The 71481-nt window shown below is 49.3% G+C and overlaps 3 protein-coding genes across 3 annotated transcripts; 1 reads left to right on the plus strand and 2 right to left on the minus strand.

The window, feature by feature from the left end:
* The first annotated feature begins 28131 nt into the window (after positions 1 to 28131).
* LOC147986582 (uncharacterized) lies at positions 28132 to 29094 on the plus strand. The gene has a single exon (XM_087542069.1). It carries the CDS (start codon positions 28132 to 28134, stop codon positions 29092 to 29094), a length of 963 nt encoding a protein of 320 aa, XP_087398195.1.
* Positions 29095 to 44532: 15438 nt separating this feature from the next.
* Positions 44533 to 58551, minus strand: LOC125539604 (uncharacterized). The gene is made up of 14 exons (XM_048703096.2): positions 58144 to 58551; positions 56078 to 56617; positions 54837 to 55976; positions 54035 to 54359; positions 52880 to 53135; positions 52568 to 52784; positions 51654 to 52003; positions 50944 to 51465; positions 49254 to 50454; positions 48799 to 49152; positions 48357 to 48594; positions 45594 to 48163; positions 45359 to 45498; positions 44533 to 45206 (listed from the first exon to the last, which is right to left on the minus strand). Exons 1-14 carry the CDS (start codon positions 58222 to 58224, stop codon positions 44882 to 44884), a joined length of 8259 nt encoding a protein of 2752 aa, XP_048559053.2. The 5' UTR covers positions 58225 to 58551; the 3' UTR covers positions 44533 to 44881.
* Positions 58552 to 59452: 901 nt separating this feature from the next.
* LOC147986583 (uncharacterized) lies at positions 59453 to 60454 on the minus strand. The gene is made up of 2 exons (XM_087542070.1): positions 60360 to 60454; positions 59453 to 60311 (listed from the first exon to the last, which is right to left on the minus strand). Exons 1-2 carry the CDS (start codon positions 60452 to 60454, stop codon positions 59453 to 59455), a joined length of 954 nt encoding a protein of 317 aa, XP_087398196.1.
* Between the last annotated feature and the right edge of the window lie 11027 nt (positions 60455 to 71481).

The following is a 71481-nucleotide window of genomic DNA, read 5'->3' on the forward strand; positions in this document are numbered from 1 at the left end:
CAGCTTGCGGCACCTTGCTGCGACCTGCCGCACTGCAGCAGTCGGCGACCTGCAGCTCCCCATGCAGGCTTGTTGCTGCCGGTGTTGAAAAGCGCGGCGGTGTTGCCGGAGTTTGAATAGCGCGGTGGTGCTACCGGTTTGGCGTCCAGTGTTGCAGACGGTGCCGATGCAGCGTCGTCGGCGCCGATATTTTTGGAGCGCCAAGTGTTGCGGAAGGGCCGGGTCGTGAAGCTGCCATGTGATGCAATGGAGCTTCGTCAGGAGGTCGCGGTGCTGCATTGGAGATTTTGCCGCGCCGCCGGGGTTGCATTGGAGCGCCGCCGTGGCTTCATGCCGGAGGGGGTGTGTCGGGTGGTAGGTGCGACATATGCCAACGGGTGGCTTATCATTGTGGGAGCCAGTAAGACATCGCCGGTGCCTGGAAACGGGATAAGGCGAAGACATGCACGCCGACGGATCTTACCCAGCTTCGGGGCTCTCCGTGGAGATAACACCCCTACTGCTGCTCTGCGGGGTCTCCGCATGTTCACTAGATGAATCAAGTAGCTACACAACGCTCCTTGAGCTGTTGGGTGGGAGGAGGAAGAAGGGCACGGCTAGCCTGCTTCTTCTCCTTGTGTGGTGTCTAGGATTAGCCAGGGGTCGAACCCTTTGCATGGGTGCTCCGGGGGGTTTATATAGGCCTACCCCCCGGGGGTACAATGGTAATCCGATAGGGCGCGGGGCCCAGCCGTCTGTGACTGTGCTCGCCGGCTTCTGCGCCTGCTGCTGGGGCCCGCCGACTGGTGGGTCCCGCCGGCTGTCGGCCCCTTGGTCGACAGGCAGGCCCCACTGTCCAGGGCCTGGTCGGCGGCTGGTTACTGTGGCTCCATCTTGTTGACGTGAGCTTCATCGTGGTAAGCGCGGCTACAGTACCGCCGCCTGTCAGGCGATCGCTGTAGCCTCACCGCGTCTTGTCTCCTTAATGGGGCGTCTTCTTCGAGGGAGGCGGCAAGCCGGCTGCGGGGAGCCGGCTCTGTCTTGGGCCGACTGGTTGGAGGCGTGGCCGCCTTCGGGCGTCTCTCTGCTCAAAGGGGCCCACCGTCTGTGGGCCACGCTGGCGGCCCATCGTGGGTGATGCCAGGGTCGACATGGCAACAGTGCCGCGTCGGACGGGTCATGCCTACCCCGTACGGCGCGCTGTGCCAGGCGTGCTCCGGGATTTGGGGGTGGCAGGCTTTACTGTAGCCACGCCCCATCGCACCGCCGTTAGGTGGGTGCAAACTTTTGGGTACGGTCTTGACCGCTTTATGGGGAGCCGGCTTCTTGGAGTCGGCCTTCTCATGGCCGGCTTCTTGGAGTCGGCCTTCTTCATGAGGGCTAAAGTCGGACCGCCTTCCGAAAGCCGGCCTGGGGGCAGCCAGCAAGGGGAAGGCGGCCCCATGTCTTGGATTTCTTGAGAGCCGGACGGGCTCGTAACTTTTTCAGAAGGGCCAGGGGAAGCCGGCTAGGCTACCCATGGCTATTTACTCCGACAGTAGTCCCCGAAGCTGATCGAGCTCCGAGGCGAGCAGGGGGGCGAGAAGCTTGGTCAGCTTCCCATCCCGAAGAGCCGGCTTAGCGGGCGAATGCCGACTTCAGAGAGCCCCGCGTCTTGTAGGCGGGAGGAGAGGGGGGACCTGCGTGCTGACTACGGGCCCTCCCGCGGCCACGTGGCAGCGAGATCCTGCGAGCGCACGCGCGCGATGGGATGCCGCCGCAGGCCCGGGCCCGCCACTCGCGAGCCTTGGTCCTGGCGCGGATCTTCCATGGCCCACAGGGGCCGCTCGCCTTCTCGAGGCAGTTTTGTTTCGCCGTTAAGCCTCGATAATCGTGGGACGTGGGGAGTGGGCACGATCGATCCCCACGCTTCCCCACGCCGCGCCTCCTCGGCTCCGCCACGTGAGCCTATAAGTAGGGGGGAGGGAGAGCGACAGAGGTTCGCACGCTCTCTCCCGCTCCGCCCCTCCTAACCCTCGTTTCTTCCTCTCGCTGCCGTCGCAGCTTCCCGTCTCAGCGCCGCCGCGTCTCTACACCTTCTCGCTCCCATGGCGTTGTCAAGCTCGTGGGACGGCTCCAACGTCCATGAAGACCATGTGGAGTTCCTCCGCCAGACTCGGCGCCTGCCCGGTGCCGACCTCGTACAGGTCCGCCTGGCGCCGGAGAAGGAGATCTCGTTGGCACCGGAGGAGGGCGAGCGGGTCGTCTTCCGCTCGCACTGCCTGCGCGGCTTCGGCCTTCCGGCGAGCTGATTTCTGCGCTCTTTCCTAGAGTTCTACAACCTCCAGCCGCATCACCTCACGCCCAATGCGGTGATGCTGCTGTCGGCCTTCGTCTCCCTCTGCGAAGGCTTCTTGGGGCTGCTCCCCATGCTGGAGCTCTGGGGAGAGTTCTTCCAGAGCAAGCTCGGCATAGTCGTCGCCGGCGTGCCCGCCCCCTGCGGGGCCTTCATCGCCATGAGGAGGGCGAGCGAGAACAACCCGTTCCTGCCCATCCCCCTGATCCAGTCGGTGAAGGTCTGGCAGAGATCATATTTCTACGTGAAGAACGTCGCCGAGCAAGGAGACTACATCAACCTGCCGGCTTACGTAGCCGGCCCGCCGGCTGGGAGGCAGCCCTCGTGGAGTTTCCGGTCCCGGTCACTGTCTCCGGCCGGGAACGCCGCCATCTCCCGGCTTCGCGTGATGATTCAGTCGGAAGGCCTGCGCGGGGCCGACTTGGTGGCCGCCTTCGTGGAGCGCCGGATCCTTCCTCTCCAAAGCCGGCCCCATATGATGTGTCAGATGAGCGGCCGCTTCGACCCAAGCCGGCTAAGCACATGGGAAATGCCCCACGCGGAGGTGGCGCTCATGGTTAATTACATCGCCAACTGCAAGCTCGCCGGGGACTGGCAATACGGCAAGGTGCCGTATTCTCGCGCCAATCCTCCGCCCGTGGTAGGCTTCTCTCTCTATCTTCTTTTTGTCGTCAGCCGGCTTCATGACGGCCGGCTTCTGACCAGTCGGTTCTTTTGAGCAAAACCCTCTTCTTGCGCCGCCGGCCGGGGCGGCAGGGATTGAACGCCAGTATGCCCCCGACCGCACGGTGGACGACATTGACGACCCGGACTTGGGGGTGGCTGCCATGGAAGACGCCGTGGTGGGGGACAGCGCCGAGCCCGGGGGCTCAAGGTTCACCGCGAGCTTCGAGGACTGGCCGGACGATTTCGAAGCCGAAGTCGCCCCGCGTCGCCAGCCGGCCACCGACCATCAGGGCGCGGGCTCGTCTATCGCGCCGGCTGCCGGCGGCGGCGCACAGAAGCGCCGGGCCGCTTCAGGCCTCTTCGGCAGTCGGCCGAAGAAGTCCAAAGCCTCCGCCGCGGCGACCAAGCGAGACGAGGCGGCTGCGAAAGCGGCCCGCTTCCGCAAGGCGGTGAAGCAGCCTCCGGCGGTCTCAGCGTAAGTCTTCAATTGCCTTGCCGCATGCTCGTCATCATTCTCTTTCTCTTCGAATATTCTTCTTAACTTTTTCTTGCTTGCTGGACAGGGCGCCGCTTTCCCTTGAGCGGGGTCCGGGTGGCTCCGTCGTGGGGCCGACTGGAGGGTCTTCGAGCTCCCGCCGCGTGGACCCCCGCGCCGATCTCAGGGAGGCCACAGAGCGGAACGCCCACGAAGCGCGGGAGGAGCGCGAGGCGGCAGAGAAGGCGGCCGCCCAGGCGGCGAGGGAGCAGGCCGACGCGGCAGCCAAGGCCCAGACGGAGGCGGCTACTGTGGAGACGGAGGCGGAAAGCTCGCACAACCATCCTCCGCTGCTCGCCATTCCTCTCCGAGCCGTAGCCCCCGACGCCCCATTGCCCTTGGCGGAGGAGATCGTCCCAGACCCGCCGCTGATGGAGAGGGGGGAGGACCCCGTGGCTTTTGCGAGGAGAGCGCCGCCAGCAGCGCCAACTGGAGCGGGCCAAGGCGGCCAATCGTCAGCGGCGCCAGAGGGGCCGGACGGAGGTGAGCCGGAGAACAGAGCCGGCCTCGAGGTGTAGCCGGCGGCAAGCCGGCGCGCAGGGGGAGGCGCCGCTCCGCCGGAGTTGCGGCGAGTTGCGGGCGCAGGCCAATCGGTGGAAGATCTGGAGGCGGCCAGCACCGCCACGTCCGAGTGGACTCCCAGCGGGGGGACCAGCGAGCTGGATGTGGCGGCTCAAGGGGTCCGGAGCCGGCTGCAAGCTCAGGCCGCCCTGCTGCAACAGTTTACCCAGGAGTTCTTGTCAACGCGAGCCACTATCCGGGTGAGTCCTTCGTTCTTGGCTGCTTTGCTTTATTAATTTCTTCTGTGGGGGCGCGTCAGCGCACCCACTGGGTGTAGTCCCCGAGATTCGGGCCGACTGCTGCGCAGTCGGGTCGGATCTTTCTCGACGGCTACCTTACTTTGCTTTTTTCTGAACTTTCAGGAATACCACAACCTTCGTGCTGCCGCCTTCAACTCCCAGGCTCGGGAGTTGAGCCGGAGGACCGACGACCTGGCCGACAGCCGAAGTAAGTACTCGATCTTGTCTGTCTCCTGTGGGGGCGCGTCAACACACCCACTGGGTGTAGTCCCCGAGATTCGGGCCGACTACTGCGCAGTCGGGTCGGATCTTTCTTGACGACTCTTTCCTTATTGGTTTTTCTTTTTCTTTGTCTTCAGGGGCCAACGCCGACTTGAGGAAGGAGCTCGGCAAAGCGAAGGCCGCCCTTCATACCAAGGAGGTCGAGTGCGCCGCCTTGGTCCAGGAACGGGATCGCCTAGCCAAGAAGCTGGCTGGCCAAGAAGAGAGCCACAAAGCGGCCCTGCAGGCGGCGCAGGAAAGCGAAGCCGCCTTGAAGGCGGAGTATGAGACCGACGCAGTGAGCTGGGCTAAAACCCGGCGAGCCCTGGATGAAGGCTTCGGCCGGATCGAGGACTTGATCGACGGTAAGTCACCTTCTTAGCCCTTCTCCTGCCCTTGCCGCCTGGGTTTTTGGCTTATCTTGAGCTGCTGCTTGTTGTTTTTTGCAGATTACTTCCCGGGCTACTCCGCCTTCGCCGCCCAAAGCATTGAGGCCCATCGCGAGGCGCGTCGTCAGGCGGGGGCCAACATCGCGCAAGGATGCTAACCGGACGCTCGAGGAGCAGCTCTTGGTTGTCCAGGCACGGTTGCAGCCGGCTCATCGGATGCTTCGTCGGCTCCAACGTGCCGGGGCGCAAGTGCTGGCCGCCCTCTGGCCCGGCGAGACGATCCCCCGCACCCCAAGCCGAACTGCCGACTGGCTGGAGGTCGCAGTTGGTCGCTTTGAGGCTTGGAAGGCGTCGGTGGCCCGCCTCAGAGCCGGGCGGGCGTTGGAGTTCGTTCGGGCTTGGTACCCAGGGCTGAGCCTGGACCAGCTGCGCACTTGGCGGATGGAGGCCGACGCGGAGCTAGAGGAGGTGAGGCCAGCTATCGCCCAGCGAGTTTCGACGATCGCTGAGTGCACCGACATCAGCTTTTTCGCACCCGAAATCGATGATGATGGTGTTGCTCAGCCGGAGGAGTGGTTCGGGCTGAACCCGGCGGTGGGCGAGGACTCGGCGGAGGAGATTGCCTCCAGCGATGAAGGCGAGGATGACGAAGAGGACGGCGAAGACGTCGAGCCGGCTGGTGGAACAACCGGCCGACCTCAGGCCGACCGTGCCTCCAGCAACGAGGCGCGTGGAAGCGCGCCCTCTGCGGGAGGCGGCGACAAAGCCGAAGTTCGCCAGCCGGCCGCTCCTTCAGCCGGCACGACCGTCTCCGCCAACCAGTCTGGCTCATCGGCCGCTCCGCCAGCTTGACCTGCCGTCTTTATCTTTCCTTCTTGTTGTCTTTGAACAATCTTTGTTAAGTTTTCGCAGTTCCACCCACTGGGGGTGTATCCAAACTATGTTGAATGCTGGCCTCTCGGAGGTCTTTTTATGTAAATATTATCATGTGCATGTTTGGTTTCCATTCGCGTATGCTTTTTTATCCTTAGGCTTTTTCCTTTGCCGCCTTCCCTCTTTGGGGAGGCAAGTACTTGAGCTTTCTTGGATTGAAGTGAAGTGAATGGAAACCGGCCGGCCGGCTACTCTGGTAGCCAGTCAGCGGTGTGAGAAAAACCGGCTTTTGTTATATTAGTCTGTTAGTCCCTAGCCGTTTTTCGTGTGGGCGCCCGTTCCTGCCTTTAACTCTTGCCAGCCGGACAGCCGGTTCTTCGAACTGCGACTTTTGGCAAGAGAAAGCTTGGGAGCCGGCACACTACTTGTCTGACTGCGGGTAGGACTTCTGATATAACTCCAGTCGGCCAGTCCCCGAGCCGACTAGTCGAACCCGGTGCCGGACGGAACAAGTAAATGAAATGACAAGGTCATAAGCATGATACTTTTCATTCATAAATAAGGGATGGCAGTCCCCGAGCCCTCCTCGGGGGGGCCTATTGTCTTGTACTTAATACAAAAGTTAGCGTGATACATACTGCTTTTCAACTGTAAAATCTTCGAAGGAGGTTGGCGTTCCATGGTCGTTCCGACTCCTTGCCGGAGTTGTCTCTCTTGTGTGCCTTCGGCTTCTGTGCATCGATCAGGTAGTAGGAGTCGTTGCCTAGAGCTCGGCTGATGACGAAGGGGCCCTCCCAAGGGGCTGAGAGCTTGTGCTGGCCGGCTGTTCGCTGGATCATACGGAGCACAAGATCGCCCTCTTGAAAAGATCTTGGCCTGACCTTCCGGCTGTGGTAGCGGCGCAAACCCTGCTGGTAGATGGAAGACCAGCTGAGGGCTAACAACAGGCTTTCTTCTAGCAGGTCGACGCCGTCTTCTCGTGCTTCCTTGGCCTCTGCTTTCGTGTACATGGTTACTCGAGGCGAGTCGAACTCAATGTCAGTTGGGATGACCGCCTCGGCACCATACACAAGGAAGAAAGGGGTGAAGCCGGTTGACTTGTTTGGTGTAGTGCGCAGACTCCAGAGGACAGCCGGCAGCTCATCGAGCCAACAGCCGGCTGAGCGCTCCAGAGGTACGACCAGTCGGGGCTTGATGCCGGAGAGGATGAGGCCGTTAGCTCGCTCGACCTGGCCGTTTGACTGCGGGTGGGCGATGGATGCTAAGTCCAGCCGGATACCTTGGGCTGCGCAGAAACGTGCTAGGGCTCCTTTGGCAAAATTCGTGCCATTGTCGGTGATGATGCTGTGCGGCACGCCGTACCGAGTTGTTATGTCTGCGATGAATGTCACAGCAGTCGGCCCATTCAGCTTCTTGATCGGCTTTGCCTCAATCCACTTGGTGAATTTGTCCACGGCGACGAGCAAATGCGTCATGCCGCCGTGCGCCGTCTTGAATGGGCCCACCATGTCCAGTTCCCAAACGGCAAAGGGCCAAGTGAGGGGAATGGTCTTGAGTGCCGAGGCCGGCATGTGTTGCTTGGAGCTGAAGAGTTGGCACCCCTTGCAATGTTTAACTAATTCTTTGGCATCATCCAAAGCAGTCGGCCAGAAGAAACCATGGCGGAAGGCTTTAGCGACAAGTGATCTTGAGGCCGCATGGTGGCCGCATTCTCCTTGGTGAATGTCTCTGAGGATTGCAATGCCTTTCTCTTGCTCGACGCACCGTTGGAGGACTCCAGTGACACTGCGCTTGACGAGCTCTTTGTTGACGATTGTGTATGCTCCGGCTCGACGTTGGACTTGTCTTGCTTCTGTTTCGTTAGCCGGCAGGTCTTGGTTTACTAGGAAGTTGAGGATGGACTGAGCCCATGATGGAGCCGCGACTTCTTCTACTTCCAATGTGGCTACTGCCACCAGGGTGGGCGGGCTGGGCGGTGAGGTGCTGGAGTCGGCCGCCGGCTGTTGTGCTGGTGCAGTCCCCAGGCCGGCTACCGCAGTCCCCGAGCCGGCTGCCGAAGTCCCCGAGCCGGCCGCCGAAGTCCCCGAGCCGGCTGCCAAAGTCGCCGGGCCGGCTACGGGGGTCTTGGGGTCGCCTACTTGGTTCTTCGAGCCGGACCCGGCCGCATCGGGGTCAGGCGGCACGAAGATGGAATCGGACTCTGGAGACGGCTTGATGGACGGCTTGAGGAGGCGTTGGAGAGCAACGCCGGTTGGAATTGCTTGCCGAGTGGAGCCTATTCGAGCCAGGGCATCGGCTGGCTCGTTGTCGGCTCGTGGTACGTGGAGGAACTCGCATCCTTTAAAGTATCCGCTGAGTTGTTGGACCAGGAAGCAGTAGCTCGCCATATTCGCATCCTTGGCGTCCCAGTCGCCGGATGATTGTTGGACCACTAGGTCCGAGTCGCCATAACATAGGATCCGGTGAATGCCAAGTTCTTTGGCAAGCCAGAGCCCGTGTATGAGCGCCTCATACTCGGCCACATTGTTGGAGGCGGCAAAGTGGATCTGTAGCGTGTATCTGAGCTTGTCGCCTTTCAGAGAGGTAAGGACGACGCCGGCTCCCAAGCCGGTGCGCATCTTGGACCCGTCGAAGTGCATGCGCCAATGGGTGGAGTCGGGAGCCGGCGGCAGGAACTGGGTCTTGGCCTAGTCGATGAGGAAGTCGGCCAGTGCTTGGGACTTGATGGCAGTGCGGGGCTGGTAGAAGATCGTGTAGGGGGCCAGCTCGATGGCCCATTTCGCCACCCGGCCGGATGCATCCCGGCTGCCTATGATCTCGGCTAGCGGGGCAGTGCATACGACCGTGATGGGATGCTCTTGAAAGTAGGGCTTCAGCTTTTTGGCGGTGAAGTACACGCCGTAACACATCTTCTGGTAGTGCGGGTAGTTCTGCTTTGAGGCGGACAGCACCTCGCTCAAATAATACACCGGCCTCTGGACCGGCTGGGCTCGGCCTTCTTCTGGGCGCTGGACTACGATGACGGTGCTGACCACCCGGCTGGTTGCGGCGATGTAGAGGAGCATGGGCTCTTTCTCAGTCGGCGCCGCGAGGACAGGCGGCGTGGCCAGCATCTTCTTCAGCTCGTGAAAAGCTTGGTCGGCCTGGTCGTTCCACTTGAAGTGAGTGCTCTTCTTCATGAGGCGGTAGAGGGGGAGAGCTTTCTCTCCGAGCCGGCTGATGAAGCGGTTCAAGGAGGCTAAGCACCCGGTGAACTTCTGAATGTCTCGAAGCTTGGTGGGGATTGCCATTCTCTCGATGGCCTTGATCTTCACCGGGTTGCATTCGACGCAGCGTTCGGAGACCAGGAAGCCTAGGAGCTGGCCGGCTGGCACTCCGAACACGCATTTCTCGGGGTTGAGCTTGATTTGGAACCAGCGTAAGTTCTCAAACGTTTCCTTGAGGTCTCCCAGCAAGGTGCCGCGCTTCTCCGTCTTCACCACGATGTCATCCACGTAAACGTGAGCGTTTCTGCCGAGCTGCTTGAGGAGGCACTTCTGCATGCAACGCTGAAAAGTGGCACCGGCATTTCTCAGGCCGAATGTCATAGTCAGGTAGCAGAAGGCTCCAAATGGCGTGATGAAGGCGGTCTTCAGGTGGTCGTCCGGATCCAGCTTTATCTGATGATATCCGGAGTAAGCATCCAAGAAACTCAACAGCTCGCATCCGGCTGTGGAGTCTATCACTCGGTCAATCCTTGGTAGGGCAAAAGGATCTTTGGGGCAGGCCTTGTTGAGGCACGTGTAGTCTATACACATGCGCCACTTGTTGTTCTTCTTTAGCACAAGGACCGGGTTGGCGAGCCACTCTGGAAAGAAAACTTCCATAATGAAGCCGGCTGCCAAAAGCTGGGCTATCTCCTCCCCTACAATCCTGCGTTTCTCCTCCGACAGTCGGCGAAGGGGTTGTCTGACTGGCTTTGCGTCTTCTCGAACGTGTAGTTTGTGCTCGGCGAATTTCCTCGGAACACTCGGCATGTCCTTGGGGGACCATGCAAAGATGTCCCGATTCTCACGGAGGAAATCGGCGAGCTCGCCTTCCTATTTGCTGTTCAGGTTTGCCCCGATGACGGCAAACCTCTCTGGATGCTCGGGGTCAAGAGGTATCTTCTTCGTCTCCTTGGCCGGCTGGAAAGATCCTTGAGCGTCATGCTCCTTGGGGTCGGGGGACACGGCCGACTGTTTGCCGGCTATGGCCACGACTCGGTCCAACATCTTCTTCTCTTCGGCAATCACAAGGGACTCGGCTAGCCGGCTGCTGGCTGCTGCGCACTCAGAGGAATTCTTGTAATCGCCGACTACGGTGATGACGCCTTTGGTGCTTGGTATCTTCATCTTGAGGTATGCATAGTGGGGAACTGCCATGAATTTGGCCAAGGCAGGTCGGCCAAGCAATGCATGGTAAGGGCTCTCCAGGTCCACCACTTCAAACCAGATCGCTTCCCAGCGGAAATGCTCCTTGTCCCCAAAAAGTACATCAATCTTGATCTTGCCGATGGGGGCACAGGACAGGCCGGGTACGATGCCATGAAACACTGTCCGAGTAGGCACGAGCTGCTTCGTCTTGACATTTAGCTTCTCCAGGGTGTCATGGTACAGGATGTTGATGCTGCTCCCGCCGTCTATCAACACACGGGAGAAGCGGGCGGCGCGTCTGTCCGTTGCAAGGGTGGCTTCCAGGACCAAAGCATAAGAGTCGGGAGACGGCATCACCTCCGGATGGTCGGCCCGGCTCCAGCTGATGGGCTTTTCTAACCAATGCATGTGTCCGGCGGGGTTGGCAGCGACCACGCTAACTTCCTGGCGCTCTTGGCGTTTGCTGCGCCGGTCTTCGGGCTGGCTTGTAAAGACGATGTAGGTTGCTTGCTCGTCAGGGAACTCGTCATGCACGGCTCCGACTGCGGGCCGAGCGGCCGGAGGCGGGGGCGGCGGGCCGGCAGGCGGAGGCGGCGCGAGCCCTTCGCCTTTAGAGATTCAGGTGAGCCAATGGCACTTCCGGGTCGTGTGGTTGGACAGCTTCGCGCCGCTGTGGAACTTGCAAGGGGCGTCGAGAGTTTGCTCGTAGGAGAAGGCGGGCTGCCAAGCCGGCCTGCCGCCCTTGGGCTTCTTGGGCGCCGGTCGCTCTTCAGGCGGCGCGTCTTCGACTGTGGCCACCTGCCGACTGGCGGGAGGCGGCGCGGGGCCCTTGCGCTTGTGGTCGTTCGAGTGGGGGAGTCGGCCGGAATCCCCAGCCGGCGTCTTGGGCGCCGGGTTGAGTACCTTTCCGGACGCGTCTACCCGAAGCTCGGTCTTCATCGAGGAGTCGGCGGTGGCGTACTTGTCCGCTATGTCCAGAAGCTCGTCGAGGGTAGCCGGCTCGTCGCAGAGGAGCTTGTGCTTGAGGAGGGTGCCTTCTCGGCATCCGGCCATGAAGTATTCTATGGCTTGGACCTCGTGCACCCCTTCACAGGAGTTGCGGAGCTCGGCCCAACGCGTGAGGTAATCGCGAGTGGACTCGGCGGGGCCTTGTACGCACAAGGAGAGCTGTCTGGGCTTGGGAGCCCGCTTGTAGGTGCTGGTGAAGTTGCGGATGAAGGCTTCTGTGAAGTCTAGCCAGCTGTTGATGCTACGCGGCTTGAGGCTGTTGAGCCAGGTCCGCGCCGTGCCTTGCAGCATGAGGGGCACGTACTTTACGGCAACGCGCCGGTTACCGTTGGCTATGCTAACCGCCGTGGAGTAGTCGATCAACCAATCTTCCGGCTTCACGGAGCCGTTGTACTTGGGCGTGTCTCTTGGGAGCGAGAACCCTTTGGGAAAGGGCTCGTCGCGGATGCGGGGGCCGAAACAAGGCGGGCCGACATCGTCTTCTTCTTCCAACGCCAGGGATCGCGCCAGGCGGTCGATCCGATGGCGGGCGTCATTCTCGCCGATTCCTTCGCGGCGGCCTAGCCGGCCGCTGAGAGTCGGGTGCGCCACTGGCGGCGGAGCGGGATATCTCTCTCCATGGGGCGGAGGCGGAGGCGGGTCGCCCCGCCATTCCATGGCTCGGGGATGACCGTCCGCGTCTCGCTCGATGGAGATCCGGGTCCGGCTACGGCTGGCAGCCGGCTCCTTCTCGCGTCGCGCGCGGGTGTTGCTCGTAGTCGGCGTCCGGGACGTCGCGCCGTGTTCTCGGAGCGGGGGAGGGCTTTCCGCGCGGGCGTCGGCTTCGTGTCGCTGCGCGGCTGCGTCAATCAATTGCTGGATGCGCCGGGTCATGTGGGGGAGGTCTTCGGCCTCCAGGCCGTCCAGCTCGTCTACGGCCACCTGGGCGGCACGCAAGTTCTCGAGCGGGGTGGCATAGACCAGGTGGTCGACTCCCAGCGTGTCGGCGATGACGGTGCCGCGTTTCTTGACAAGGCTGGCCCGGCTTGGCCCGCCCGGGGCCAGCGTGCCGAAGGCGGCGCGGTCAGCTTCGCGCTGATAGGCCTCAGTGAGGCGTCTTACGGAAGCCAGCCTCCGGCCCTCTGCGAGGAGGGCGAGGCGGCGTGCCTCCAGTGCTTCGTCGTCGGCATTAGCCGGGAGGGGAGCGGACAAGTCGTGGGCCGCCGTGTGCGAGGCGTCGCGGGCGCTCTCGTCGGCCGGGCCGCCGTGGCCGACAACCATCACTTCGGTGGTGACAGCATCGCAGCCGTCGGCTCGAGGAAGCGGGTCGTTGTAGATCGTGACGTTGGTGGGGAAGGTGTCGTAGGAGGCCGTGTCGGAGTCGACAGGCATTGGGTCGGTGGAGCCAACCGACTCCAGGTCCGCAGCGGGCTCGCTGGAGACATGGAGCTGGCTGAGAAGGTTGGCAAGGTGGTCGGTGCCCGCATCGGAGGCGAGCTCATCGGAGATGAGAGTTTCGTCGAGGAGATCGGCAAGGCTGCTCGCCGCGCAGATGCTGGTGACGCCTTGCGGCGCGTCGTGGCAAGCGCCATCGGGCGTGCCGGGCTGGCTACGCTCGCGGGGGAGGAATAAGGTTCCCGTCCAGAACAGGTCTCCGGACGACGGTGCAACTGGCCCCACGGTGGGCGCCAAATGTCGGGTGGTAGGTGCGACATATGCCAACGGGTGGCTTATCATTGTGGGAGCCAGTAAGACATCGCTGGTGCCTGGAAACGGGATAAGGCGAAGACATGCACGCTGGCGGATCTTACCCAGCTTCGGGGCTCTCCGTGGAGATAACACCCCTACTGCTGCTCTGCGGGGTCTCCGCATGTTCACTAGATGAATCACGTAGCTACACAACGCTCCTTGAGCTGTTGGGTGGGAGGAGGAAGAAGGGCACGGCTAGCCTGCTTCTTCTCCTTGTGTGGTGTCTAGGACTAGCCAGGGGTCGAACCCTTTGCATGGGTGCTCCGGGGGGTTTATATAGGCCTACCCCCCGGGGGTACAATGGTAATCCAACTGGGCGCGGGGCCCAGCCGTCTGTGACTGCGCTCGCCGGCTTCTGCGCCGGCTGCTGGGGCTCGCCGACTGGTGGGTCCCGCCGGCTGCCGGCCCCTTGGTCGACAGGCAAGCCCCACTGTCCAGGGCCTGGTCGGCGGTTGGTTACTGTGGCTCCATCTTGTTGACGTGAGCTTCATCGTGGTAAGCGCGGCTACAGTACCGCCGCCTGTCAGGCGATCGCTGTAGCCTCACCGCGTCTTGTCTCCTTAATGGGGCGTCTTCTTCGAGGGAGGCGGCAAGCCGGCTGCGGGGAGCCGACTCTGTCTTGGGCCGACTGGTTGGAGGCGTGGCCGCCTTCGGGCGTCTCTCTGCTCAAAGGGGCCCACCGTCTGTGGGCCACGCTGGCGGCCCGTCGCGGGTGATGCCAGGGTCGACATGGCAACAGTGCCGCGCCGGACGGGTCATGCCTACCCCGTACGGCGCGCTGTGCCAGGCGTGCTCCGGGATTCGGGGGTGGCAGGCTTTACTGTAGCCACGCCCCGTCGCACCGCCGTTAGGTGGGTGCAAACTTTTGGGTACGGTCTTGACCGCTTTATGGGGAGCCGGCTTCTTGGAGTCGGCCTTCTCATGGACGGCTTCTTGGACTCGGCCTTCTTCATGAGGGCTAAAGTCGGACCGCCTTCCGAAAGCCGGCCTAGGGGCAGCCAGCAAGGGGAAGGCGGCCCCATGTCTTGGATTTCTTGAGAGCCGGGCGGGCTCGTAACTTTTTCAGAAGGGCCAGGGGAAGCCGGCTAGGCTACCCATGGCTATTTACTCCGATAGGGTGTGACGCCGTTGGGTCACCGGTGCTTTCATGCAGAGGCCGCCGGTGCTGCAATGAAGCCGTCGTTGCTGCGATGAAGCCACCGGTGTTGTAATGAAGCCCTCGTCGCCGGCTACCAGTGCTGCAATGAAGCCCTCGTCGCCACCGGTGCTGCATTGAAGTCACGTCGTCGCTGACCACAGGGTGGTTCTCCTACTCTACAGCAACGCTGGAGCGGCGGTGCTGGGTGGCGGTGACGAAGAGGGGTCCACTGCGAACAAAAGGTCATGGGGAGACGGCAGGCTGCTGCGTGCATCTGTGAGTCCGGAGGAGAAAACGGGAGCAGGCTGATGCGTTGACCTCATCTACGGCTACACAGGATGAATCGTGTGGCGGAAAATCAGTCGGTTGATTTGTAGCAGCCACCATATATAATACTCCCTCCGTTCCTAAATAGTATAAGTCTATGTAGAGATTTCACCATGAACCACATGCGGATGTATGAGTGTAGATTCATTCATTTTACTCCGTATGTGGTTTATAGTGAAATCTCCCTGAAGACTTATATTTAGAAAGGAGGGGGTAATATCCATTCGTGTCATCTCAATCTGCAATGCTTCACAGCACAAGGCCAACAACAACGACAAAGCCATATAGAGTGTATATCCTCCAAGTTTCAATTCAATGCCAAAGACACTATTATAGCATAACCTCGGCATCCATCCAATCCAATCCAACCAAAATTTTCTGTATTCTATCTATTTATTAGACCAACTCAACTTAGGGTTTCCTCTCCTCTCCTCGTACTAGACATAATGTTAGCTGAAAATTATCAATAGGATGCAGTGTGTGCTTTCAGATATTAACTGAAGTAGTGTCGGAAGTTAACTGAAGAAATGGTCGATAAGATGCAGTTTTGTCAGGATAAGAGTAAGATGATCTAAATACCCCCATATACTTTTTCATAGAACAACATGGTACATGTCGGGATTTTTTCATACATCACCAACAACGAAGTTGTACTACATGATCATCAACATAAATTGATCATGCACTTGCTGTCATCACTACATGTTGATGGCCATATAAAAGATCAGTTGATCATAAAATACATCACTGTCAGCCTACTAGGAACAAGAGATTCCATTTGAATCAACACTCCAGAGGAGAGGGGGGATCATCGGTAGATGAATGGGCGATAGGGGGGCGACAAGGCGGGCGACTCCGCGGGTCGCCGTGCGGAGAGCGCCGGACCTCGGACCTTGAGGGCGGTGGCTCGTCCGCGGGCTGGTGGCCGGTTTTGGGCGCTAGCCAGCACTGATGACGACGAGGCGGATGAGGACGGGGAGGATCCGGCGTCGTCTCCGCCAACGCCGACTCCCTCTGATCTACTCTATGAGTTTTTCAATTCGGGCTATGATGAGGATGAGGTGGCCTCAACGGTGGACAGGATCTTGCCGGTGGACGATCCGGTGAGGGTTGGGCTACACGCAGGCGAGAAGAAGGAGATGGTGCGTCGCGTCGTGCACCGGCGAACGGCGTGACGGCTGTCAGGCCATGGAAGGGGCCCCTCCCGAAGGTTAGTCTTCCAAATCTCACCCTTTTTGATTTGATTCGGCCGGATTCGTGGACCAAAGTTAAGAGGAAGAAGAGTTCGATCCGTTCTGTTACCGAATCCCGGCAGCCGGTGGCGGCCGTGGCGCCGTTGCTGGTGGAGCGGCCGAACGGGGTCGCCCGCTTGCGGGAGGCGCGTTTGAACGAGCTCCTGGGCCGCGAACTCGGAATGCCAGGGGGTGGGCCGGTTCTGAGTGAACCGGGCCCGTGCGATGATGGGCCTGTGTTAACCGGGTATGAGGCCCAGTGTAACCAGGCACGTTCGACGATCCCATCTACACCCCCATGCACGATCGACGTTACTCCTGGGAGGCTTCGTTTGAAACAATCTAGGGTATGCGGTGGTGTGCGCCGGCCGAGATTCTCTGATCGTGGTGCGGGGCGTTCTAGGCGCATTCCCCCTCTCCGCGACATGGCTGGTCGAGGTTTGCCCCTGGCAAGTCCGGTGTCTCGGGTGGTGCGGGCCGTGGAGGGCCTGTGCTGCCGGCAGGGGGTGGCCGCAGCAGAGATGGTGTACCACCGGGAACTGGACGCGGTGGTGCGGTTTCGCCGCTCGGGCTGGCCGTGGGGCCGTCCCCCACTCTCGGGTGCTAGGATCAAACGGGCGGCGCAGGACGCCGACGGCCCTAGGCCACCACAAGCAGGCGGCGCGCCTGGGTCGACCGCAGTTGGCCGCGGGTCTAGCACTGCGGGCACTCGGCCACCCACGCCGGTGACTTCGCCACTGCCAGCTGCGGGACGGGGTGGCCTTCGGCCACCGGTGCCGAGCCCTGCGGCCGGCGCGGGCCGAAGCGTCCTGACTTCGAGACCGCCTCCTCCAGTATCTAGTGGCTGTTGGGGAACGTAGCAGAAATTCAAAATTTTCTACGCATCACCAAGATCAATCTATGGAGTAATCTAGCAACGAGGGGAAGGAGAGTGCATCTACATACCCTTGTAGATCGCTAAGCGGAAGCGTTCAAGTGAACGGGTTGATGGAGTCGTACTTGTCGTGATCCAAATCACCGATGATCCTAGTGCCGAACGGACGGCACCTCCATGTTCAACACACGTACAGCCCGGTGACGTCTCCTACGCCTTGATCCAGCAAGGGGAGAAGGAGAGCTTGGGGAAGACTCCATCCAGCAGCAGCACGACGGCGTGGTGGTGGTGGAGGAGCGCGGGACTCCAGCAGGGCTTCGCAAGCACTATGAGAGACGAGGAGGGAGAGGGGTAGGGCTGCGCCAATAAGGAGAGCAAATCACATGTGTTGGGCAGCCCCAAACCTCAAGTATATATAGGGGGAGGGGAAGGGCTGCGCCCCCACCTAGGGTTCCCTTCCTAGGGGTGGCGGCCAGCCCTAGATCCCATCTAGGGGGCGGCCAAGGGGGGAGAGGGGCGCGCACCACTAGGTGGGCCTTAGGCCCATCTGAGCCTAGGGTTTGCCCCCTTCCCCTCTTGGAGGCGCCTTGGGCCTTGGTGGGAGGCGCCCCAGCCCACCTAGGGGCTGGTCCCTTCCCACTATTGGCCCATGTAGGCCTCCGGGGCTGGTGGCCCCACCTGGTGGACCCCCGGACCCCTCCGGTGGTCCCGGTACACTACCGGTGATGCCCGGAACACTTCCGGTGGCCAAAACCATACTTCCTATATATCAATATTTACCTCCGGACCATTCCGGAACTCCTCGTGACGTCCGGGATCTCATCCGAGACTCCGAACAACATTCGGTAACCGCGTACATACTTTCCCTATAACCCTAGCGTCATCGAACCTTAAGTGTGTAGACCCTACGGGTTCGGAAGTCATGCAGACATGGCCGAGACAACTCTCCGGTCAATAACCAACAGCGGGATCTGGATACCCATGTTGGCTCCCACATGCTCCACGATGATCTCATCGGATGAACCACGATGTCAAGGACTTAATCAATCCCGTATACAATTCCCTTTGTCTAGCGGTATGATACTTGCCCGAGATTCGATCCTCGGTATCCGGATACCATGTTCAATCTCGTTACCGGCAAGTCTCTTTACTCGTTCCGTAACACATCATCCCGTGATCAACTCCGTGATCACATTGTGCACATTATGATGATGTCCTACCGAGTGGGCCCAGAGTACCTCTCCGTTTACACGGAGTGACAAATCCCAGTCTCGATTCGTGCCAACCCAACAGACACTTTCGGAGATACCTGTAGTGTACCTTTATAGCCACCCAGTTACATTGTAACGTTTGGCACACCCAAAGCACTCCTACGGTATCCGGGAGTTGCACAATCTCATGGTCTAAGGAAATGATACTTGACATTAGAAAAGCTTTAGCATACGAACTACATGATCTTGTGCTAGGCTTAGGATTGGGTCTTGTCCATCACATCATTCTCCTAATGATGTGATCCCGTTATCAACGACATCCAATGTCCATGGTCAGGAAACCATAACCATCTATTGATCAACGAGCTAGTCAACTGGAGGCTTACTAGGGACATGGTGTTGTCTATGTATCCACACATGTATCTGAGTTTCCTATCAATACAATTCTAGCATGGAGAATAAACGATTATCATGAACAAGGAAATATAATAATAACCAATTTATTATTGCCTCTAGGGTATATTTTCAACAGTCTCCCACTTGCACTAGAGTCAATAATCCAGTTCACATCGATATGTGATTAACACTCAAGGTCACATCCCCATGTGACTAACACCCAAAGAGTTCTGGGTTTGATCATGTTATGTTTGTGAGAGAGGTTTCAGTCAACGGGTTTGCAACATTCAGATCCGTATGTACTTTGCAAATTTCTATGTCATCTTGTAGATGCAACTACTACGCTACATTTGGAGCCATTTCAAATAACTGTTCTACTTGGAGCTATTCTAAATTGTTGCTCCATTATACGTATCCGGTATCTCTACTTAGAGCTATCCGGATAGGTGTTAAGCTTGCATCGACGTAACTCTTTACGTCAAACTCTTTATCACCTCCATAACCGAGAAACATATCATTATTCCTCTAAGGATAATTTAGACCGCTATCTGGTGATCTACTCCTAGATTACCTTTGTACCCTCTTGCCAGATATGTGGCAAGGCACACATCAGGTGTGGTACTCAGCATGGCACACCGTATAGAGCCTATGACAAAAGCATAGGGGACGACCTTCGTCCTTCCTCTTTCTTCTGCCGTGGTCGAGCTTTAAGTCTTAACTTCATACCTTACAACTCAGGCAAGAACTCCTTTGACTGATCCATCTTGAACACCTTCAAGATCATGTCAAGGTATGTGCTCATTTGAAAGTACCATTAAGCGTTTTGATCTATCCTTATAGATCTTGATGCTCAATGTTCAAGTAGCTTAATCCAGGCTTTCCATTGAAAAACACTTTCCAAATAACCCTATATGCTTTCCAGAAATTATACGTCATTTCTGCTCAACAATATGTCAACAACATATATTCATCAGAAATTCTATAGTGCTCACACTCACTTCTTTGGAAATACAAGTTTCTCATAAACTTTGTATACACCCAAAATCTTTGATCATCTCATCAAAGCATACATTCCAACTCCGAGATGCTTACTCCAGTCCTTAGAAGGATTGCTGGAGCTTTGCATACTTGTTAGCATCTTTCAGGATTGACAAAACCTTCCAGTTGTATCACATACAACCTTTCGTCAAGAAAATCGTCGAGGAAACAATGTTTTGATATCCTATCTGCAAGATTCCATAAATATTGCAGTAATCGCTAATATAATTCCAACAGACTCTTAGCATCGCTACGAGTGAGAAAGTCTCATCGTAGTCAACTCCTTGAACTTGTCGGAAAACATCTTAACGACAAGTCGAGCTTTCTTAATGGTGATACTTACCATCATTGTCCGTCTTCCTTTTAAAACCCATATGTACCTAACAGCCTTACGACCATCAAGTAGTTCTTCCAAAGTCTACGCTTTGTTTTCATATATGGATCCTCTCTCGGATTATATTTCCTCGAGCCATTTTGGAATCCAGGCCCACCATCGCTTCTCCATAGCTCGTAGGTTCATTGTTGTCTAGCAACATGACTTCCAAGACAGGATTACGTACCACTCTGAAGTAGTACGCATCCTTGTCATCCCACGAGGTTTGGTAGTGACTTGATCTGAAGTTTCATGATCACTATCATAAGCTTCCACTTCAATTGGTGTAGGTGCCACAGGAACAACTCCCTGTGCCCTGCCACACACTAGTTGAAGATACGGTTCAATAACCTCATCAAGTCTCCACCATCCTCCCACTCAATTCTTTCGAGAGAAACTTTTCCTCAAGAAAGGACCCGATTCTAGAAACAATCCCTTATTGCTTTCGGATCTGAGACAGGAGGTATACCCAACTGTTTTGGGTGTCCTATGAAGATGCATTTATCTGCTTTGGGTTCGAGCTTATCAGCCTGAAACTTTTTCACATAAGCGTCGCAGCCCCAAACTTTTAAGAAATGATAGCTTAGATTTCTCTAAACCATAGTTCATACGGTGTCATCTCATCGGAATTACGTGGTGCCCTATTTAAAGTGAATGTGGTTGTCTCTAATGCCTAACCCATAAACTATCGTGGTAATTCGATAAGAGACATCATGGTATGCATCATATCCAATAGGGTGCAGTTATGATGTTCGGACACACCATCATACTATGGTGTTTCAGGCTGTATTAGTTGTGAAACAATTTCCACAATGTCTTAATTCTGTGCCAAACTCGTAATTCAGATATTCATCTCTATGATCATATCATAGATATTTTATCCTCTTGTCACGACGATCTTTCAACTTCACCCTGAAATTACTTGAACCTTTCAATAATTCAGACTCGTGATTCATCAAGTAAATATACTCAACATCTACTCAAATCATCTGTGAAGTAAGAACATAACGATATCCACTACACACCTCAGCACTCATTGGACTGCACACATCAAAATGTATTACTTCCAACAAGTTGCTTTCTAGTTCCATTTTACTGAAAATGAGGCATTTAGTCATCTTGCCCATGTGGTATGATTTGCATGTCTCAAGTGATTCAAAATCAAGTGAGTCCAAACGGTCCATTTGCATGGAGTTTCTTCATGCATATACACCAATAGACATGGTTCGCATGTCTCAAACTTTTCAAAAATGAGTGAGCCCAAAGATCCATCAACATGGAGCTTCTTCATGCGTTTTATACCGATATGACTTACTTGGCAGTGCCACAAGTAGGTGGTACTATCATTACTGTCTTTTATCTCTTGGCATGAACATGTGTATCACTACGATCGAGATTCAATAAACCATTCATTTTAGGTGCAAGACCATTGAAGGTATTATTCAAATAAACAGAGTAACCATTATTCTCCTTAAATGAATAACCATATTGCGATAGACATAATCCAATCATGTCTATGCTCAACGCAAACACCAATCTCGACGGTAGAGGGAGCGTGCGATGCTTGATCACATCAAGCTTGGAAAAACTTCCAACACATATTGCCAGCTCACCTTTAGCTAGTCTCCGTTTACTCCGCAGCCTTTTATTTCGAGTTTACTAACATTTAGCAACCGAACCGGTATCTAATACCATGGTGCTACTAGGAGTACTAGTAAAGTACACATTAACACAATGTATATCCAATATACTTCTATCGACCTTGCCAGCCTTCTCATCTACCAAGTATCTAGGGTAATTCTGCTCCAGTGGTTGTTCCCCTTATTACAGAAGCACTTAGTCTCGGGTTTGGGTTCAACCTTGGGTTTCTTCACTAGAGCAGCAGCTGATTTGCCGTTTCATGAAGTATCCCTTTTTGCCCTTGCCCTTCTTGAAACTAGTGGTTTCACCAACCATCAACAATTGATGCTCCTTCTTGATTTCTACTTTTGTGGTGTCAAACATCGCGAATATCTCAAGGATCATCATATATGTCCCTGATATATTATAGTTCATCACGAAGCTCTAGAAGCTTGGTGGTAATGACTTTGGAGAAACATCACTATCTCATCTGGAAGATCAACTCCCACTCAATTCAAATGATTGTTGTACTCAGACAATCTGAGCACAAGCTCAACAATTGAGCTTTTCTCCCTTAGTTTGTAGGCTAAGAAAATCGTCGGAGGTCTTATACCTCTTGACGCGGGCACGAGCCTGAAATCCCAATTTCAGCCCTCGAAACATCTCATATGTTTCGCGACGTTTCAAAACGTCTTCGGTGCCTCAACTCTAAACCGTTTAACTGAACTATCATGTAGTTATCAAAATGTGTATGTCAGATGTTCGCAACATCCACAGACAACGTTCGAGGTTCAGCACACTGAGCGGTGCATTAAGGACATAAGCCTTCTATGAAGCAATGAGGACAATCCTCAGTTTACGGACCTAGTCCGCATAATTGCTACTATCAACTTTCAACTAAATTTTCTCTAGGAACATATCTAAACAGTAGAACTGAAGCGCGAGCTATGACATAATTTGCGAAGACCTTTTGACTATGTTCAGGATAATTAAGTTCATCTTATGAACTCCACTCAGATAGACATCCCTCTAGTCATCTAAGTGATTACATGATCCGAGTCAACTAGGTCGTGTCCGATCATCACGTGAGACGGACTAGTCATCATCGGTGAACATCTTCATGTTGATCGTATCTTCTATACGACTCATGTTCGACCTTTCGGTCTTCCGTGTTCCGAGGCCATGTCTGTACATGCTAGGCTCGTCAAGTCAACCTAAGTGTTTCGCATGTGTCTCGAGGCCATGTCTGTACATGCTAGGCTTGTCAACACCCGTTGTATTCGAACGGTAGAATCTATCACACCCGATCATCACGTGGTGCTTCGAAACAACGAACCTTCGCAACGGTGCACGGTTAGGGGGAACACCTTTCTTGAAATTTTAGTGAGGGGTCATCTTATTTAAGCTACCGTCGTTCTAAGCAAATAAGATGTAAAACATGATAAACATCACATGCAATCAAATAGTGACATGATATGGCCAATATCATTTTGCTCCTCTTGATCTCCATCTTCGGGGCTCCATGATCATCGTTGTCACCGGCATGACACCACGATCTCCATCATCATGATCTCCATCATCGTGTCTTCTTGAAGTTGTCTCGTCATCTATTACTTCTACTACTATGGCTAACGCTTTAGCAATACAGTAAAGTAATTACATGACGTTTATGTTGACACGCAGGTCATAAATAAATTAAGACAACTCCTATGGCTCCTGCCGGTTGTCATACTCATCGACATGCAAGTCGTGATTCCTATTACAAGAACATGATCATCTCATACATCACATATATCATTCATCACATACTTTGGCCATATCACATCACAAAACACTTGCTGCAAAAACAAGTTAGACGTCCTCTAATTGTTGTTGCAAGTTTTTACGTGGCTGCTATAGGTTTCTAGCAAGAACGTTTCTTACCTACGCCAAAACCACAACGTGAATTGCCAATTTCTATTTACCCTTCATAAGGACCCTGTTCATCGAATCCGATCCGACTAAAGTGGGAGAGACAGACACCCGCCAGCCACCTTATGCAACTAGTGCATGTCATTCGGTGGAACCGGTCTCACGTAAGCGTACGTGTAAGGTTGGTCCAGGCCGCTTCATCCAACGATGCCGCCGAATCAAGATAAGACTAGTAACGGCAAGATAATTGACAATATCGACGCCCACAACTACTTTGTGTTCTACTCGTGCATAGTAACTACGCATAGACCTAGCTCATGATGCCACTGTTGGGGAACATAGCAGAAATTCAAAATTTTCTACGCATCACCAAGATCAATCTATGGAGTAATCTAGCAACGAGGGGAAGGAGAGTGCATCTACATACCCTTGTAGATCGCTAAGAGGAAGCGTTCAAGTGAGCGGGTTGATGGAATCGTACTCGTCGTGATCCAAATCACCGATGATCCTAGTGCCGAACGGACGGCACCTCCGTGTTCAACACACGTACAGCCCGGTGACGTCTCCTACGCCTTGATCCAGCAAGGGGAGAAGGAGAGGTTGGGGAAGACTCCATCTAGCAGCAGCATGACGGCGTGGTGGTGGTGGTGGTGGAGGAGCGCGGGACTCCAGCAGGGCTTCGCCAAGCACTACGAGAGACAAGGAGGGAGAGGGGTAGGGCTGCGCCAACAAGGAGAGCAAATCACATGTGTTGGGCAGCCCCAAACCTCAAGTATATATAGGGGGAGGGGCTGTGCCCCCACCTAGGGTTCCCTCCCTAGGGGTGGCGGCCAGCCCTAGATCCCATCTAGGGGGCGGCCAAGGGGGGAAAGAGGGGGGCGCACCACTAGGTGGGCCTTAGGCCCATCTGAGCCTAGGGTTTGCCCCCTTCCCCTCTTGGAGGCTCCTTGGGCCTTGGTGGGAGGTGCCCCAGCCCACCTAGGGGCTGGTCCCTTCCCACTATTGGCCCATGTAGGCCTCCGGGGCTGGTGGCCCCACCTGGTGGACCCCCGGACCCCTCCGGTGGTCCCGGTACACTACCGGTGATGCCCGGAACACTTCCGGTGGCCAAAACCATACTTCCTATATATCAATCTTTACCTCTGGACCATTCCGGAACTCCTCGTGACGTCCGGGATCTCATCCGGGACTCCGAACAACATTCGGTAACCGCGTACATACTTTCCCTATAACCCTAGCGTCATCGAACCTTAAGTGTGTAGACCCTACGGGTTCGGAAGTCATGCAGACATGGCCAAGACAACTCTCCGGTCAATAACCAACAGTGGGATCTGGATACCCATGTTGGCTCCCACATGCTCCACGATGATCTCATCGGATGAACCACGATGTCAAGGACTTAATCAATCCCGTATACAATTCCCTTTGTCTAGCGGTATGATACTTGCCCGAGATTCGATCCTCGGTATCCGGATACCATGTTCAATCTCGTTACCGGCAAGTCTCTTTACTCGTTCCGTAACACATCATCCCGTGATCAACTCCGTGATCACATTGTGCACATTATGATGATGTCCTACCGAGTGGGCCCAAAGATACCTCTCCGTTTACACGGAGTGACAAATCCCAGTCTCGATTCGTGCCAACCCAACAGACACTTTCAGAGATACCTGTAGTGTACCTTTATAGCCACCCAGTTACGTTGTGACGTTTGGCACACCCAAAGCACTCCTACGGTATCCGGGAGTTGCACAATCTCATGGTCTAAGGAAATGATACTTGACATTAGAAAAGCTTTAGCATACGAACTACATGATCTTGTGCTAGGCTTAGGATTGGGTCTTGTCCATCACATCATTCTCCTAATGATGTGATCCCGTTATCAAAGACATCCAATGTCCATGGTCAGGAAACCGTAACCATCTATTGATCAACGAGCTAGTCAACTGGAGGCTTACTAGGGACATGGTGTTGTCTATGTATACACACATGTATCTGAGTTTCCTATCAATACAATTCTAGCATGGATAATAAACGATTATCATGAACAAGGAAATATAATAATAACCAATTTATTATTGCCTCTAGGGTATATTTCCAACAGTGGCCAGCTACGACCGGTGGCGATACAACCCGGGGCCAGACCGCCGCATTTCGTGGCAAGGCAGGCGCAGAACTCGGCAGCGCTGGTGTTGAAGCAGGCTTAGTTGCCACAGGTTCCGGCTAATGGGGGAGTTTCATCTGCGCCTCGTGGTCAGTGGGGTGATGATGGGCATAACGCGTATGGATATGGACAGCACCGGGGATCCTCGTCCATGGGTGGTGGTCGGGGGCATGCCTGGCAGAGCAATGACTTGGCCGAGAGGCCTTTCATGGGGTCAACGGGCGGCTTCGTCGAAGGGGCGTCTGGACCGGCTAACCATAACCGCGGTGGTTTCCGTGGTAACCGTGGTGGCCGAGGTGGCCGGGGTGGCCGCTATCGTCCACGGCAGCATCCTGTTGTTGTGGACCAGACAGCTGTTGGCGAGGATACTGCGGAGACTGAGTTGTCTTGCCAGGCTATGGAGGTGGTGACGGCACTGACTGACATGGTGGTTCCTGCGAATGGTGAGATTGAGTCAATGTCGGTGGAGGGTTCTGACAGGGTTGAGCTGGATAGGGCGGCCAAGTATGCGCGCAAGAAAGAAAGGATGTTATGTTACCGCTGTGGCGATAAGGGCCATTTCATTACTGAGTGTGTGGCCGTTTTATGCGATACATGTGGCAAGACAGCCCATGAGTCGGGGATTTGTCCGCTTTTGAGGGAGCAGGTACCGACTCTTATGATGTATGGAGTGTACTATGCTGAGCTCACATTTTTTGAGTCTTCGACCGAGAGGGAGGCTCCTGATGAGGTTTAGAGTGTGACAACTGGGGTTGTTAAAGTGACTAAAGGAGAAGTCTCTGAGTCCTAGATTGTACAGCGGCTCCGGGAGCTGGCCCCAGGGGACTTCCATTGGGAGCTTGTCAGTCTAGAGGCAAACTTGTTCAGGGTTGAGTTTCCGTCAGTGGAGGATTTACAGAGGCTGTTGAGTTTCAGGATGTGCAAAGTGCCAGGTACTGAGGGCATCCTTGAGTTTCACGAGTGGAAGTTGGTTGAGCCTCAGGGTAAACCTCTTACCCAGGCTTGGTTACGTTTTTCGGAGCTCCTTCCAAACCTATGCAGGATGCTAGGGTCGTTGCTAGTTTGGGCATCATGGTGGGAAAGCCTGAGCGAGTGGACATGGCATTTACTAGAGCCCATGGGGTTGCTCACTTACTGGTCAGTATTTTGGACATCGAGTTTGTGCCTGATGTGGTCAAGTGGGCTTATCGAGGCCAGGTTTACAACCTTCAGATTGAGTTTGAGGATGACAGCCTATTTGCTAAGGCACCTGTTGCCACTAATGTTGATGTGCACGAGGATGATGAGGGTGCGGGTGTTAAGGAGACTCCGACCGCTGTTCCTGGATGAGAGATGTCCGAGGGACCGGGGTCTGTTGCTCAGACGACCGGAGATAGGACGGCGCCTCCCTCTTCACTGTCGTCGACCACTCTGAGATTTGGATCTATGAGGCTGCTTCTGCACCTTCGAGACTTTGGAGCGAGCGGGTGGAGTCTTTGGAGGATTTTGAGCACTCTTTACCCGCGTTGGACTTTGAGGGTCTGGGTGTGGAGGGCTCTTGCAAGGAGGGGGGTTTGGAGATAGTGATCTCGCCCCCCTCGGTTTTTGTTGAGACGGCAAAACTGCAGGTGATGGCTCCGAGCTGTGCAGGGGGGTCGAGGCAGGTGGCCTCGGCGCCCCCTTCTCCTCTCGCTCCGGTCGGTGCTACCATGAGGGAGGGGTCACCTTCGGGAGGGGGGGTGGGGCAGGTGGCCTCGGCGCCCCCTTCTCCTATCGCTGGGCCGATGCTGCAGGAGGCAGGTCCAGTCTTTGGAGGGGGCTTGGGGCGGATGGCCTCGGGGCCCTCTCCACCTTCCGCGCCTAGGGGGACCGTCCCACCGTTGGCGCCGGAGACCACTCCTGGCCTACAGTCCGGGGTGGGCGGGGAGCGGGGGCAGGAGGCCCTTGGTTCCGCATCAGCTATCTCAGCGCCCTCTCCTGGTCTTGGAGACCGGTTGAGTGTTCGGGGGGTGACAGGAGGTCAGTCCCCGGGCAACTTCACTCAGGAGGAGGTTATTCAGTTCGGCGGGATTCCGGACCAGGCGTCTGAGGGCCAATGGTTGAGCTGTCGTCTTCAGGGCCGTCCGGAGGTGGACGACATGCAGCAGCGGTGCGCCGTGAGGGAGGCCAAGCTTCGTGATGTCCAGGTCACTACCTTGTATGTCAGTGAATACTTCTAATTCCATCTTGCATTTTTCGAACGATGAGATTGTTGATAATGCAAACCAACTAGGAATTTCACTAGGTAGTAACGATGGTGAAATTTCTAATTCTATCAATAATTTGCTAGATCTAGAAGCTGAGAGGGCTTTAGATATGATTCGAAACTTAGCTGCCATCAAACCCATGGATGATTCCGAGATTGATGCTTTGGGAATCGGGGTGCTCGATGATTTTTGTGCCGATCTCGCGCCTCCCCTCCCGGAGCCGGAGGAGGAGGATGAGAGTGTCGAGATGGATGGTGTTAGACCCCCTGAAACAGGGAGAGTGGACCGGGCGGACGCGAGGACCAGCCCTAAGCGCAAATGGAAGCGCAAGATTTACCCAATGTCCGCAGTGTGTAGGAGTGCTAGGATCCGCACGGCTAAAAAATTCCACGACGAGATATGAGAGGAATCTTTTGGAATAGCAGAGGTCTTAAGGACTTGGCTAAAAGAAGGTTTCTTGAAGATGCATCCATCGAACAGCGACTGTATTTTATTGCGTTGTCGGAAACTGGTAGAGCGAATTTCTCGCCACAATTTCTCAACACTCTTTCAGGGGGTATTGAGTTTGACTGCCATTGTCTGCCACCAAGAGGGAGATCGGGAGGGATCTTACTTGGTGTTCAATGCGATTCTCTCGAAGTTCGAAGTGTGGTCATGGGAGATTTTGCTGTAAAGTTCAGGGTGCGGTCCAAGGTTGACGGTTTTGACTGGGCTCTGGTGGCGGTGTATGGGGCCGCGCAGGCAGAACTCAAACCAGATTTCTTGGCCGGCCTAGTTAGAGTTTGCGGTTCTGAGCAGCTCCCCATTCTCGTTGGGGGAGACTTTAACATTATTACGAGACGTGATGAGAAGAACAATGATAATTTTGATGGGAGATGGTCATTCATGTTCAACACTATCATTGAAAGCTTGGATCTGAGAGAGATTGAGCTTTCAGGTAGGAAGTTCACTTGGGCTAACGCCATGCCAAATCCAACGTTTAAAAAGTTGGATCGGATACTCGCTAGTGTCGAATGGGAACAGAAGTTTCCCTTTGTAACAGTCCAGGCTCTCTCTCGCGGGATTTCTGATCACACGCCTCTTTTTCTTGACTCTGGTGGGGCTACCTACTCGGGCAACAAGAATTTGTTCTCGTTCGAGCTTGTGTGGTTTGAAAGAGAAGGCTTCCTGGATCTCGTAGCCAGAGAGTGGGCTAAGGATGCAGGCGGTAGGAATGCGCTTGAGCGTTGGCAAAATAAGATTAGGCATCTGAGAAGTTTCCTACGTGGATGGGCTAAACATCTTAGTGGGATCTATAAGGTTGAAAAGGAACGGCTCCTTGCCCTTATTCAGTCCTTAGATGTTAAAGCAGAAACCACGGTGTTGCCTGCCACCGAGCTTCATACCAAGCTTGACGCTGAGATGAGGCTGAAAGAACTCCTTCGTGAAGAAGAATTAAAGTGGGCTCTGTGGGCCAAGGTACGAAGAGTGGTCCAGGGGGACGCGAACACTCAATTCTTCCACATGATTGCCAATGGCAAACATAGGAAGAAGAGAATCTTCCAGCTAGAACAAGATGAGGGTACAATTATAGGTCAGGAAAATTTGAAGCTTTACATTACTGAGTATTACAAATGATTGTTTGGACCACCAGAGGAGAACTGTGTGTCTCTGGATGAGTCTAGAGTCGAAGATGTACCTCAACTTACAGTTGTGGAGGACGATATATTAACCGCCCCTTTTTTGGAAAAGGAGGTGTTCGAGGCCGTATCCCAGATGAAAAATAATAAGGCCCCAGGTCCGGATGGTTTCCTGGCTGAGTTTTATAAGAAGTGTTGGCATATTATTAAAGGGGACCTGTTGCGGATGTTCCATGATGTGTTCTCGGGACATTTGCAGCTTTTCCAGCTAAATTTTGGAATAATAACCCTGCTTCCTAAGAAAACAGAGGCCGTGAGAATCGAGCAATTTCGGCCTATCTGTCTTCTGAATGTCAGTTTCAAGATTTTTACCAAGGTTGGGACGATTAGGCTAACACAGATTGCGCACGCCGTGGTGCGGCCTACTCAAACGGCCTTCATGCCGGACAGGAACATCCTGGAAGGGGTTGTGGTCCTTCATGAAACGCTCCATGAGATCCACACGAAAAAACTTGATGGAGTTATTTTCAAAGTGGATTTCGAGAAGGCATATGATAAAGTCAAATGGCCGTTCCTTCAACAGGCCTTACGCATGAAGGGCTTTGATGAAGCTTGGCGACGCCAGGTGGAAGCATTCACGCAAAAAGGGAGTGTTGGTATCAAAGTGAATGACGATATAGGCCATTATTTCCAAACGCATAAGGGGTTGAGACAAGGCGATCATGTGTCCCCAATATTATTCAATATTGTGGTTGACATGTTGGCGATCCTGATAGGGAGGGCAAAAGAAGCCGGTCAGGTGGGTGGCTTGGTGCCTCATCTGGTCGATGGTGGTGTGTCCATCCTGCAGTACGCTGATGATACAATCATCTTCATGGAACACGATTTGGCTAAAGCGAGAAACATGAAGTTATTGTTATGCTTATTTGAACAATTGACAGGGCTTAAGATTAATTTCCATAAAAGCGAGTTGTTCTGCTTTGGTAGAGCCAAAGACGAACAAGAGACATATAGACAATTGTTTGGTTGTGAAGTGGGAGCTTTACCTTTTACGTATCTAGGTATTCCCATTCACCATCGTAAGCTAACAAACAGCGAGTGGAAGTGCATAGAGGATCGGTTTGAGAAGAAACTGAGTTGCTGGAAAGGAAAACTCATGTCTTATGGAGGCTGGTTGATTCTTATTAACTCGGTGCTCACGAGTTTACCTATATTCCTATTATCTTTCTTTGAGGTCCCAGTTGGGGTTAGGAAAAGACTGGACTTCTATCGATCCAGATTCTTTTGGCAGAGTGATGAACTTAAGAGAAAATACTGACTGGACAAATGGGATATTATCTGTCGACCAAAGGACCAGGGGGCCTTGGTATTGAAAATTTAGAGGTCAAGAACAGATGCCTGCTTAGTAAGTGGCTGTATAAGTTGTCACTTGAGACGGAGGCAACATGGGCGCAGATTATACGTAGTAAATATCTGCATTCCAAGACCCTATCCCAGGTCACTATCAGACCAACTGATTCGCCGTTCTGGAAGGGGCTCATGAGAGTCAAAGCTACCTTCTTTAACAGAACTAGGTTTATTGTCGGTAATGGCAACAACACTCGATTCTGGGAAGATACGTGGCTTGGTGACGCGCCTTTGGCGACCCAGTATCCATCCCTTTATCGTATTGTTCAGCATCATGAGGCTCTTGTTGCTACGGTCATGCAGTCCATTCCACTTAACATTCAGTTTAGGAGGGTGCTTGTGGGTGATCGGTGGGAAGCATGGCTTCACTTGGTTCATCGTCTGATGGAGGTTCAGTTAACTCCTCAGCCCGATCAATTGTGGTGGAAGCTTACTAGATCTAGGGAGTTCACAGTTAAATCGATGTATATCGATATTATTAACTCTAGTGTGATTCCTAGTTCCAAAAAGGTTTGGAAAGTCAAGGTCCCTTTGAAGATCAAAGTGTTTATGTGGTTTGTGTTGGGGAACGTAGTAAATTCAAAAAAATTCCTACGGACACGCAAGATCATGGTGATGCATAGCAATGAGAGGGAAGAGTGTTGTCTACGTACCCTCGTAGACCGGAAGCGAAAGCGTTAGCACAACGCGGTTTATGTAGTCGTACGTCTTCACAGCCCGACCGATCAAGCACCGAAACTACGGCACCTCCGAGTTCTGGCACACGTTCAGCTCGATGATGATCCCCGAACTCCGATCCAGCAAAGTGTCAGGGATGAGTTCCGTCAGCACGATGGCGTGGTGACGATCTTGATGTTCTACCGTCGCAGGGCTTCGCCTAAGCACCGCTACAATATTATCGAGGATTATGGTGGAGGGGGGCACCGCACACGGCTAACAGATCAATGATCAATTGTTGTGTCTATGGGGTGCCCCCCTGCTCCCGTATATAAAGGAGTGGAGGAGGGGGCCGACCAAGGAGGGTGGCGCACCCTAAGGGGGAGTCCAACTCCTACAGGGAGTAGGACTCCCCTTTTTCCTATTAGGAGTAGGAGAGGGAATGAAGAGGAAGAAGGGAGGAAGGAAAGGGGGGGTCGGCCCCCTCCCAATTCAAATTGGGCTTGGGGGGGGCCTCCCTTGCTCCTTTCCCCTCCTTTCCACTAAGGCCCAATAAGGCCCATATACCTCCCGGGGGGTTCCGATAACCTCCCGGTGATCCGGTATTGTCCCAATCTCACCCGGAACCTTTCCGGTGTCCAAATATAGTCGTCCAATATATCGATATTTATGTCTCGGCCATTTCGAGACTCCTCGTCAAGTCTGTGATCACATCCGGGACTCCAAACAACCTTCGGTACATCAAAATATATAAACTCATAATGAAACTGTCATCGAACGTTAAGCGTGCGGACCCTACGGGTTCGAGAACAATGTAGACATGACCGAGACACGTCTCCGGTCAATAACCAATAGCGGAACCTGGATGCTCATATTGGCTCCTACATATTCTACGAAGATCTTTATCGGTCAGACCGCATAACAACATACGTTTGTTCCCTTTGTCATCGGTATGTTACTTGCCCGAGATTCGATCGTCGGTATCTCAATACGTAGTCAATCTCGTTACTGGCAAGTCTCTTTACTCGTTCTATAATACATCATCTTGCAACTAACTTATTAGTTGCATTGCTTGCAAGGCTTAAGTGATGTGCATTACCGAGGGGGCCAGAGATACCTCTCCGACAATCGGAGTGACAAATCCTAATCTCGAAATACGCCAACCCAACATGTACCTTTGGAGACACCTGTAGAGCACCTTTATAATCACCCAGTTACGTTGTGACGTTTGGTAGCACACAAAGTGTTCCTCCGGTAAACGGGAGTTGCATAATCTCATAGTTATAGGAACATGTATAAGTCATGAAGAAAGCAATAGCAACATACTAAACGATCGGGTGCTAAGCTAATGGAATGGGTCATGTCAATCACATCATTCTCCTAATGATGTGATCTCGTTAATCAAATGACAACTCATGTCTATGGTTAGGAAACATAACCATCTTCGATTAACGAGCTAGTCAAGTAGAGGCTTACTAGTGACACTTTGTTTGTTTATGTATTCACACAAGTATCATGTTTCCGGTTAATACAATTCTAGCATGAATAATAAACATTTATCATGATATAAGGAAATAAATAATAACTTTATTATTTCCTCTAGGGCATATTTCCTTCAGTCTCCCACTTGCACTAGAGTCAATAATCTAGATTACACAGTAATGATTCTAACACCCATGGAGCCTTGGTGCTGATCATGTTTTGCTCGTGGAAGAGGCTTAGTCAATGGGTCTGCTACATTCAGATCCGTATGTATCTTGCAAATCTCTATGTCTCCCACCTGGACTAGATCCTGGATGGAATTGAAGCGTCTCTTGATGTGCTTGGTTCTCTTGTGAAATATGGATTCCTTTGCCAAGGCAATTGCACCAGTATTGTCACAGAAGATTTTCATTGGACCCGATGCACTAGGTATGACACCTAGATCGGATATGAACTCCTTCATCCAAACTCCTTCGTTTGCTGCTTCCGAAGCAGATATGTACTCCGCTTCACATGTAGATCCCGCCACGACGCTTTGTTTAGAACTGCACCAACTGACAGCTCCATCGTTTAATGTAAATACATATCCGGTTTGCGATTTAGAATCGTCCGGATCAGTTTCAAAGCTTGCATCAACGTAACCATTTACGATGAGCTCTTTGTCACCTCCATATACGAGAAACATATCCTTAGTCCTTTTCAGGTATTTCAGGATGTTCTTGACCGCTGTCTAGTGATCCACTCCTGGATTACTTTGGTACCTCCCTGCTAGACTTATAGCAAGGCACACATCAGTTCTGGTACACAGCATTGCATACATGATAGAGCCTATGGCTGAAGCATAGGGAACATCTTTCATTTTCTCTCTATCTTCTGCAGTGGTCGGGCATTGAGTCTTACTCAACTTCACACCTTGTAACACAGGCAAGAATCCTTTCTTTGCTTGATCCATTTTGAACTTCTCCAAAACTTTGTCAAGGTATGTGCTTTGTGAAAGTCCAATTAAGCGTCTTGATCTATCTCTATAGATCTTAATGCCCAATATGTAAGAAGCTTCACCGAGGTCTTTCATTGAAAAACTCTTATTCAAGTATCCCTTTATGCTATCCAGAAATTCTATATCATTTCCGATTAGTAATATGTCATCCACATATAATATCAGAAATGCTACAGAGCTCCCACTCACTTTCTTGTAAATACAGGCTTCTCCAAAAGTCTGTATAAAACCAAATGCTTTGATCACACTATCAAAGCGTTTATTCCAACTCCGAGATGCTTGCACCAGTCCATAAATGGATCGCTAGAGCTTGCACACTTTGTTAGCTCCCTTTGGATCGAAAAAACCTTCCGGCTGCATCATATACAACTCTTCTTCCAGAAATCCATTCAGGAATGCAGTTTTGACATCCATCTGCCAAATTTCATAATCATAAAAAGCGGCAATTGCTAACATGATTCGGACAGACTTAAGCATCGCTACGGGTGAGAAGGTCTCATCGTAGTCAATCCCTTGAACTTGTCAAAAACCTTTTGCGACAAGTCGAGCTTTGTAGACAGTAACATTACCGTCAGCGTCAGTCTTCTTCTTGAAGATCCATTTATTCTCAATTGCTTGCCAATCATTGGGCAAGTCAACCAAAGTCCACACTTTGTTCTCATACATGGATCCCATCTCAGATTTCATGGCTTCAAGCCATTTTGCGGAATCTGGGCTCACCATCGCTTCTTCATAGTTCGTAGGTTCATCATGATCTAGTAGCATGACTTCCAGAACAGGATTACCGTACCACTCTGATGCGGATCTTACTCTAGTTGATCTACGAGGTTCAGTAGTAACTTGTTCTGAAGTTTCATGATCATCATCATTAGCTTCCTCACTAATTGGTGTAGGTGTCACAGAAACCGGTTTCTGTGATGTACTACTTTCCAATAAGGGAGCAGGTACAGTTACCTCATCAAGTTCTACTTTCCTCCCACTCACTTCTTTCGAGAGAAACTCCTTCTCTAGAAAGGATCCATTCTTAGCAATAAATGTCTTGCCTTCGGATCTGTGATAGAAGGTGTACCCAACAGTCTCCTTCGGGTATCCTATGAAGACACATTTCTCCGATTTGGGTTCGAGCTTATCAGGTTGAAGCTTTTTCACATAAGCATCGCAGCCCCAAACTTTCAGAAACGACAACTTTGGTTTCTTGCCAAACCATAGTTCATAAGGTGTCGTCTCAACAGATTTTGATGGTGCCCTATTTAACGTGAATGCGGCCGTCTCTAAAGCATAACCCCAAAACGATAGCGGTAAATCTGTAAGAGACATCATAGATCGCACCATATCAAGTAAAGTACGATTACGACGTTCGGACACACCATTATGCTGTGGTGTTTCGGGTGGCGTGAGTTGCGAAACTATTCCGCATTGTTTCAAATGTAAACCAAACTCGTAACTCAAATATTCTCCTCCATGATCATATCGTAGAAACTTTATTTTCTTGTTACGATGATTTTCAACTTCACTCTAAAATTCTTTGAACTTTTCAAATGTTTCAGACTTATGTTTCATTAAGTAGATATACCCATATCTGCTTAAATCATCTGTGAAGGTGAGAAAATAACGATATCCGCCATGAGCTTCAACATTCATTGGACCACATACATCTGTATGTATGATTTCCAACAAATCTGTTGCTCTCTCCATAGTACCGGAGAATGGCGTTTTAGTCATCTTGCCCATGAGGCACGGTTCACAAGTACCAAGTGATTCATAATCAAGTGGCTCCAAAAGTCCATCAGTATGGAGTTTCTTCATGCGCTTTACACCGATATGACCTAAACGGCAGTGCCACAAATAAGTTGCACTATCATTATCAACTCTGCATCTTTTGGCTTCAACATTATGAATATATGTATCACTACTATCGAGATTCATCAAAAATAGACCACTCTTCAAGGGTGCATGACCATAAAAGATATTACTCATATAAATAGAACAACCATTATTCTCTGATTTAAATGAATAACCGTCTCGCATCAAACAAGATCCAGATATAATGTTCATGCTCAACGCTGGCACCAAATAACAATTATTTAGGTCTAATACTAATCCCGATGGTAGATGTAGAGGTAGCGTGCCGACCGCGATCACATCGACTTTGGAACCATTTCCCACGCGCATCGTCACCTCATCCTTCGCCAGTGTTCGCTTAATCCGTAGTCCCTGTTTCGAGTTGCAAATATTAGCAACAGAACCAGTATCAAATACCCAGGTGCTACTGCGAGCTCTAGTAAGGTACACATCAATAACATGTATATCACATATACCTTTGTTCACCTTGCCATCCTTCTTATCTGCCAAATACTTGGGGCAGTTCCGCTTCCAGTGACCAGTCTGCTTGCAGTAGAAGCACTCAGTTTCAGGCTTAGGTCCAGACTTGGGTTTCTTCTCCTGAGCAGCAACTTGCTTGATGTTCTTCTTGAAGTTTCCCTTCTTCTTCCCCTTGCCCTTTTTCTTGAAACTAGTGGTCTTGTTGACCATCAACACTTGATGCTCCTTCTTGATTTCTACCTCCGCAGCTTTTAGCATTGTGAAGATCTCGGGAATTGTCTTATTCATCCCTTGCATATTATAGTTCATCATGAAGCTCTTGTAGCTAGGTGGAAGTGATTGGAGAATTCTATCAATGACGCAATCATCTGGAAGATTAACTCCCAGTTGAATTAAGTGATTATTATACCCAGACATTTTGAGTATATGCTCACTGACAGAACTGTTCTCCTCCATCTTGCAGCTATAGAACTTATTGGAGACTTCATATCTCTCAATCCGGGCATTTGCTTGAAATATTAACTTCAACTCCTGGAACATCTCATATGCTCCATGACGTTCAAAACGTCGTTGAAGTCCCGATTCTAAGCCGTAAAGCATGGCACACTGAACTATCGAATAGTCATTAGCTTTGCTCTGCCAGACGTTCATAACATCAGGTGTTGCTCCAGCAGCAGGCCTGGCACCCAGCGGTGCTTCCAGGACGTAATTCTTCTGTGTAGCAATGAGGATAATCCTCAAGTTACGGACCCAGTCTGTATAATTGCTACCATCATCTTTCAACTTTGCTTTCTCAAGGAACGCATTAAAATTCAACGGAACAACAGCACGGGCCATCTATCTACAATCAAACATAAACAAGCAAGATACTATCAGGTACTAAGTTCATGATAAATTTAAGTTCAATTAATCATATTACTTAAGAACTCCCACATAGAAAGACATCCCTCTAATCTTCTAAGTGATCACGTGATCCAAATCAACTAAACCATAATCGATCATCACGTGAAATGGAGTAGTTTTCAATGGTGAACATCACTATGTTGATCATATCTACTATATGATTCACGCTCGACCTTTCGGTCTCAGTGTTCCGAGGCCATATCTGCATATGCTAGGCTCGTCAAGTTTAACTTGAGTATTCTGCGTGTGCAAAAACTGGCTTGCACCCGTTGTAGATGGACGTAGAGCTTATCACACCCGATCATCACGTGGTGTCTGGGCACGACAAACTTTGGCAACAGTGCATACTCAGGGAGAACACTTTTATCTTGAAATTTAGTGAGAGATCATCTTATAATGCTACCGTCAATCAAAGCAAGATAAGATGCATAAAAGATAAACATCACATGCAATCAATATAAGTGATATGATATGGCCATCATCATCTTGTGCTTGTGATCTCCATCTCCGAAGCATCGTCATGATCACCATCGTCACCGGCGCGACACCTTGATCTCCATCGTAGCATCGTTGTCGTCTCGCCAATCCTATGCTTCCACGACTATCGCTACCGCTTAGTGATAAAGTAAAGCATTACAGCGCGATTGCATTGCATACAATAAAGCGACAACCATATGGCTCCTGCCAGTTGCCGATAACTCGGTTACAAAACATGATCATCTCATACAATAAAATTTAGCATCATGTCTTGACCATATCACATCACAACATGCCCTGCAAAAACAAGTTAGACGTCCTCTACTTTGTTGTTGCAAGTTTTACGTGGCTGCTACGGGCTTTAGCAAGAACCGTTCTTACCTACGCATCAAAACCACAACGATAGTTTGTCAAGTTGGTGCTGTTTTAACCTTCGCAAGGACCGGGCGTAGCCACACTCGGTTCAACTAAAGTTGGAGAAACTGACACCCGCCAGCCACCTGTGTGCAAAGCACGTCGGTAGAACCAGTCTCGCGTAAGCGTACGCGTAATGTCGGTCCGGGCCGCTTCATCCAACAATACCGCCGAACCAAAGTATGACATGCTGGTAAGCAGTATGACTTATATCGCCCACAACTCACTTGTGTTCTACTCGTGCATAACATCAACGCATAAAATCTAGGCTCGGATGCCACTGTTGGGGAACGTAGTAATTTCAAAAAAATTCCTACGCACATGCAAGATCATGGTGATGCATAGCAACGAGAGGGAAGAGTATTGTCTACGTACCCTCGTAGACCGGAAGCGGAAGCGTTAGCACAACGCGGTTGATGTAGTCATACGTCTTCACGGCCCGACCGATCAAGCACCGAAACTACGGCACCTCCGAGTTCTAGCACACGTTCAGCTCGATGACGATTCCCGAACTCCGATCCAGCAAAGTGTCGGGGATGAGTTCCGTCAGCACGACGGCGTGGTGAAGATCTTGATGTTCTACCGTCGCAGGGCTTCGCCTAAGCACCGCTACAATATTATCGAGGATTATGGTGGAGGGGGGCACCGCACACGGCTAACAGATCAATGATCAATTGTTGTGTCTATGGGGTGCCCCCTGCTCCCGTATATAAAGGAGTGGAGGAGGGGGCCGGCCAAGGAGGGTGGCGCGCCCTAAGGGGGAGTCCAACTCCTACAGGGAGTAGGACTCCCCTTTTTCCTATTAGCAGTAGGAGAGGGAAGGAAGAGGAAGGAGGGAGGAAGGAAAGGGGGGCGGCCCCCTCCCAATTCGGATTGGGCTTGGGGGGGCGCCCCCTCCCTTGCTCCTTTCCCCTCCTTTCCACTAAGGCCCAATAAGGCCCATATACCTCCCGGGGGGTTCCGATAACCTCCCGGTGATCCGGTATTGTCCCAATCTCACCCGGAACCTTTCCGGTGTCCAAATATAGTCATCCAATATATCGATCTTTTTGTATCGACCATTTCGAGACTCCTCGTCAAGTCCGTGATCACATCCGGGACTCCGAACAACCTTCGGTACATCAAAATATATAAACTCATAATGAAACTGTCATCGTAACGTTAAGCGTGCGGACCCTACGGGTTCGAGAACAATGTAGACATGATCGAGACACGTCTCCGGTCACTAACCAATAGCGGAACCTGGATGCTCATATTGGCTCCTACATATTCTACGAAGATCTTTATCGGTCAGACCGCATAACAACATACGTTTGTTCCCTTTGTCATCGGTATGTTACTTGCCCGAGATTCGATCGTCGGTATCTCAATACCTAGTTCAATCTCGTTACCGGCAAGTCTCTTTACTCGTTCTATAATACATCATCTTGCAACTAACTTATTAGTTGCATTGCTTGCAAGGCTTAAGTGATGTGCATTACCGAGAGGGCCCAGAGATACCTCTCCGACAATCGGAGTGACAAATCCTAATCTCGAAATACGCCAACCCAACATGTACCTTTGGAGACACCTATAGAGCACCTTTATAATCACCCAGTTACGTTGTGACGTTTGGTAGCACACAAAGTGTTCCTCCGGTAAACGGGAGTTGCATAATCTCATAGTTATAGGAACATGTATAAGTCATGAAGAAAGCAATAGCAACATACTAAACGATCGGGTGCTAAGCTAATGGAATGAGTCATGTCAATCACATCATTCTCCTAATGATGTGATCTCGTTAATCAAATGACAACTCATGTCTATGGTTAGGAAACATAACCATCTTCGATTAACGAGCTAGTCAAGTAGAGGCTTACTAGTGACACTTTGTTTGTTTATGTATTCACACAAGTATCATGTTTCCGGTTAATACAATTCTAGCATGAATAATAAACATTTATCATGATATAAGGAAATAAATAATAACTTTATTATTGCCTCTAGGGCATATTTCCTTTAGTTTGTTCATAAACAAGTAATTTTAACAAAGGACAATCTAGTTAAGCGAAAGTGGACAGGTTCTACTAGGTGTAGCTTGTGTGATCGGGAAGAGACTATCAAGCACCTATTCTTTGACTGCCCGTTGGCATGAGGGTTGTGGCGCTATGTGCAAATTGCCTTTAACATTACTCCTCCGACTTCGGTCAACACATTATTCGGGACGTGGCTTGTTGGGATAGAGCCAGAAATAGCTAGACACATTCGTGTAGGAGTTTGTGCGTTGTTATGGGCAATTTGGAATTGCAGAAATGATTTGGCATTTAACAGAACACCAACTATTCATTTTTTGCAGGTTTTATTCCGGGCTACTGCGTTGATCCGTATGTGGTCCTTACTCACTCCGACGGAGGCCACGGAGCGTTTGGTTACTGGATCTGTCCGGTGAGAGATGGTAGCGCGGGATATCTTCAACCGGTTTGGATGGCGGTCATGTAATAGGATAGGCGATTAGTTTCCCTATCTGTTATTTTGCCAGCCGGTTGTGGCTTGTCAGGTTTTCTGTTTTGGCGTTGACGCTCTGTGTGAGCTAGCCGATCTTTTTTGTTCAGACTTAAAGACCTTGTTGAACCTTTTTACTTGCTAATAAATGTGGCCGTATGAATCGTTCTGATGCAGAGGCCGGGGAGTCCCTCTTTTCCTTGCCTCGGTTTCTCTCTTATGTTCTGCCTTGTCTTCCTTTTTTCCTTGCCTCGGCTTCTCTCTTATGCTCTGCGACATATTCTCTGTTCTTCATTCCCACAGCTTACTGCATGTTTAGTTGCCCAACTTCCATCTCTTCCTCCCATGTCTGTTGCCTATTCTGCTCCTCCATTTGCCTCTCTAGCTCATCATGTTGAAATATGAATAAAAAAGACATATTCCTCTGCAACTTCTTTTGCTCCTCTGTTCTCTTCTCTTTTCTTCTTCTCTACAGCTTTTCTTTTTCTTTCTGCAACCCTAAACATCTTCTACTCCGATTCTTCTTTTTTTCTAGCTGCCAAAACCTGCCTCTTGGCCACTTTTGCTTGCTTCTTTTTCTCTTCAGTTACTTTCTTTCTTCAAAAAGTATTAGTTTATCTATCTATAAAGCTTTCCTTTTCTCTTAATTTGCTTTTTTCCTTGCTTCAGCCTCCTCCTGCCTTCTTTAAGACAGTTGTATAATCATTTGATCTTCCTCTTGGATCTTGACCATTGCAACATCAAACTTGAGCTTGTTTGCAACATCTCTTTGTTTTGCTACTGCTCTAAGTTGTGCCAATGCTATCACCATAGTTTTTCCTAACTAGATGACTCGTTGCTCCAATTGGCGCAGAGACCAACTGCAGCCTGGAAGCCAAGCGAACTATTTGGAGGATTTTTCCTCAACTGTTTGCAAATGACTATGTTCCTATTGCGTTTCTATTTGCATCGACAATCATTGATAGAAAAGCAATGTGAATGTCGGACTTCTTTTTCTTCTGTTCTGTTAGTCTTGTTGTCAGACTATGAAGTGACTTCTCGAAGCTGTGTCACCTTGACTGGAAGGCATGTTTCGGCATCTAGGTGTGGTTTTTGTGCATTGCCCAGAACTTGAGACCCTTGTAGCTAGACATATCACGTGCTGCCTGGCGTTGGACCGATGCGGCTACTCGGCTAGCATGTTCCACCCCCGGCCTTTTACCCCTTCTACCTTGCCGACCGATGTGCATGCTTCACGTGCTCGCTTGTTACACTTTCCTGGACCGTCGTTCATTTGGTCGGTTCGCCTTGTTTCCTCTGATCCTAGGTGGGTTCTCAGTTTGAATGCTAACTAAATTTAGATCAGAAATGCTAAAAATCTGACATAGCAAATCAAAGTTTTTATGGAAAATTACGTCTCACGAGCATGGCAAATTACTTCAGCAAGCATGGCAAATTCTGAAGAAAAAAAACTAAACATGTCAGGATTTGCCATGCTTTCTGAAGAAAAAAAACTAAACATGTCAGGATTTTCCATGCTTGCTGAAGGGAATTGTGAGGCTCGTGACATGCAGTTTGCCATACAAAACACTCGATTTGCCATGTTTAAAAATCTGACATCAAATTTGTAGCACGGTCCATTTGGATCACGACAAGAGGGCCTGAGGAAGAAAACCACATCATCTGCAAAGATGGACATGTGTTGTATGGGCACAATCCCTGGTAAGTTCTCCAACACCTCCTCGTCCACAACTTGCAGAATCAAGGTCGTAAGGGCATCCATTGTGATGAAAAATAGCAAAGAGGAGACCAGATCCCCTTGACTTAATCCTTGAGCATGAGAGATCTTTCTTTCTGGAATGCCATTCACCGAAACCCAAGAGCTTGTCGTGGAAAGCAATATCAAGATCCACCTCAGCCACGCTTGACTGAATCCTTTTTTGTTGGAGAACTTGAGAAAGGCCTAGGAGAGAGGGTCGAACGCTCGCGTCAAATCCAGTTTGAGCAGCACGCCTTTGATCTTCTTGGCATGTAACTTCCTTGCCACTTGTCGCACTAGAAGAAAATTATCATGGAGGTTTCTAATTTTGATGAACACCAATTGATTGACTTGGACTAACTTGGCCATCCTCCTTCTGGCTCTGTCAGAAAACGCCTTGGCAAATGATTTAGAGAAACTATGCCCCAAGCTGATTGGTCGGTAGTCACCAACTCGCTCAGCATCCAGCTTTTTGGGGTCATGGTAATTAGAGCCTTATTGAGAGCACCAAACCCACGAGCCACAACAATCCCCCACATAAAAATTTTAAGCGAGTCGTCATGATGTCAGGTGTTATGATGCTCCAAGCCTTCTGGTAAAATAGGCCAATGAAGCCGTTAGGGCCTGGTGCACGGTCAAGTGGTAGATCACGTAACACCCTCCACACTTACTCTTCCGTGAACACACCATCCATGTCAGACAGATCCACCGAATTCACACCAATAGCGCTCTGATCAATGCAGTGCTCCCTAATCTTCATATTTCCCAGGAGGTTGTCGAAAGAATCAGCAAAAGAGTTCTCCTAGCCCACTTGGTCAGTGATAATGCTCTTGCCCATGCCCCATCTTCTCTGTTCTTTATTCCCATAGCTTACTGCATGCATGTTCAGTTGCCCATCTTGCATCTCTTCCTCCCATGCATGTTGCCCGCCTTTCCAAAGATTGTTGCAGTTACCCTGACGTGTTGGTCGCATAGCGGCGCGAACAAGCCTCTTAGCTCTGCGACAACATTCTCATCCACCTTTAGGTTCTCCGGTAAGATCCCCAATGCTCCCGTGAGCACCGTTTCGGTTGTCGAAGCTTTGAAAGATTTCCTGCCAGCCTTTGCCTTGCCTGACATGGTGCAACGACGTGGGGTGCAGGGCCGTCTATGAGGGAGGCCAAACTGGCCGACCGCACAGGGCCCCAAAATCTTGGGGGCCCCAAATCATCAGGTAAACAACATTAGGTATTAGTTTAATCTGGAAAAAGGATCCAACAATCCATCCCATTAGCACCATACGGGAGTTCAAAGAGGCTACAGCCTTATTTGCAACCGAAATTGTTGTGCATACGATGAACAATGCATACGATTTTTGTACGACATGATCTCACTCGTCCATCCAACTGATCGAATGGTTGCTGACCTCTGTCGTACGTACATCGTACAAAATTTGTCGTATGTGTAGCAGTTCTCGTTTGCGACACTGCTCACCTGCCTGGCTATTCTATTCCCCTTCTCCCCCTACATGTTTGGCTATTGCATGCGTCGTCCAGATTGCTTTCTATACGAGGGTACAAACGATCTCACTGGCCGGTGACTGATCAGGTCATCACCTATATGAGTACGAACACACTACGTAGCTCAATTCAATGTTCATCTACTGGGCCCCATCTGATCTGTTCGTTCGTTTCGTCGTTTCGATGCGCTACTATATTTTTTTTTCGCCAGTTGTATCCAGCATTCCAATTTTTAATTGCCTCTGCAGCTTATCTACAATGTGCAATAAAAATGGAAAATTTGATACTACATGGATGATGCTTTTAGGTAGAACAACATGAGATCATAACTGATTAGTTGTGTGTTTGTTTAACTTCAAAAAACATTGTATGTTTTTTAAAAGATATGATTGCATTTGCGTTTTGCCCTGGGCCCCTAAATTCCTGAAGACGGCCCTGGTAGAGTGAAAGGCTCTGCTTCAGGTGCCGAGGTGGAGGTGGCTTGGATCTCCTTAAGAAGCGGGGTGGTGGAATTTCAATCATCGAGGAGCAGGGCTGCTTCATTTTAGCATAGGCAGCCGCATCTCGATCCGACATGTCCGTAACAAACGCGTGCCGCCTCCCCCTCCATGTGAGAAGCAGCACCATCTTGTCCTATAGTACTAGGCTCCACAAGAAGTAGGGGGGGGAGCGCAACGAGGCGGTGCGAAATCCACCTCCTCCGGAAAGATTGCGTGATTTGGCAAGAAAAGGGGGGGAGGGGGGGGGGGGCAGGGCTTGGAAGTAGCTCTCCACAGAGGGTGCAGGCGAGGGAAGGGGCCTAGGTGACGAAACTGCAGGCGAAGCCAACACCGTGGACGATGCGATGCCATCAATTCAGCCCCGTCTCACCAATGATGTGGTGCCATGCCATGGATTCAGCCCATCGCCAACAACCACAAGGAGAATGAGTAGAGCTCATTTTAGACCCGATGTGTCTGGTTTTAAGCTCGTTGTAGTGGCAGTGATGTTTAATTGTACTCATTGTAGTGTTTAACTGTGCAATGAACCATGTTTTATGTAAATCGTTCCGGATATCTGAGCATCCAATTTTGAGAATGTTGTAAAAGCAAAAATTGTTTGCATGTCCAATCTTCTCTCTCCACTATCCATAATTGGTTTGGGCAGCCAAATTACGGGTACAATGTTGGAGATGCTTGTGCTATTTCGCGCGAGAGAGATGCTCGTGCTACTTTAGAACTTTAGAACATTCACCGGAGTCATTATAATCCCATCCTTCCCAGAAACAAAATGCAGAGACACATCCATCATGTCAACAACGAGCCCCTGCCATACGTTGGTTTTACAGCCATGGTACAAAGCGAGTTTCTCCAATGCAGGCGACGGTTTGCAGGTGGGGGAGTACACCACGGGCTACAGCTACAGCGGCTCACTTCCTGCCACGGCCTTTGCCTTTCTTGGATTTCTTCTTGCCCTTGTGCTTCTGCGCCGCCCTCTGCGAGGTCGAGGCGGCGGCCACTGCTTCCTCCTTCAACGGTTCCACCTCGTTGCTTCCTGCTGTGTCAGGCTCACTGTCTGAACATCCAGTCCGTTCGACCACTCCGTCAGTCTGCGACTGGACATTCCTCATGTCATCTTCTCTCATGGACGCCCTTGCGGAGGACACAAAGCTGATGACCGTCTGCAGTTTGTTCTCACCATCTCCCCATATCGAGTATAGATCCTCCAGAGTCAGACAAGCTGTCTTCTCCATCCTGCGCAAATGGTAAATTATCAGAAGACTTTGGGGATGGCCTAGTCATGTTTTACAAAACGTCACTCATACCTTATTATCTACCAATTGCAGTTCGGCGTTTATACTGCCATTAAGAAATTTAGAGTTGGCCTTAGTTTAACATTGGCTTACCCGGCAATGCATTCATCAAATTCACTGCGGATGCGCCTGATATCTTCCAACAGTTGTGCATCAAGCTTTCCTGTAAAGCCTGCTTGTTCCATCCATCGAACAACACTTCTAAGGAACTGAATAATAACCCTTGCATCTTTCTGCAGAAATCAGCTTTTAGAATAACTTGGCAGCCGCGAAGCAATGGGACAGAGTGAAAAATAACAAAACAAGCACCATAACATATGAAACTCACCTGGCCTTCCTTGTTGGCTTGAAAAGCCTCAAACTTATCCCAGAAGGGAGTATTCTCATCACTTAAATCTATTTCACTTGTACTCTCCACCTTATTGGCTGGTACAGCCTTAGGAATGTTTTTTTTACCATCAGATTTTTCTAGCAGTGCGGCCTCTTCCTTTACAGAACTTGCCTCTTCAGGACGAAGAATAGCCATTACCTTCTGAACATCACCCAAATCCTCTGTGCTAATCATATCAGCATTTATGTTCTGAAAGCTTGCTATATCTTTGGGTGGACCCATAACTACCATACGATCTCCGATTGCAGCAAGTGCATCAGCGAGTGCTCTTCTGAAGTTGCCCCTGGTGCGAGACCTCATTTGCAGTTGCAGGACACGCACAATCTTCTGAGAGAATTCCACAGGTAAATCCTTAAAGACTCCATGCTTCAGAAGAATATTTGTGGCCTCATAGCAATTCCCCAGACCATCATGAGTTAGGATCAGTGGATAAAGTGTAACCACTAGTCTCAACAGGACTGCAGTGTATGAACAACTAGGAGTTGAAGTCTTCTGTACCCAATCCCAGAGCGTATTCTTGTTTCTCAAGATACTCATAATTGTATCAAATATGAAACGCCCTGATAAGAATGTCATCTCCTCAAGATCAGGATCTGGGCTCGAATTAGATACCAGGCAGCTGTCAAGGTAAACCTTGCTGGTACGGCAGTCCAGCATATTGAGCAACAGAGATTTTGTGCCATATATACAACCTTTCTGTAGAAGGTACGATGAAGCCAAGAAACCAAGGCACTCCATCAGACCCACATAGCATATTGGGGATATGTAGTCCAGTTCATTCCTCCAAGTCACATCATAGAAGGTAGAATTAAGAGCAGTCCTAAAGTTCTTGATCAAGTAGGATCTATCAACGCCAGTATCAAGAAATCTCTTCAAATGTCGGAAAAACTTTGCCCAGTCAGAATCATTGTCGAGGTACTGTACCAGCCTTGAAATGAGTGCATCATCCAATCGTGCTGCATGAAGCAGAAGCACAGTTGTCCTCCCAAGATGCCCGTAAGTCAAATTTTTATTTCTTGGCCGAAGATTTGCACCAAGGGAATCAGCAATCAAACAATATGAAGCTGGTGAATCAAGTATACGCAAGAGGCTCCTCGTTGCTCCATCTCTCCAGACAAGAAAAACTAACTCAAAGAAGCGGCGCTCGCACAGAGCAGAGAAGCTTCTTAACTTCATGGTACTTTTCGGCATACTGAACTCTGGTTCTTCCAAAAAGTTAGCTATCTCTTTTATGATAAGGGTAGTTCTCACCAGGGCATATGAAGATGCCGGATTTGGATAAATTTGAACAATGGTCTCCAACTTCTTAAGTACACCCAAACCAACAGAAGACAACTCATTCATCAGGAAAGACTGAGCACATGAATGACACTGAAGGACATCCAGCCAACATCTGTTGCCATCTTGCTGCAAAGAATTTCTGCCTGCATTAGAGAGCCAACTTGAATTCATGTTAAGCACGACATATCGGCCATCTTCGCCATCTTTCCTCAACCCAAAGTACTTACAGCAAAGCTCTTCATACAAAACTTCATAATCATTTAATTCTGGACCATCAGTGTGGCGAAGATGAGATAGTACTTTGATTATGATTGACTTCCAGTGATTCCAAGCATACGCTAGAGTTTTGGGTGATATCTGGTTACGAGCAACCATATCATTACAACTACTGTCATCTTCAGATCCTGGTCCTAATTCCAAATTATATTCAGAGGCTTGGGACTGAAGATGAACATCAAGAATCAAACGGGAAGCAATAAATTCAACGAACAAGTTTTCACATTTTCTGCCATCAAGCAAAGTGCAATTTAAACTGGGAAGAGACTTCTTCATATCTGACAGTGCATCAGCTTCCAGGGAAGCAAAGCTGTAGAAGCCCTCAGAGACCTTCTTTGCCATCTGTTTGGCCCTTGCAAGTGACCCTTCCTTCTCTGCGTATCTTTTGGGAGGCCACCCTCGACTGTTTGAAGACCAGAAGGAATCTACAATGATATTGAGTAGGAGAAGCCGTGTTGCATCCTCAAACATATCTGCCTTCTCGAGCATATCTACCTCCAGCAGGACATCTCCTTTATGCTTTGCCATTCCTGCAGCCTCAAGGAAATTACCCTTTTCCATCTCTAAACTGAACAGTTCATCAACAAGATTTCTAGACTTTAAGAATGCCCGCACATGATCCATAGAACTGAAAGCCTTGACAAAATGCATCATATGCTTTATGTCACGGCACACAAAATAATGTTGAGCACAATTTTCAAGATATGTCTTTCTGATTGCAGAAACCTCCACGGATTTTGAATTCTCAGCCAAATGGTCCTCCAACTGTTGCAGGAACTGCAAGCCAAGATTAAATAATTGTTTTCCTTTCGAGCACATCAAGAAACATTTGGTGTAACATTTAGCTTTGAAGTACACTTCAGCTGCATCTGACCAGCTTTCAGTCATGGCAAAACAGTCACCGGCATCCTCGAGTCTGGAAGCACCACATTTTTGCATATAGATCATACCTATTGCAGTTCAAGAAAAATAGTGTTTAGTCAGATAGAGCTGCGTGGAGTGTGATGAAAAGACCTTAAAAATTGTTTAAAATATTAAGACATTATACTGTAACTCTTTAGGAACAACTTGTTGATAAACGTTATGGAATAAAAAATCTCAGAGGTGTGGGTACAGATTGAATATTATGGAGAATTAGCAGACCTGCTCTTTTGTAGTCACCTAATTTGATATAGCAGGTAGCAGCTTTCTCATGCATGCCTATGGACTCATAGATTTCTGATGCTGTTTGCAATTGAGCGTTGCCCTTCTCCAAATTTGAGGACATGGCACGTTCAGCAGTAGCTAAAAGTCCGGCAGCTCTTGCCCACTTCTCTCTGTATGTATCACCAGCTTTTTCAAAACACATTGTAGCCATTTCAAATTGCCCTTCATTGAATAACTGCAAGAAAAAAAAACTTCTAAGATGGAATAACAACTTCGAAAGAGAAGTACGCTAAAATTGTAAGTAGGCATGCACAATTATACCTCAAAGAATTTCTGTACGACCAATTGTCAGACAGAAAAAGGCCCATGAACTTCAGGAAAATAAAAGGTCAAAAAAGGTAAACTGGCTTTCCAAAGCAAACAAGTAAAGATCACTAACCTTTGTTCCCCGTAGCCTCCAATCATCAGCACTGCTTCCTGTCTGCATTGCTTGAACGAGGTTAGAATCAAGTAATCTAACCTCTACAAGACACAACTTCTTCCAGTAGTCAAACATTGGTCGACAGTAATCATCTGTATTCTCACATATCCACAGCCTTTGCCTAGTGCGTGTGATTGCAACATAGAGTTGCTTCAACTCTGAGCACAGAAGATGATGCTTGCTTCTGTCAAAACCCGGATGAGAGATCTCTTCAGATTGTGCTATAATATCTTTATCTTTCATGTAACCGTACAGAACTCTCCATTTGTTTCTTAAGGGCGACGAGCCGAAAAAGTTGTACAACAGCACATCCTACACAATGTATTCAAAGTAACAATACGCAAAACTTATGACATGACATTTAACTTTTTTTGGCAAAATGCACAAAAATTTAGTGAACTAGATGCTCATACCTGGAACTCAAGGCCCTTACATTCAACAATGGTCAAAACAAGAGCCTGTTTACCAACAAGATCAACAATTTGTTTTTTGGTAGCATCATCACGAACTAATATGACTTGCTCAGCACCAAACCCATGCATGCTACCATGCTTACTTTTGATTTCTCCAAATATAGTCATAATTGCATTTTCATCATTATCAGACTCCAGCAGCACGGGTGCTTCTCCATACACAAGTCCAGTCTCTGGGTTAAGCTTGTCAACACTTGACGGGAAAAAGAAGTACAAAAGGCTCATGATACTTTGTGCCATGTGAAGGATGCCACAATGTGTGCGGAAATTTTGAGTAAGTTGGAACATATCAGAGAGTTTGACTTGTTTTCCATGTTGACGTCCTTGATTAAATGCTTCCGTTTCTGAGAGAAATGCGGTATAAAAAAGCGAACGAATATCTTCAAACCTGAAATCAATACCCCTAGCTATAGTCTGTGCGGTGTCACCAGCAAAAAGGAAGCCTTCCTTGAAGTTTCTGCAGACGTACTTAAGAAGTGCTATTTGTGTCATGGTTAGATCCTGCACCTCATCTATGTAAACAAAGTCCAATAGATCTCCATTGTAGCCCTCGGATACAAGACTGGTGTGAAGGCTATTGACAAAATCTGACAAATCAAACTCTCTGGCAGTGGATTTCATACTCTCATAATCAACAAAAATATTGTAAATCCTATCTCTCTTCTCACTGTTCAGAGATGAAAATCTTTTATCTGAGAGTATCACATAATCTTGTCTTCCAAGCTTGCTGATATAAGGACTGCTTGCTTGATATCTACCCTTTATATGAGAAACTATTTCAGTGAAGACAGTGGATGCATCAAGATTCTTGGTCAGGTCTGCATTGAAACGAGGCCAATAGGCAGCAGCAAATTTCTCATAGGTAACTTCCTTTGATTCAATAAAAGTTTGCAGCGCACGAGAGTTTGAATGCCCTCTATCAATGCTAGACTGCAGTTCACCATAAAACACATCAAAAAATGATGTCCGGCATGTTCCATCAAGCATCATCAAGAACTTCCGATATGTTATAGTAAGAGGATAGTGCTCATGAGGTAGATTGCTAAAATTGTCAGGTATATCTGTAAACTCTTCCTGGTCATCAATGATGTCATGCATGTGAAGAATGCTAGGCTGATCAGAGGCGTCACCAGAGCCAAACCTACAGGGTTGAAATAAAGTAATATGCGCGTCATGGTTGATATAATCATATAACTCATAGAAGAATCAGTAAATATCATTTGAAGAGTGTATTTTTTTCAAGGACTCGCCTACGAAGGAGCACATGGTTGCTGTTTCTTTCAATACAAATCCACGAGGGTTGGTCCCCATAAGTATAGTGTTTTTTTATAATTATTCAAGTATATCAAAGAGAAATGTACTTCATATGGATAAAAATGTTAACCTTGAAAGGGCATGACAAACAAAGAATCTAAAGAGCATGAACTTATAAATACAGTAACCCCGTAAATAAAAAGAAGATAAAAATACAGTAACCCCGTACAGTAAAATGAAGTGAGTACATTGAAAAAATACCTTGGACCAAATTGCACACATATTTCTGTCCACTTTAAATATATGTCCAAAAATAATTTTGAAAATGCTAAACACGTGTAAACTTCAAAATAGGGCTCTAGTTCAACAGACTTACCTTTTAAGTCCAGAAATGTGATTTTTTATGGCTGAACACAACTTTGGGCTTACAGTGATAAACACTTGTTTCACAAAACCTTCTCCTGCATCCTTCAGTGGCACAATATCTTTTTCATCAAGCCCTGACAAATCATCTCCATCCAAATGTAGACCTTGGGAGGCAATCAATGACTGTTGCTCTTTTTGAATCAATTTCATTGTCAATACAGTGGTTTTTCCGGTGCCTGACCTCCCAAGTATAAAACTAGTGACCGGGAATTGGATTATCACCTTCTCTTCATCAGTTAGTTCAAAGGGGATATCAATTTCAGAACCATCAGAAGACGTCAGCAAATGTTTTGCCACTCCAGATGATAACGAGTAGAATTTCATCAGCAAGAAGCTTTCGCGAACTTTTGAATTTTCCATAGCATATGGTGTATCCACTAGATCATGCTGTTCCTGGGCATCAACTCTGCAATCCTTCTTATAGCGAATAATATCATGCTCAACATCCCAAACCATAGGAACCTCTAGTTTCCTGCAAGCCATCAAAAAAAGAAGCAAGAAATAAGAATAATACTATTCAAAAAAGAGAAATAAGAAGAATGTCTACAAGCAGCCCACTCATAACTCATAAACATGACTATTGACGAACAGTTCAATTTCAAGCATGGTAAAAGAATCCTAGGAACAAAGTATGGCCCAATAAAAATGAACAGCGCATACCCGAGGGTCTGCACTCCTCTGCAGTGATCCAGGTAATCATCTGTGTACATGGAAAATAGGTTCTCGAGACGTTGAACGGCTCTTGCAACATGTTGTTGTGATAGTAGGTCCCAAATTCTTATTATCTGGATATACCTTTCTTCACTTTTCTCCAAGTCAGTACTCCAAATAAGATAAAGGTCCCTGATCTTGTATACTTTTGCAAGATTGGAAACACCAGGTACATCCAAGTTCCTAACTGGTGTCCTCCAACCACCGCCAACTTTGACAAGCTTTTGGAGTATTTCCCTCCTGAGCTGTGATGATTTTAGCTTGGTGAAAGACTTTCTAAACTCGTCGCTAACAATGACCTGTTGAATTTACCAGTACACAAAATAGAGTCTGAGAAAGAATGAACTCAAGAATATATCAACAGGTATGTTCTGTAAAAAAAAGTAGGGAGTTACAAGATGGTATGTAATCTATAGAAAAAAAAATCATATATTGACATACCATCCTGCAAAGTAGCACATGTCCCTGCAAATCTTAATTACAAACAGCATAACAGAGATAAGCAAACCACAAAAAAAAAACATGTTATAAAGAAACCGTGTATCAACAAACCCAATACTCCCTGACAACAAGCAGAGTCTTATCAGACTAATGTGCATAAATGTGGTTTGCATTCCAATACATTAAATGCACATAACTAAACTAACTTAAATTTTCTCTTGAGCATGCATCCAAACATGCTAAAATGGCGCAAAATGGCACAGCCACTCAAGGTGAAGCCAAGCCAACCAACAGAGTTAAAAACTACAATCTAAATTCTAAACTACTAGCAAAAAGAAAAGGAGGTAAATAAACGCACACGTAGAGGGAGCACACGGAAGTATGGTCAAAGTCAAACTGACTAACATCACTATGCTACTTACCTTCCATCTGGTATTGCTGAAAACGGCCGACTCAGCATTAAGAAGATCCTCAAGTTCATCAAGATCTTGCTTTACTTGCAAAACCAACTTACATAAGGCCGTGTCATTAGTGGCATTGAAAACACATTTACGTCTTTGAGCATCAGAAACAAGGTCTGTCCAGACAGTTCCACTTTTGTACAGTGTATGAGCATTACCAACAATCCAAAGACAGTGCCTGCATCAAATAAAGCATCCATTAGAAAGACTATATTATCAATCTGACAATACTTTGAACAGTAACAAAACAAAGGACTGGGAAAAAATGCTCACTTTGCCCTGGTAAGAGCAACGTTTGTTCTTTGGTTATCAGCAAGAAATCCAACAACTCCTCTCCCGTTGGATCTAACTGTTGATAGTATTATTATATCATCCTCTTCTCCTTGGAAACCATCAATAGACTTGACTCGCACATGAAAGCCATCACATGTGTCATATTGTTTGCCAAGTCTACCTTTAATTGCATCAACTTGAGAACTATATGGAGAGACCACACCGACGCTGAGCACTTTGCCCGTACTTTTCCAACCTGCAAAAAAAAAACTAAACTGCTAAGTCTTTAATGAGCTTTTGGGGTCTATTTTGCATAAGGCGAGCGAGAGAATTTTCTATAGCAAACTGCAGTTGATTCTGTATCAGCTTACAAGTGACATAGCATTACTTTTCAGCTCTGAAGGTAAAAACAAAATACCAATTAGTGAGTACATGTAGTGGCCAACAACTCTAACAGAGCTTGATGTCTCACCTTTCATATCATCTACTTAATGTTCTAAGTTTTGCAAATAAAAAATGTAACATTATCTATTAAACAGGGAAGTGTATGACAGTGGACTTGCTGACAGACATATGTAGGGAATTGAATTTTCATAAACCCAGATTGATGCAGTTAACAAATCACAAGATATACACAGGTAACAAACTGACTGTTGAACATAAACTATTACACTGATCACCTTTCTATCAATGAAAGTTATGCAACATGAAATACAAGAAAGACCCTATAAGCTTCTAAAGATGCAAGTCATATCAGCTAAGTATCTTCATATAGAAACAAATTAGTAACTACTACCTCCATCCGGGTTTATTAGGCCCCCTTTTATTTTAGGCTAAAGTTTGACCATAAATTTAACTAACAAAAAGTAAACTATATAGCCAAGTAGCTCTTTCAGATACAAATCAAATAGTGTACTTTTTGTATCATATAATTTAGACTCCCAGCGTTCGGAAATAACTGATGTGGTTGTAACTGATGTTGAACTAAAACCACGTCAGTTATTTCCGAACAGAGGTAATATTTTATTATTTTTATAGATGGCCAAAGTTTGACTCAAAATACGAGGGGGGCTAATAAACCCGGACGGAGGTGTACCAAGGATACTGAGGCAGGATATTAAGGTTGGAAGAAAAGATAGGATTCAGCTAACATACATTTAAAGATGGTTTGGATCAGGTGCAAAACAACAGCAACTTCAACCGTGTTTCTTCGACTGTTTCCTGTGCCTTCTTTGTCTTCCCTTCCATCAGTGAGGTTTATAAAAGTGTAGCTATCAAACGGGAAGCATGTATAATCCTTGTTATAGCTAGGTGACAGGACATTTGAACCATCTAAAATCTTCCTCTCATAAAACTGAACATTTGGAAACAAGCTAATAATAGGATTCATGCGATACTGTATATTCAGCAAATGTTTATCGAATCCCAACATAACCAATCTCCCAAAAAGACTTGTACCAAAGCCAGCTTCTTTGCATACCTACAGATAAACAATGAACATAAGAAGTACGATTATCATCAACAGATCCAGCTTGTTTCCAAATGAAAGGTAAGAACTAAGATTGTCATGAATCAATCTCCAAAAAAGAGTCACACCAAATCCAGCTTCTTTTTTAGCCACCTGAACTGTTGTATTGATTGTGTTATCCATCGAACTTAAACAAAATTATGAAAATTACCCAATGCAGCCATTTCCAACTCAATTTTAAGGTCTGCAGCATTTATGGTCTAAAGCTTCATAGGCTTTGCAGCGTTAAAAAATCAATGTAAGGTAAAAAAATTAAAAGAAATACGTTATATAAGACATGCATATTCACATGCGTGATTAGTAGTGCTGTAGAGTGATGCAGCAATAACTAAAAAGTTGCTGTAGCATTTTAGCATTAGAAATTTGCAGCCAACTGCACCGATGGCTCGATGACAACGTATAGTATAAAGAGGGTAAGGTGAAACTTACTTGACTTTTAACCATTGCACTCAGCTGACAGTCATCTCCAACCAAAACAACATGCTTCAACCAATGCAGACGTAGAGGGATCACCAACTCACACTCCCGCACTTGAGCAGCCTCGTCAACAATTAAGACATCGAGGGGTGCAATCTCCATGTGATGCAACCGGTAAGAGCTAGAGGTAGTACAGAAAAGAAGTGTAGCATTACGTATGCAGTAGCTCTGGACCCAGTTTTTGTCTACTCCAGTGGGTAAATTAAGCGAGTGTAGCAGATCTTTAAGCAATTTAAGGCATGAAGACCTTGCTCCGTCCAGTTCCTTCTCAATAGGAGATATAAGCTTTACACAAACAGAGTTTTCATTTGACAGACAACCAAGGGCCCTTTTCAAACAATCTTCAGTCAAGTCTACGTTGCACAGAAGGGTCCCAAAATTTTCCAGCATATTAAGCAAGGAAGATATATTTACGACACTATCACGAGAAAAGCACCTTCCAGGAAGGTGAACCCACAAATTCATTATGCATCTTTTCAGAGCTATTGCTGTCGCATCAAACTGTTTCTTTATGAAGTCCAGAAAGCTCACGGGATCACTATTTCCTTCATCCTCAAGAAGCATATCGTACCGTGACACACAGTCATCAAAAAAGGATACCATCGAAGCTATTCTGTACTTCCATCCAGACAACGATGAAAAGCACTCAACAAGGTCGTCCACTCGAAAATCCAAGAAAATTTCCTGAAGATCCTCGGTGATGTCCATGTTATACTTGTTCCCAAACAGCAAGACATCTCCAAGAGAAAAGGGTAGACCATTTTCATCAATGTGCTCATTGAACTCCTTCAAGTTTTGAAGGAAACGAGTGCAAACTCCAACGACAGCGACGTTAGTGGGAGCACAAGTAAGAGTTCTGCATTTCACACACGCCAAAGCCCATAGTAAAGCACTAACAGTCTTGGTCTTTCCAGTACCTGGAGGACCCCATATAAGCTTCAACAGGTTCATATGCCTACATCGTACAGCTGAGATCACAGATTCAATAGCGTCCAGTTGCGATTGATTAAGTTTGATTGATAGTAATTGCTCTGTCAAGGAAGGCAATAAGCTCCCATCCTGTGCAACACAGATACCACATACATCATCACCCTGCAACAGACCCAAAAAGAGGAACTCAAAAGGTTAGACACCAATTCATACTGGCAAGAAAAAAGCAAGTAACTAAAACACAACTATCCAGGTTAACTTACCAAATTTGTTGGGGCTAACAGAGACTTGATTACTGTGAAATTGTTATCCATGTGCGTATCAAACGAAAGTGCTTTCCATATACGTATATTTGTCATGATATTAGTGAGAAATATTGCATGTCTGAATTTACTCAAGTCTTCTTCTTCCAAACCAATATCCTTTGCAACTTTAACTCTGAAACCCTTCTGGTATTCATCATCCAAAGAAACCTCAGTAACCATTGCCAAGCAATATGTCACACCGTAGCGGTTAAGGTCCTCTGCAGATTCAGGTTTCAAGCTAGACAAAATGAATATATCACCATTCCTTGCCGTATATGTCTCAGTGGAAAAACCAGCACCATTGTCCCAGAAGTCCACATCCATGAAGTATAATCCTGATTTTCCTGCTACCTCCATGGAAAGTATTTTCGACGAGGGTGCTTCATTGATGAGTTCAAGGCATGAGCACAGATCTGACCTCGTTTCTTCAATCAGAGGCAGACGATACGATTGGAGATAGTGATCAACTGACTTGAATTTGCAGGGAATAGTCTCAACCTACATAATGAGGGTATAAATGAAAATATGGTTATAGCTAGCAAAAGATTCTTTACTAACTGCTTGAGCACAGAAATGGCATGCAATTAATTGGCACCCTTTACAAAAAAAACTAATGCTCCTTACACACACAAAAAAAACTAATGCTAGCAGAACAGCTATGTGGTCAATCTCATCTAATGCAAGACCAGCAACGATAAATCCAGAGCATAAGCATCACCTAGGAGGTAACTGTAATCAACCGAATTCTCAAGACATAAAATCCCAACATATACCTGTCACGTTAGAAAACCTGTCTCGCCACATGTATTATCTTGCTACATACAGTTTTCGGAATGCGACCAGGTCGATTATACTACGACCACCGTAACACTTGACAAGAATGATCGTGCATCGTGGGCATAGCACCATATTAATGCATCATTATTTTGAACAGCAGCAGGCACCAATGTGAATCAGTTACAAATGACACCAACAGGCAACGAGCAACATGCAGATTTCAGAAGTGCCATGTGTCACCAGGTGTGCAACGATTTGGTGAGCAGAGATTGTCCAAACATGCCAACTGCACCGCACTTCCCTGATGCGTGCATCCAAATGACCCACTTCAGTTGCACTACAAGCGACTAATCAATCAATAGATTTTGGAAACCTAGCGCGCATACGCATGCATAACGCTTGGCACGATTCGAAAAAAGAAATGGCTCTAGCTGGCAACCACAGAAATCAACAAACCGGAACTAGCAGCGCCGAGGGGATGGATCGATGATACACGTATCTTGAGCACAGAAACGGCATTCAACTAATTCTGGCATCTTCTAAAAAAAACTAATGCCGCTATCAGCCTAGCAGAACGGTGCTATGTGGTCAATTTGATCTACGCCAAGATGAAGCAAGGACAAAATACAGGGCATAAGCTGCTAGTCGACCGAAGTTTGAAGACAGAACTTGTCATAAATGTCACCAACATATAGAAACATCTGATAACTTATACGATCGTGTTATCTAGAGTTTTCAGAATGGGAGATGGTCGATTATGCTACGAGCATCATGGGCATAGCAAATTAATTAGTGCGTCATTATTTTCATCAGCAGTGGACACCAATTATGAATTAGTATGAATCAGTCACGGCTGGCCGCCAACAGGCAGCAGCAAACATGCAATTTCCTGAAGCAGCATGTGTCGCCCGGTGTGCAACGATTTGGCGGGCAGAGATTGTACGAACATGCCGACTGCAACTGCACTTCCCTGACGCGTGCGTCCAGATGACAACTTCAGTCGCACATTACTGACAACCAGTGCAATACAACTCTACAAGCGACTAATATTCGATCAACAGATTTTGGAAACCTAGCATGCATACGCTTGGCACGCGCCGCGCGCTCCGGAATCCGTACGCGCGCACAGATTCGGAAGGAAAAAAAAATGGGATCATGCCGGCAGCCGCAGAAATCGTCACCCGGAACTACTAGCTAGCAGCGGCAACCGAGGGATGGGTGGGTGGATGGCGCGGGTGTACGTGTACCTTGTCCCTGTAGAGGTCGTCGTCGTTGATGTCGCGGATGGACCAGGAGAGCACCACGTCGCCTAAATCCATCTCCGCCATGCCGCCCTCCCGCGCCCTAGCCGCTCACGCCCTCCCGCGCAGCAAGCGGTATTCGCGAGGAGGACGAAGAGGAGGGAGGGGTGTCGAGGACGAGGAGTCGTCTCGTCGCTGCGAGTCAAAGGCGGCGGTGGGGTGTGACTGCTGCTGCTGCTGCTGCTGCTGTGTGGAGAAAAAAACAAGGCAGGGGTGATCGGTGGGACGTGGGAGGGGATGGGATTAGTGCTGCTGCGCAGGCAGAGATCGTTTGCTTCTGGGCGAAGATGCTGCTCTGCTCCGTGGCAGGAGGCTTTGGGGGTTCTAGCCTAGCCTTTCTAGGGGAAAGCGTGATCAATGGGAGGAGTGGGATGGGATGGGATGGCTCGGGGTTGGGAGTGGGGCCCTTTTTTCACGGGGAGGGTAAACATGCCGGCGCGTGGATGGACTGCCGCGGAGGCGCACAGTGCGCGGAGTGGCTCCGGTTTTACCGAGCGGACTGGTGCGGTAAAATCAATCGTTCGTGGTGGTAAAAGTACGTAGTACAGGTCGAAGAACGTGTTCTCGGTCAGCTCTCGGCCGGTCCTCCTATTTTCTCTCGCCTCGTCGGCCAGGGGCGTTGCACCGCGTACCGGCGAGCGAGCAGGGCGACGGACAGCAATGGCACTGATTTTCATTTTTCTGCAACAGGATTATCTTCTTCCCTCGCAACAACAAAAAAACAGGATTATCTTCTTCTTTTTTTAGCTGGAAAGGAAATTATCTTCTTCACGGTGTCCCGCGTGATATAATGAATTTTCTCAACATTGTCAAAACAACAACAAAAAAATTTTGTTAACAGTACTAGATTATTGGTGCCTGCATTATTCATGGATTTATTTCGGGATTCCGGCGACTTTCGTTCAGAGGGAGGAGACGTCCCCGTCGACTGTGAGGCATCTGTGGTGACTTCGTAAAATTTCAACATGCTATGTCGATTCAGTCTCTTGGAGTGCTCACAAAGCATCTCCAACCGTTGGCTCTCCAGGAGGCGCTCAAAATCGCTCCCTGAGACGCACCGGCGAAAACCGCGTGCTAGCGGCGTGATGCCCCCTAATCGCGGCGCCCACGAGTTATTTGAAAACCACAAACTAGGCGCAAATTCATCCAAATTTCGACGAGTTCATACACATTTAAAATATTTTACAAAAAAACGCTACTCGCCGCGGCCCGCCGTCGCCCTCGCCGCTCCTGGCCGCCGCCCGCCCTTGAAGCTCTACATGCCGAGGAGCTTGTAGAACTGCGTGTAGTCGCCGCCGCCGTCATCGTCGTCGTCGTCGCCTCCTCCGCGGCCGCCGTCCCTGCTGCGCCCCTCCCCAGGTTGGCGCGGCGGGTTGGACGGTACGGGGGCGTCCTCGTCGTTGTCGAGGATCACCACGCCGTGCTCGTCCTCGCGGCCATGCTTGCAGGTGGCTATCTCCTCCAGGGCTCGGCGCTGCGGGACCATCTTGTCGTGGAGGTAGTCGTCCCGCGCCCACTTTAGGGCCTCCTCGTCGGAGAAGCCGCGCCAGACTACGGCCTCGTACTCCGCGGGGAGGCCGGCCTCCGCCTTCGTTCTGACGAGGACGAGGCGGCCAGAGGTGGGGGAGGAGTCGGCGATGCGGACGCCGGAGCTGCGGGTGCGGTGGCTGACCGGCGTGTCATGGGGCTCCGACTTGACGGGGCGGAGGCAGGGAGAGGTCGAGCGGCCGGACGAGGAGGAGGACGCCCCCGGGTCCATGCGTCTCGGCGTCCACGAGCTCCCACGCCGACGGGAGAAGGACGTGGGAGCGGGGTACTCCAGCCTGGGCGTGTTGCCGCCCTCAATGTACTCGAGGATGGCCTCCAGCGTGCGGTCGGGCACGCCCCACCATCGGCGGCGGCCTTCGGAGTTGAGCCTCCCGGAGGGCACCACACCGTTGGTGGCCTCGAGCTGCTCGGCGTGGCGGCGGCGGAAGTAGGGGTCCCACAGCGGGCTGTCAGGGACGTGTCGTGGTCCTTCCCTCGCCGCATGCGGCAGAGAGGCGCGGATACGCGCGATCTCCGCACGCCGCGCCGCTCCGATGGGCGGTGGGGGCACCGGGACGCCGCCGGCGCTGATCCTCCATACCCCGGGCACCCGCATGTCCGGCGGGACCGGGTACTCGGCTTCATAGAGGAGCCGAGTTTCGTCCTCGTGGAGGTGGCGGCGGCCGAAGCCGTTCGCCGTCGCGCCGTTGCCTGGGAAGCGCTCGGTCATGGTTGAACTGGAACAATGCTACCTCTTGAGCACTGCGTTGGATTTCCCCGAAGAGGAGAGGATGATGTAGCAAAGTAGCGTAAGTATTTCCCTCAGATTTTGAGAACCAAGGTATCAATCCAGTAGGAGGCTACGCGCGAGTCCCTCGTACCTACACAAAAACAATAGCTCAACGCAACCAACGCGCTTAGGGGTTGTCAATCCCTTCACGGTCACTTACGAGAGTGAGATCTGATAGAGATGATAAATAATATTTTTGGTATTTTTGATATAGAGATGCAAAGTGAAAAGTAAATGGCAAAATAAAAAGCAAAGCAATAATAAAATGATGGAGATTGATATGATGAGAAAGAGACCCGGGCAAGAACAAAGCTAAGCACTTCTCCCATGGCAAGAACAACCAATCTAGTAGGCCAAACCAAACTGATAATTCAAAAAGACTTGCAAAGATAACCAATTATACATAAAATAATTCAGAGAAGATTCAAATATTATTCATAGATAGACTTGATCATAAACCCACAATTCATCTGTCTCAATAAACACACCGCAAAAAGAAGATTACATCGAATATATCTCCACGAGAGAGGGGGAGAACATTGTATTGAGATCCAAAAAGAGAGAAGAAGCCATCTAGCTACTAACTATGGACCCGTATGTCTGAAGTAAACTACTCACACTTCATCGGAGAGGCTTGGATGATGATGTAGAAGCCCTCCGTGATCGATGCCCCCTCCGGCGGAGCTCCGGAACAGGCCCCAAGATGGGATCTCGTGCATACAGAAAGTTGCGGCGGTGGAATTAGGTTTTTGGCTCCGTATCTGATCGTTTGGGGGTACGTAGGTATATATAGGAGGAAGAAGTACGTCGGTGGAGCTTCGAGGGGCCCACGAGGCAGGGGGGCGCCCTAGGGGGGCGCCCTCCACCCTCGTGACCGCCTCGTGGCTTTCTTGACGGAGGGTCCAAGTCTCCTGGGTCTTATCTGATGAGAAAATCGCGTTCCCGAAGGTTTCATCCCGTTTGGACTCCGTTTGATATTCTGTTTCTCCGAAACACTGAAATAGGCAAAAAAACAACATTTCTGGGCTGGACCTCCGGTTAATAGGTTAGTCTCAAAAATAATATAAAAGTGGAAAATAAAGCCCAATAATGTCCAAAACAGTAGATAATATAGCATGGAGCAATCAAAAATTATAGATACGTTGGAGACGTATCAAACGACGAGAGGAGAGGGAGGGATGGGGGAGGAACGGGGCGTCGGCGGTGGAGAGTCTGTGCGTCACCCGACACACTGGGGGGCGGCTTATATAGGCGGAGGCGCCGCGCGTCCGCGTGGCCGCCGTGTTACGCGTGGCGGGCGAGGGACGCGCGTTGTCCGGTCTTCACTACGCCGCCCGTGAGGCATCAATGGAGGAGGCTGACCGGCGCGGCAGCGCGCGGCAGCTTTGGCATTGATTCGCCGCGGGAACCGAGGCGATGAGGACGACGAAGCCGCGAGAAGAGCTGAGTCGCTGCCAAGGAGGGCCCGCCGACTTTCGCACCAAAAACGATTCGGCCGGCGCCCCCAAGCGTCCCCAACGCGCACGGGTTCAGCCTGGGTCCGCCGGCGCCAATTTAGCCCGAGCCGGCGAAAAAAGGGCCTTTGGGGACGCGACTGGGCCGATTTTTCGACGCCGACGGCCGAAATATCGCCTGGGCGGCCTTGTTGGGGGCGCGGCTGGAGATGCTTATAGGGGTAGTGCGTGCGTCCGCTCATAGGGGTGAGTGTATACTCGTGTATATGAGCAACTTTGATTGTATTGTGCTACAAAAGGCAGTACTAGGTAAATTGTCCGGGCATTGCAAAGTGGGCACAATATATTCTACGTAATAACCATGATTATTGTTATAAAGTGATTGTGTACCAAAAATAAACTTTAGCTGCCAGTTGAATTGGTGCATATTGACTTACCAAAGAAAATATAATTTCATTTGACAAAAGAACAAGACGTGAGGCAATTGAGGGAAGGTGTTAAAGGAAAACCGACGTAAAACCTGTAAAACAGGAAAAATATGTGGGGTGTGAAAGGGGGACCATAGAAGGAAATGTTAGACAAAACTTTACCTAATTTTTAAGGTAGGAGAGACTTGATCTTAAATCTACTTAAAATATGATGACAACATATATTTAGGAGCAAACATATACTATAAACAGATAGTTCGTTAAATTAGGAAGTGCTTTCAAGTCAATACTTCTTTTTCGAATCGGTCTTCCGCTTTTACATTACTTATTACATGACGGGAATACATTGTTCGGGCAGCATGGGATACATGAGGAGAGAAAGGGAAAGCGCGAGTTCGAGCATTATCAGAAAACCCATTGGACACGTCGACAATCGGCTCGTGCACTACGGGGGCAAAAGACCGATGACACTAAACAGCCTAGCTAAGATCAGTTTCGAAGAAGGACTGGAATCAATTTTATGTACTCCCTTCGAGTGAGTATGTAAGGCGAGAAATCGTTACACTTCGACCAGGACATGCGGTAAACTCAATGGTATTGATAGTTGCTAGCTTCAGCCGGCATGCTTGTCATGTGGGTGGGGAAGGGGGCTTAATGGCATATTTTGGCAGTGCTATGGTTACATCATGGAGATTGTTGCCATTCTTAGGGGCTTTCGATGGCTAATGCATAATCTACTCTGACACCATTGGTCTTGATCTCAACTTCTTCGATAAACGTCACAACTATTACTTCAACACCTTTAGCGGTTGCTTCTTCAACCTCCCACGTTTGAACTTTTGGATTTCTTCTGTTGCTGTGTGGATGTTATGCTAAGTTGCTAACGGCCTCTTCTGCTAGCTAGTGGCAACTTGCAACGACGGATCGACATTGCTGTCCCTCTTGGTGGTCAACAGTGGCCAGAGCTTGAGCACACGCCTTTTGCCTACATGGTTCTACAGGACACGTGTCGGGTGTTGCACAACGGTCGCTACCCTGTGTATCCTTTGTGGGTTTCGTCTGAATTTTCTTACGCACAATTTTTCTCTATCATCATCATGGATTTGTAATTTATCTATAGAGCCTCCGTGCTCCTTCACCTAGTTAATCCATGAACAAGATATTTGCCAATAAATAAGTAAAGTGTATCAGTGCACACATGTTTCACTATAGTATTATTTTTGTTTCACATTGTGTGGGCTATTTTTGTAAGTTTTTTTGATATAAAATTGTGAGTCAGAGAGGGGGGACAACGAGACCGAGCTTGGACCTCGGCGAAGACATGGACAACTTGCAGGTTCACGTGTTTCTTTAATTTTGATGCCACTCAGATTAGGCGGGGTCGAGTTCAAGATGCGAACGCCCCTGCTGACCACGGCGTCGCCAACCAAAACTCGCCGGAGGCGAGGGCCCCCGGGGTGTCGCCATCAGAGGGAAGGAAGAAGCTTGACTGGTTTGGATGTGGGGATCTCACTGGAGATAGAAAATAGGTTGATTGTTGGTTGTTTCGGGTGCGAAGGATCCCATGCGGAAACGTTTTTCTATCGCTTTCAAATGTCAATATTTCACCGTGTCTCGCCAAGAAATATGTGTCTCTCGTGAAAACAACAATATGACGTTTTTTTAAGCTGACAATAATGTGGTGTTACAAGAAAAGGAGGAGGTTCCTCTTTACGGGGAGGATGAGCTTGGAGTAAAAGCTCTCACCAACCGTCACAAATGCCGTTCGTTTCCCCAAAAATAGCCTGGCTGCTGCACATTATCCGACGTGAAAATGCCGGTGAAAGCGTGGTGCGTGAGTTACTGCAGCTATTACTGCGCCGCTAGCCTAGTTCATCATGACTCTGGTACTGAATGCAGCATTTCTGTGAGAGATAAATGAATTGGAAAACGAAAAGGAAAGAAAGAAGGGAGGCGGTCGTTTCGTTACGTTTCGAAGCGGGAGTGGAGAGGGGGTAGGGCGGGAACGCAAAAGCGGCCGAAAGGGGAACGAGGACTTCTCTGTCAAACGTGTAAAGCTAAAGCCCACAACTTTTCGGCCTGCGAACCTCTTTTGCCTTTTGGGTACAGAAACGTCGGATCTTTTTTTTTTGAGCATCACAGAAACGTCGGATCGCTCGAGAAGCCCACGGGATCCGTGGTCCAATCTCTGTATGGCCTTCCTCTTAGCTTAGCCTAGGGCATCTCCAACGTCAATCCCCCACTATTTGTTCTTAAGGCCAAATTTAACCTATGATCTTAAACGGACGTCTGTTTAGTCTGGATTTTATCCGTTTTGGTATTGGCAATGGGATGCCGTCCGTGCGTTTTTCTGAATGCGTCGGCCGTGCACCTAACACGCGGCATCTCGGCCGCATCTTGTGCGGCTGCATGCAAACTTTGACAAAGCAACAAAGATGTAGCTCCATGCCAACGACCATAGTTCATGCCGGTGGCAGTGGTTCATGCCGACAACAAAGTCAGCGGCCGACAAATATATGCCATCCTACAAAATGGTCAAGCAGCCAAGTTTCACGCCGGCAGACTAGCTAGCCTTCAAAGTAAACAAGTTTTTCATGCCGGCAATAAAGCTAGCACCCGGCACACTAGTCAGTCTTCAAAAAGAACGGCCATAGTCCACGGCCGAGGCCTCCCTAGTTCAGGTCGACTTGATCGAACATCTCCTTTTGACGGTTTGCGAACCAAATCTTTCTCTTCGGGGACATGTTGGTCATGTCGATGCTAGTTTGGATTGAGTCGATGCCTCGGGTGATCGCAAACTTGTAGGGCGCAAACTTCCTTCGCTCATAAAAGGTTTTATGAACTCTCGTCCAAAAGACGGGTCCTCTTTGCTCGACACCTTTCGTGGGTCTTGGCCTATCTCCATCCAACTCTCGCAAATCAAAGTGTCTTCTTTTTTGGTGTATGATCCCGTGTGAATGCTTTGCTTCCTTCTTTGTGCGTCGGCCCTTTGGGTGAGTTCATCGATAAACAATGACTCCTCCACAATGTCAACCTCTTCTTCCTCTTCTTCGCAATACGTGTCATCATCTTCATGCCATGAATTGCCATGGTCGTCGACCTCCTCTTCTTCATGGTCACCGAATTGGTCGTCACCATATTGGCCACGGTCGTCTTGGCTTTGGGTCTCGTCGGAGTCGAAAGCATGGCCTTAGCCGTTGACGTGGAAGGCCTCACCACGGCCCTCGTAGATGATGTTCTCCATGAACTCGGCGTAGTCAGGGTCGTCGGCCGTCAGTGTCGTCGATAGTGGCATTTCGTCGAACAACTTGCGGGCGCCGACAAGGTTGGCCGTAGGAATCTACCGAGGTTGCTTCTTGTGCATCTCGTTGGACGAATGGCCAACACCATTGAACCTGACGTTGAGGTCGATGACGCCCGGGATGGGTGGGGTGGCCGGCGTGATCACGCTGCCGTCCGGCGACATGGAGACCCGGGTCTGGCCATGCAGCCGCGGCGGATGAAACTCTAGCGTCTCTAGTGTGATGGAGGACGAGCATGTGCTAGCCGCGGCCATGACAACGGCCGAGAGGATGGCCGGCGGGGGTCGACACAACCCTAGCATGAGGAGGGCGTGAGCCTTGGCGACGATGGCCTCCTTATCGTCGATGGCAACCTTTTGCTGCCTGGCACGCAGCGCGGCCGCCTCGACGGTGAAGTCGGCAACGGTTTTCTTCTCTGCCGCAACTGTACGTCAGGCCCTCCTCTTGGCTGATACATAGTCGAGCTTGGCGACCTCAGCCTACATGAGCTCCTACCGTGGCTTCTTGGGACCGTTCTTCTTCGTTGCAGGGCGCGCAGTAGCGACCGGGTTGCCGGGATTCTTCAGGGCGTCGTCCATGAAGGAGGGAGGGGAGGGGGAACGCGAGAGGGTTTTGGGCGAAAGGGGGGAATGGGCGCGTGTGTCCCCGACGGGCAGACCAGGGGAGGACAAGGGTGCGTGTCCCGCATGTCTGCGTGTTGTCCGTTTTGACGCAAACGCGGCCCAAATTTGGGCTGAAATGGATTAAAAGCGGACCGAAAACAGATATTTATCTATTTGCTCTCGCGTGTTGGACCGTGTTTTGTGTCCATTTACCTTCAAATGGACACATGCGGACTATTTGGGGGTGTGCGTTGGAGTTGGCCTAACATCTTTGGATGTATCCGCGAACCCGGCCGTACAATGGAGCTAGCCATTCAGTCTTATCCATCAAATATCTGCATTGTTTCTCCTTTTCTGTTTTAAGTCCGCAATATTAAAAAAATCCATATAGGAGCATAATTCTTCGAGTAGTGAAAATCTCAAATGCAACCCAGTTCAAATTTAAATGTTACAATTCAAAAATCAAGTTTTGAAATAAAATGGACAAACATGAATTCAACTTACTACCTCTGTCCTGGTTTACTAGTATCCATCTTTTCTTGGGTCATATGTTGACCAAGATTCTAACTACTAAATATAAGTTAGACATAGCAAAAGTAATATTATTGAAAATTACATTCAAATACGAATCCAACAATATAATTTTTGAAGGCATGCATTAATATTTTGCTAGTCAAATATATGGTTAATTTTTGACCCAAAATACTATACAGACTAGTAAACCATGAAGTAGGTAGTATGTTCTAGTTGACTCCGCAATAGCAACGGATGATTTTGTCAAGTACTACCGTCCAAACACGTCGACCATCACAGTAGAAAATATTATCATGACACTGCGCGACATGTGCTTTCAGACATCCGGAGGTACTCGTCGCATGAATCTGCGGTCGTGCCATAGACAAGCATCCTCAATGTAGGTGTGCACTTCTGGCAAACAAAGAATCCATGTTTCCTAACGCCATCCTTCTTCAAGATGAAGTAGTCAATATAAGCCTGGACACCATCATAGAAATGATCGAAAACATCTCTCTGCATCTGAAAGCGATGGCGAAAATTGCTAGCGAATAAGGCTTCACCAGCAAAGTAGTTGTCCACTAATGTGAAATGCCCTTGTGCTCTCTTCCATTCAACATTGGATGTTCCTTAATTTATCCCTTGAAATTCAGGCCATGCTCCCCCGTTAGATCCGCGTCTGCTAGGACTGCTTGCATCATCACCATTTCATCCTCATATCCGTCCTCCTATTCAATGAGGAAGATGAAGTTGTTGTAGAAGTACTCATCCTCCGAATTCATCGTGCTTACTTCAAAATAAGGAAAAAAAATATCAACAACTTTGCTATGACATTTTGACAAAACACTTGTCGAGCATGTTGTCGTTGACAACAGCTGCGGGCGGAAGGTAGCAGCGGACGTATGGGAGGTCAGACAATGCCTTGGCGGGCAGCCAAGGTGGTAGAGCGACGACAGCGGGCTGGGAGGTCATTTACCATCCAACGGCCACACCATTTTATCCTTTGGTGCCCCCTTTTTTCCAAAAAAACAGAGAATCCCCGTATTTCCGTATCAACCCCTCTCCCATACGTATATGTAACGTCTTCTCCCACTGGCTCATCCCGCAGGCCGCAGCGGTTAGGTGGACTGTGATATCCCCAATCCATCAGGGTTTCAAATTCTGGTGCTCGCATTTTTTTTAGAAAAGGAGGATGACCCCCGGCCTCTACATCTGGGCGATGCATACAACCACTTTATTATTATTCTCACAAGACCTTACAAAGCTATACAACAGCAAGTCTAAAGCCATCGTCTAAGCAACAGATGTCGCTACACCTATCCAATTGATGAAGGGGCGCAGATAGTCTGGGCCTAATATCAAACAGACATCGCAGCTAAACCTAAACATCTAAGACCCGAGGTCCCAACCAGGACGCCTGCCGGGTATGGGGCACCTACCAGTCCGGCGCACTCCTCAACCAGGACGCATGCCGGGTATGAGGCCGCCGCAGCCACGTGCCATCAATCCATCTTCAGATCTGTACTGTTGCATGAACCGTGCTAGGTCTCTCTGCCATCGACGCCACCACGACGCCAGACAACGCCACCATCCTGCGCTCGTCCATCATCACACGCCCATCGGCGAGACTCCCGCTGCTCCATGTTGCTGAGACCCGCCGTTGTCGACGTGCCAGATGCCACGCTGCTCCTCCGACGCGAACACCAAAAACAGGAAACGCCCTAAAGATATAAGGGGCACTCTACACAGCAGGAAAGCCATCGCGAGCAGCTGCAAAGAGCCAGCGGACGGCCAAAGCCCCCACCTTCATCAACCCACACCCGAATCCTAGCTCCCCAAGCAACGCCTCCAAGGAGGGGATGATGCCCATGGCGCCACCGCTGCCCAATCCAGGCCAGATTTTGGGTTTTCACCCGGGAGAGGACCGGAGGTGGCAAGAATATTGACCACGACACCGCCTTCAGGAAGGATGCGTCGCCCGAAGCCGACACCACTGTCGAGCCAAACCAGCCGGCCTAGGGTTTCCCCCGGTCCCAATCTGCACCACCATCCCCAGAAGCACCGGATCCAGCAGCAGCCGCCGGCATCAAGCGCAAAGGGGAAGGAGCGGGAACGAGGGAGCAGCAGGCCTCCAGATCTGGCGAGGACGAAGCCCCCCGAACTGCCGCCGCCAAGCGCCGATGCCCCACCACCCGAGCGATCGAGGACGCCGGGCAGAGTCCCCGCGCACACCGTCAGGGAGCGAACGGCGGCGTCGCACCAGCAGAGGTCGCCGCCCCGTGGATCCGGATCTTGTAGCGACCAGACCTCAAACAGTCTGATCTCTGTGCTCAGGTGTCATCCCTGGATCAGTAATGCTGACACCACACAGTACTTGGAGGATTTATAACAGAGTAGCAATCACACACTTATTACATCGAGTGTCTCAGTAGAGAACTTATTACAATAAATATGGCTTAAGGCCATCTAATAACTATAACAGCGGAAGGCTTGGAAGATAAGTGAGTCCATCAACTCCAACGGCATCACTGAGTATAGAACCACGACCTAAAAACTCCTTAATCATCGTCTGAAAAGTCTGCAACATTAACGTTGCAGCCCGAAATGGGTCAGCACATAGAATATGCTGGCAAGGCAACACATAGAGAGTAATGGAATGAAACAACTATACTATATGCATATCTGGCTGGTGGAAAGCTCTATGGTTATAGTTTTGCGTAAAGCCAATTTTTCCCTACTGCAAAGGAATAAATTTATTTAACTATCATGGTAGTTGTTAAACATTAAGAATGGTTGACAGCATTCTCAATCCCAATTAAGCATCATCATTAAACAAAACCCAACAAAATTAATTTAGAGTAACATGTTGAGATTCACATGATAATCCAAGTACTAGATACTCAAGATTGTCCATAACCGGGGACACGGCTAACCATGATTAGTTTATTACACTCTGCAGAGGTTTGCGCACTTTTCCCCACAAGACTCGATCGCCTTCGTTTGGTTTCTCGCACTACATGGTGTTTGAGAAGACGGATGACCGAGACATAGTCTTTCAGAAGCGCTAGCACCTTACGATCGGGTAGACCGTACCACCTACATCCACTACATCTGCTAGTCTACCACCGTAAGAGTTCGCACGACTTAGTCAACTATGCTAGAGCCCATAATAGCTTGTGGCTGCACACGGAAGTTTCTAATATGAATAGTCTCATGATCCCTTTGAGCCTGGGTGGCGGTCCAAAAGAAAACAGGCAAGTCCTGGAATACCCAGGTGCCTCAATCCACCCAGATGTGTGTTTAAGTTGCCACCTTAGATAAACCATTAATTAACAAACTCACATCTGTCATCGATATCACTCACCCAATCCACGTCTACTAGCATAGCATGGCATAATAAGCAAACGTAGAAGTAACTCCCAAAGGTTTGAAAGTAAACAGGTAATAGGTACTACCTCAACTACTTCCCATCCCACAATTTAATTAGATCCTAATCATGCAATGTTTGAGTATTGATCTAATGCAATAAAACTGGGTAGTAGGAAAGGTATAATCAAAGTGTTACTTGTCTTGCTGATGATCCCGGAAACCTAGCGATTCGAAGTAACAAGCGGCGCAATCCGGGTATTCTATCGCAGACAAACAAATAAGCATACAATAAGTACTCATCAAATCAAACGAAGCAACGAAAGTCAAACGGCGAAAGAAAAAAACTTCGTTCTACTAATCTTGATCTAAGGCAATTTTTACAGTAGCAAAAACTTCTTTAAGTTGGTTAAACGGATAGAGGGTTTCGAGACGAAACACCAGGCGCTTGAATCGCCTGATTCCGATAAACGAGCGAAAAGTTATACTAAAACGAAAATCGGATCAGGAATCGCGATCAGAAAAATCGTGGATTTAATCCGAGAAAAAGAAAAAAACGAACGTTCATTAGAACGAACGAACACTCGCTATTTAAATAAATCGAAAAACCAATCTATTTAAAAAAAACCGACAGAAAAACCGAACGATTTTTCAAAAAAAACGGCGCGGATTTCAAGGCACGGCGAACCTCGGGCGGCGTGCGGCGGTGAGGCGGCGGCGTCCGGCGGCGGCGGCGGGAGGCAGCGGCGGCGGGGCGGCGACGGCGGCGGCGGGGTAGCGGCGGCGGCGGCGGCGGGGCGGCGCTGGGGGCGGCTCGGCTAGGGTTTGGCTGGGGCTGGGCCTCCCCCCGGCTTATATAGCCTAGTCGGGCCGGAGTCCGGGTCGGACATGGCCCGTTAGGTCGGTTCGTTTTTTTAATAAATAATTACACGCGGAAGAAAAAATAAAAAGAAATACTAAACGATCTTCAAAAATCCCGAAATAAATTTTCCCGGGCTTCTAAAATCAAGCCGCACAAGGTGAACATTTATTTGGGGCCTAAATGCAATTTTAAAAAACGCATATTTTTCCTAAATTCAAATAAAATAACAAAAAACTCCGAAATAAAATATTATTTGATTTTATTATTAAATCCTCAATATTTCTTTATTTTGGGAAAGTCATTTTATTCCCTCTCTCATATTTTTGTAATAGAAATAATTAACGATAAAATAACAAAATCAAATGATCCTATTCTCAAAATTTGAGAAAACTCAAATATGAAAATAACGAAATCTCCAACTCTCTCCGTGGGTCCTTGAG

The sequence above is a fragment of the Triticum urartu genome, chromosome 2A, assembly GCF_056163025.1.
Source record: "Triticum urartu cultivar PI428250 chromosome 2A, HENAU_Tu73, whole genome shotgun sequence".
In the NCBI taxonomy this organism is placed as follows: domain Eukaryota; kingdom Viridiplantae; phylum Streptophyta; class Magnoliopsida; order Poales; family Poaceae; genus Triticum; species Triticum urartu.

Excerpts from the sequence above, each read along its gene's own strand:
- LOC147986582 (XM_087542069.1), top strand. The coding sequence starts at position 28,132 with ATGGGAGATTTTGCTGTAAAGTTCAGGGTGCGGTCCAAGGTTGACGGT.
- LOC125539604 (XM_048703096.2), bottom strand. The coding sequence starts at position 58,224 with ATGGCGGAGATGGATTTAGGCGACGTGGTGCTCTCCTGGTCCATCCGC. Across the intron at positions 51,466-51,653 it reads AGAGGAGTGCAGACCCTCGG|GAAACTAGAGGTTCCTATGG; the intron begins GTATGCGCTGTT and ends GATGGCTTGCAG. Across the intron at positions 45,207-45,358 it reads TTTGATGAATGCATTGCCGG|GATGGAGAAGACAGCTTGTC; the intron begins GTAAGCCAATGT and ends CCATTTGCGCAG.
- LOC147986583 (XM_087542070.1), bottom strand. The coding sequence starts at position 60,454 with ATGACCGAGCGCTTCCCAGGCAACGGCGCGACGGCGAACGGCTTCGGC. Across the intron at positions 60,312-60,359 it reads CGGCTCCTCTATGAAGCCGA|CGCCGGCGGCGTCCCGGTGC; the intron begins GTACCCGGTCCC and ends ATGGAGGATCAG.